The sequence below is a fragment of the Oryza glaberrima genome, chromosome 9 (genome assembly GCF_000147395.1).
Source record: "Oryza glaberrima chromosome 9, OglaRS2, whole genome shotgun sequence".
Classification (NCBI taxonomy): domain Eukaryota; kingdom Viridiplantae; phylum Streptophyta; class Magnoliopsida; order Poales; family Poaceae; genus Oryza; species Oryza glaberrima.
Genome location: NC_068334.1, coordinates 1,203,047 through 1,275,135, shown reverse-complemented (window position 1 = coordinate 1,275,135; position 72,089 = coordinate 1,203,047). Strand labels below are relative to the sequence as shown.

General features: G+C 45.5%; 2 protein-coding genes and 2 long non-coding RNA genes across 4 annotated transcripts; 3 read left to right on the top strand and 1 right to left on the bottom strand.

Moving 5' to 3' along the window:
* Window positions 1-26,573: 26,573 nt before the first annotated feature.
* LOC127783552 (uncharacterized) lies at window positions 26,574-29,850 on the bottom strand. Its single transcript, XM_052310745.1, has 4 exons — window positions 29,770-29,850; window positions 29,382-29,684; window positions 27,676-27,890; window positions 26,574-27,358 (listed from the first exon to the last, which is right to left on the bottom strand). Exons 2-4 carry the CDS (start codon window positions 29,656-29,658, stop codon window positions 26,774-26,776), a joined length of 1,077 nt encoding a protein of 358 aa, XP_052166705.1. The 5' UTR covers window positions 29,659-29,684; window positions 29,770-29,850; the 3' UTR covers window positions 26,574-26,773.
* A 4,356-nt stretch (window positions 29,851-34,206) lies between these two features.
* LOC127783627 (uncharacterized) lies at window positions 34,207-40,875 on the top strand. The gene is made up of 3 exons (XR_008019364.1): window positions 34,207-34,253; window positions 35,856-36,139; window positions 38,935-40,875. It is a non-coding gene; the product is annotated as an uncharacterized LOC127783627 (long non-coding RNA).
* Window positions 40,876-49,931: 9,056 nt separating this feature from the next.
* Window positions 49,932-53,284, top strand: LOC127783628 (uncharacterized). The gene is made up of 3 exons (XR_008019365.1): window positions 49,932-50,783; window positions 52,980-53,024; window positions 53,172-53,284. It is a non-coding gene; the product is annotated as an uncharacterized LOC127783628 (long non-coding RNA).
* Window positions 53,285-57,518: 4,234 nt separating this feature from the next.
* Window positions 57,519-59,085, top strand: LOC127785250 (myricetin 3-O-rhamnoside 1,2-glucosyltransferase UGT709G2-like). Its single transcript, XM_052312684.1, has one exon. It carries the CDS (start codon window positions 57,519-57,521, stop codon window positions 59,019-59,021), a length of 1,503 nt encoding a protein of 500 aa, XP_052168644.1. The 3' UTR covers window positions 59,022-59,085.
* Window positions 59,086-72,089: the final 13,004 nt, after the last annotated feature.

The window sequence follows — 72,089 nt, the reverse complement described above, 5'->3', positions numbered from 1 at the left end:
TCCAATGCCACTCATCTCGGAGCCAGTGGAGGACGAGATGGTTCTACCTAGGGATAAAAGAACTCGACCCGGTTCTTATCGTTCCCGAGGTTCAACCAGATCGTTCCGAGACTGGAACTCCAAACCCCCGATGACGCTCTCCCTCCAGGCTTTTGTCGACATCGTGAGTGGTCTTCGCGAGCGAGGACTGACTGGCTATGAAATTGTTGAGGATTTCGTTGGTCGTCGGATCCAACCGCTGCATGCTCGCGCTCACCCCGCATTCGACTACGCCGGAACCGAGGACATAACTCAGATTTCTTCGCGGGGTATTCGTCCTTGCATTGCACTTTCTTTTCGCTCCTGATGTTGAAACCGTGGACGAGATCTAACCATGCTTCCTTCCATCTTTGTTTGTTTCAGATCTTCCTGACGACACGGTGGCGCAGCGAGTCAGGGAGGTCCTGATCAGCGCGCCCTCCACAGCGGAAGGGGTGCTGGCCCCGCTTTGCGACAAGTCGGCAGCCGAGAAGGCTACCGCCATCAATGTAAGCGAGAACCAGGACACCTTATATCTTTTATTCCTTTGAAGGGCCAAAGTGACTTCAACTCTTGCAGATTCTGCCGTTGACGGATGTAATCGGTCCTCTTGTCGATCACCAGGCCTCCGCTTCGCTAAAGGAGAAGGTCGACGACGAAGTCGCCAAGATCTCCTCCGCTCCCACCATCGCCGGGGGCAGCGGGACAAAGCGTAAGCCGTGGGCGAGATCGAGCGCCCCCAATGGTTCTCGGTAGAAGTCTGCTGGTTCCGAGGTAGGCGTGCTGCCTTCGCCCTTTAACTTCTTTTGCGAGGATGTCGAAAACGGGGTCATGATTTACTGTCTTACGTAGGACACGGGCAGTCTGGCTCCTCCCCCGAAGAGGAGGACATTAAAGCTGCCCGCCGGGAGTAAGCGAAATTCTTGATTGACCTTGTTGTCGCATTCCCGATCTTCAATGACGTCTGTTAGCCTTCGTAGGAAAGCGTCAGTGGTCTCCTCGCAGAGTGGGAGTGAGGCGGCGATGAGTGGGTCCCCTGTCGCTGTCGCTCCTCGTGTGGAGGTTGCTCCCATCGTCGCGGAGTCCGCGGGACGTGCCGCTGCTCCTGTGGCCACGCCACCACCTGAGATGACCACTTGGTCTGACGTGGTGGCCGAGTGCCACCGCCTTCTCGAGAGGGGTTCTCGGGTGGTGGTGGCCCAAATGGACCGTGTGGAGGCTCGCGCGATGGCGACGGACGGAAGGGTGGCACAGCTGGAGGCGCAACTCGCGGTTGCCCACGAGGACCTTCAGAAGATGAAGGAAATCGTGGCCGGCAACGAGATGCAGCGCCAAGGTTTGGAGAAGAGGATGAATGATACGCAGGACATCCTCTTTTCCCTCCACGATTCCCTCCGCAAGTGCTTCACCAGACTGCACCAGTTAGCTTTGTCGTGCGGGGCGAAGTCTTCTATTCCAACGCAACCCAATGAGACGTCATTGACGTCGGCATTGTCGGAACTCGCGGATGAGATGGAGACCATTCCGTCGCGGCACGCCGCTCACGTTGCCGAGGAGATCTCTAACGGGATCCACACGGGGGCGTGTCACGTCCTCGCGTGCGTGAAGTTGGCTCTCCCTAACGTCGAACTCAAGGAGATCTTGGCGAAGGGGGCAGCTAACACTATGCGGGAGAGAGTGATGGCGAGCGTATCGGATCTCGGGGAGAGTGTCCTCCCCCTTTTTGAGGAGTAAATTTCTCTGTCTTGTATTATGGTCTTTGTACAAACACTTCCATTGTTCTATGGATGCAGCAGCTTCCTTTCATGAGTTATGTGTTGATTTGTCACGTTCCTTTGCCTTCCGTAGCTGTGTAGATCCCGAGGACGTCCAGCAAGGCGGACATCCTCATGTCGAGATGGTTGAACTGCCTTCCTCGGACGACGCCGTCAAGGATGGGGGGATTGGACGCGACTTGCTGCCTGCCTGAGGCCGGCGAAGTCGGGTTCCCACGTGCGAGCTCAGGTGTGATGTTTTATAGAAGTCCCTCTACTAAACTTGTGATTCTGTTTAGGAGGTAGCATCTGTCACATCTTCTGCCCTCTGTAGACCTCGATAGTGTCGTCGCTGAGCGAGATAGGCGTATCGACTACTGGAAGACAAAGTTTGAAGTCACCGAGCTTGAGCGATCACTCATGGTCGTGAAAAAAGACCAAGCCGTGGAGGTGCTTCGTGGTCGCGAGGTCTGGGTGAACTCATACCTCAAGAGCTGCTGTAGTGCCATGGCTGATGTCTGTCGTCAGTTGAAGGTCAACCGCCCGAAGCCCGAGGAGAGTACGGCGGGCTACTTGTCTTAGATGAGGGGGGCGTGTGCCCAACTCGAGGACATAGGACAGCGCATCGACATCAGCCTCAAGGAGGAGTGTCGTCGTGCGAGCCGCTACGCTAGGGGCCACGTCCTTGCCTGCGTCCAAGATCATCATCCGCAAATGGATCTCGGGTTCCTGCGTGGGGGTTTTCGACGTTCTCGGTTGTCGGCGCATGAGGTCGACCGGTCGGCGCGATCGCTTGCGCCCCTAGCCGAGGAGGTGTTTGCTTCCATGAACTGGCAATGGCCGTCGTGGTAGATTTTTAGTCCTTGTAAAAAACATCTGACAGAAATTTTGTAATATATTATTGTTAGGGGTTTTGTAATCATAAAGAACCTATCTACTGAAGGTGTAAATAGGTCGTGTCATATGTGAGTACTACTCTTTTTACAGGCTGTCTTTAGCCCGTTGTTGAGTAAGGTACCCTCCCTACTCCCCAGCCTTGTCCTCGGAGAAGTCTGTTCTCGGAGGGGAAGGCTCGATGGCCCGTAACTTGCCTATCTGAAATTGCGATTTACCTAGCCCCCCAGCCGTGAAGTTGGAAAAACCAATTTCCGATTACACGGCTTAGTTAATACACCTTTTGAGCACTCTTACATGACCAGGTCTTACATGGTTTGTTTAGCTCTTCGAATCCGACAAGCCCTTATCTGCTCTGGGCGTCCCCAGCCGAAATTCCCGTAGGTTTCTCGGAGGTCTTGTCGAAATGGCGTAAAGGGTCAATAGGTTCGTTTTCAAGAGTAGGTGTTATCGTGGTAAGGGATCTCTGGAAAAAGGACACTGGTGTATAAGGAGATCAAAATACCTTTGGATATTTGATTTGTACATGTCTGGGATACATTGACTTTATACATAAAATTTACGTAATTTATCAGTGTTCCATGAGTTGGATAACTCGCTGCCATCGCCATCTGCAATTTTGAACGTGCCCGGTCGCAGTACTCAAACCACCGTGTATGGTCCTTCCCACTTAAGCGAGAGTTTGTTACGCCCTGCCTGGTTTTGAACTCGTCGGAGGACGTAGTCGCCGATGGAGAGTGTGCGAGCTCTGATGCGCTTCTCATGATATCGGCGAAGAGCCTGTTGGAATGCGGCTGCTCGGACGGCAACTCGTTCGCGATGTTCCTCGAGAAGATTCACATCGTCGCTTCGCCTTTCGTCCTGTTCCTCATCGGTATACTTCTGTACGCGTGTGCTTTGATGTCGTAACTCCGTAGGGAGCATGGCTTCAGATCCGTATACGAGAAAGAAGGGTGTTTCCTTGTTGGATATAGTCGGTGTGGTTTGTACGGCCCATAGTACTGAGGGAAGTTCTTCGACCCACTTTTTATCATAGGCCATGAGCCTATTGTGGACGCGAGTTTTAATCCCTTGTAGTACTATTCTGTTGGCCCGCTCGACTTGTCCATTGCTCTGAGGATGTGACACTGAAGCGAAGCATATTTTGACCCCGAGTTCAATGCAGTAATCTTGGAAATCGCTGCTGGTGAACTGGGATCCATTGTTTGTAAGGATGTGGTGAGGCAACCCATATCTGCAGAATATCCCCTTGATGAATTTAATGGCGTTGTCGGCTTTAATTTCTCTTGTCGGCTCTACTTCAATCCACTTGGTGAATTTGTCGATTGCCACGAACAGAAATTTGTAGCCCCCTTGTCCTCGTGGGAACGGCTCGAGTATGTCGAGCCCCCAGCACGAGAATGGCCATGTCAAAGGGATAGTCTGGAGCACTTGTGCTGGCAACTTGGTGTGTTTGCTGAAGAATTGGCAAGCTTCACATCGTTGCACTATTTCACATGCGTCTTTAAGAGCGGTTGGTCAGAAAAAACCTTGCCTGAAAGCTTTTCCGACCAGAGTACGCGCACCGACGTGAGATCCGCAAATGCATTCATGGATGTCGAGGAGAAGAGCTTGTGCGTCGTCGGATGATATGCACTTGAGGAGAACTCCGTTCAGGGCCTTTTTGTATAGATCGTTGCCGATCATACAATATATCTTAGCCTGACGGGACAGTTTCTCAGCCTCTGTGTCATCATCCGGCAGCTTGTCTGACTCCAAGAATTTGATTAGCGGAGTACGCCAGTCGTCTGTCGTCTCTATGATTGCAGCGACGTCAGCTATCTCTGCAGCCCCTGCGAGTTGCTGGTATCAGCCGTGGTACTATCGTCGTGCGTGTCCTTGACGGATGGCTTCGTTAGGACATCCAAGAACGTTCCGGGCTCGAGAGGTTCTCGTCTGGAAGCGCGTCATGCGAGGTCGTCTGGTTCGACATTGTCTTTTCGATAAACGTGTCGAACTTCGATTCCGTCGAACTTGCGTTCCAGTTTTCTGACTTCGGTGAGATATTTGGCTAATTCGGGGCTAGAGCATTTATAGTCTTTGTTTAATTGGTTCGCGACCAACTCGGAGTCTCCCTTCACGACTAGTCGCTTGACACCAAGTACTACTGCTGCTCTTATCCCTACGAGTAGTCCTTCGTACTCGGCCGTGTTGTTTGTTGCCTGGAAGTTTAGATGGATTGCATGCTTGAACTGATCTCCTGTGGGCGATGTCAAGATGAATCCAGCGCCTGCTCCTTGGCTGTTCAGTGCTCCGTCGAATGCCATGGTCCAGGTCTCGTTGATCGCTTGGGCGGCTGGTCTGTCCTCCGGGATAGTCCAGACGGCTACGAAGTCGGCGAGGACCTGTGACTTGATGGCTGTTCTTGGCAAAAAGTGGACGTCGAATTGGCTTAGCTCGACTACCCATTTGGCGATTCGGCCGACCACATCTTTATTCCTGACAACTTCACCCAAAGGGAAGGAGGAGATGACGGTGACCTTATGAGCCTGGAAGTAGTGGCGTAGCTTTCTCGATGTCATGACAACGGTGTAGAGCAGTTTTTGGATCTGTGGGTATCTAGTTTTTGCGTCGTAGAGGGCCTCGCTTACGTAGTACATGGGATGTTGTACTTTTTCCCTTTCTACGACGATAACTGTACTCACAGAATAAGGCGTGGTAGCAATATACAGGAATAATTCTTCATTGATTTGAGGAGCAACGAGTACAGGGGGATTTGACAAGTAGCGCTTGAGCGCGATAAATGCGTTCTCGGCTTCTTGGTTCCACTCAAACTTGTCCTGCTTCTTGAGCAGGGCGAAGAAGGGTTGTCCTCGTTCTCCCATCTTTGTGACGAATCGGCTCAATTAAGCCATACATCCTGTTAGCCGCTAGACCTCCTTAAGCCTTGTAGCGACTTCATGTTCTCGATTGCCTTGATCTTCTCGGGGTTTGCCTCGATTCCTCGACCTGAAACCAAGAAACCGAGCAGCTTCCCTGACGGTACTCCGAACGTGCACTTCTCCGGGTTCAGCTTCATTTGATATCTTCAGAGGTTGTCGAACGTTTCCCTGAGGTCGTCGATCAATGAGTCGCTTTTCTTGGTTTTGACGACGATGTCGGCCACGTACGCCTTGACGTTTTGTCCAAGCTGAGTACCAAGTGCTCCCTAGATGCCGCGCTGATATGTGTTGCCTACGCTTATCAATCCAAAGGGCATCTTGGTATAACAAAATACACCGAAAGGCGTGATGAACGCTGTCTTCTCTTCGTCCTCTTTTGCCATGCTGATTTGGTGGCAGCCGGAGTAAGCGTCAAGGAAACTTAACAACTCACAGCCAACCGTTGAGTCCGCTAATTGGTCTATTCGAGGAAGAGGGAAGTGGTCCTTCGGGCACGCCTTGTTGAGGTCGGTGAAGTCGACGCACAACCTCCACTTCCTGTTGGCTTTGCGTACCATTACTGGATTTGCGAGCCACTTTGGATGGATGACTTCTCTTATGAAGCCAGCTTTGAGAAGTTTGTCCAGCTCTTCTCGTATGGCTTGTTTTCGATCGGGTGCGAATCTCCGCAGTTTCTGCTTAACTGGCTTGGCGTCGGGTCACACCATTAGTTTGTGCTCAATCACCTCCCTGGGTACTCCCAGCATGTCTAACGGCTGCCAAGCGAACACGTCCGCATTGTCTCGGAGGAAGGTGATGAGCACGAGTTCCTATTTGTCGTCCAGCGATGCCCCGATCTTGACGGTTTTGTCGGGGTTGGCGCTGGACAACGTGATGATCTTGATGGTGCCATCTGGTTTTGGTGTCTTCTTGATTTTGCTCACTTTCTTGGGGTTCTCGGTTGTGGCGGGCGGGTTGGGAGTATGCTCGACCATGTCGAGGCTCCGCTTGTCGCACTGCACCACCAACTTGGCGTTCCATAGGATAGTGATTGTCCCTTACGGTCCTGGCATTTTGAGCACTTAGTATGCATAATCCGAGGCTGCCATAAACATCGCGAGTGCTGTTCTCCCAATGATGGCATTGTACGCGGTGTCGAATTCCGCGACATCAAAGGTGATCTGCTCTGTTCAGAAGTTCTCGACGTGTCCGAAGGTAACAGGCAGCGTGATCTTTCCCAATGGTTTAGACGATGATTCCAGGGTAATTCCGTGTAAGGGCTGATCTATGGGCATCAGCTTGCTTCGAGGTATTCCCATCGCGTCTAAAGTGCTGGCGAAGAGTAGATTGATCGAGCTCCCGCCGTCGATGAGAACTCTTGCCACCTTAATGTTCCGAATAGTGGGCTCCACCACAATTGGATATCTGCCAGGTGTAGTCGTGTCACGCCCTGAAAATCGCCTAATTTAATAATTCATTCTTTAATGCATTTTTAGAAATTATTTTAAAAGCCTACAAGTAAAACTCTAATAATCTAGGAAAAGTTTCAACATAAAATTGAGCTAGATAAAATTTCATTAAATACTTTGCTTGTTTATCTATTTTCTATATTTTTCTAGGAATTATTTGAGCAAGGAAAGTATTTTTAATAAATGAAACATCATTTCACGAATTATTTTAATTGAAAAAGTCTTTAAAACCCTCCCCTAGGCCGTTGGGCCGTTTCTGTCGCGTCCCAAATCGACCCTAAAATACATCCTCTAAATCATGCCTAGAATGATTAAAATGCTTGTCAAAGCCTTCAAAAATTAAAATGTGCAAAGTTAAAAGTCAAATAGGGCTTGGAGGATTTTTGTATATTTCCTAAAAGCCTAAAATGTGTAAATAAATTTTAGTGGAATTTTCAGAGCACAAATAATAATTATTAAGAAATAAACAAAGTTAAAAAGGTTTTATAAAAAGAAAACCCTAAAAATCACCCTCTCCCCTCTGATGGGCCGAATTCGGCCCATCTCCCTCCCCCTCTCTCCTCTCCCCCGCGGCCCACTCGGCCCTCCCCGCGCGCGCGCCGCTGACGGGCGGGCCCGCCCGCCACCCTCGCTGACGGGTGGGGCCCACCCGTCATCCCCTTCCTCCCGCCGCTCCCGCCGCCTCCCCGCGCCCTAGCGCCGCCGCCGCCGCGAATCCCGCCGCCTCCCGCCGTCCCCGCAAGCAATAAAGTGGGGGGAATCACTCCCCGTGATCCCCTCTCCCTTTCCCCCCATTTTTCCCTCTCTCTCTCGCGTTCAAACGGGCGGATTTGCCCCCGCAAATCTCGCCGGCGCCATTGATGGCGGCCGGACCTCCCGCGCCGGTTTCCTTCCCCTCCGGCCGCCCTCTCTCACTCCCAACCCTATATAAACCCTCCCCGAGCTCCCCACCACCGTTTCCACCACTCACCGCCCTCTCTCCTCGCCGGAATCGAGCTCGCGCCGTCGCTCTCTCTCTCCGCCGTCGCCGCCGAGCTCCGGTCCGCCACCGTCGTCGACCCGGACCACCTCCCATCTCGGCGCCGCCTCCTTCGGCCTCGCCGCATCCTCGCCGACCTCGTCCACCCCTCCGTTTCGCTCGCCGACCGCCGGAGCGCCGTCGACCCGGTCCACCGTGGACCGTGAGGCTGCCGCGTGGGTCCCACTCCCGTGGACCCGGTCCGCGCGCCCTCTCTCCCGGCTGACGCAATAAATATATTTTTAAATTAAAATTTAAATGAAGAAATTCGTAAATATTCATTTAAAGAGCATATAAACTTCAAATGGCCATAACTTGGCCATTTGAACTCGGAATTGGACCGTTCAAGTCTCTAATTTTTCCTTAAGAAGTCAAGAACCCATTTTTGTGCTTTGTTCCTGGTTGTTATATGGAGTTTATTAGAGTAAAAGCCCTTTTATTTTTCCGTTGGTCGTGTAGACGCTGCAGCTTCGGAGGATCCGCTCTTCGTGGAGGTCGAAGCCGACGTTTGGGAAAGTGAGCAAGGCAAGTCACATCATCCTTGAACATATTGAATCCCAGTTTATAAAGTTATTTTGATTTCAATTATTGCATTACCGCTTTATTTAAAATTCCCGCGTTATCACTGTTTTATTTAGCCATGCCTATTTACCTTTGTTATGAACTTATTATTGTTATTGTTATTATTATTACCTTGTTCACCCTAGGATAAACAAAACCCCAACTAGTGGACATTTTATTCATGGTTCCACCAGTATGAAGTTAGGTAGATGCTTCGCTGTTTAATAGGACAACATAGGGTGGTTTTATAACTCTAGACTTTGGGAATATTCACATCACTTGGACACCATGGAATGGTTGGATTATTGTGGAATTGGATTCACACCTCTCCCTCTATTCAAAACCCTCAAAATGGTTTTAGGCTGGGCTCGGGGTGCATGGTTTTGATGGTAGCACCTCGGCCATATAAGGACCGGTCTTCGGGCCTCTGTTGCAAAGCACTACCGTACTTCCACATGTCTAATGGGTAAGGCTTAGTTTGTGGCTCAGTCTGGTTATAAACAAAAGTACACGGATGGAGATGGACGAAGTCGGGGGTCGATGGACATCTCTAGGACAAATGAAGGCTACACGAGCCGCGGCCCGGTAGTCGAGATGTCATGGCACAGGACCGGTGTCCTGCTGCTAGGGGCTCAGTCCTGCCTACCTGTCCCGGGGGTTCCGGCCGTAGGTGGGGTTGGGTCGGTACTCTTGTCTATGGCTAGGATGGGTTGGAAACTATGTCATGTCTTCCGTCCATATGCCGTGGTGGTATGTGGCACGTGGTTGCACGTGAGGAAGATGTGTCTTGTGGGCAAAGATGTACACCTCTGATCAGAGTATAATCTATTCGAATAGCCGCGCCCTCGGTTATGGGCAAGCCGAGCAATGTACCCAAGTTAGTGTTTTAATTCTTAAAACCTGCTTAACAACTAAAATGTGGAATGGTTGGCCTGGGTTGGCTTGGGACGAGCTGGGACCCAGGGTCGGGTTGCCAGTTCGGTCTGAATCATCGTAGGCCTTGGGTTAAGGCAGGTTCGTGTGGGTTCACGGCCTTGTTTAATAATATGAAATAGTTCTAGGATCGTGTTTTAAATTTAGCTTTGAGCAACTAAGGTTTTTTTTTAAATGCTGTTTATTGCAAAACCTAACCCCTATACTATAACTCCATTGTACTCCTTTGCACTTATGCTGCACTTGTGGGTGTGTCTTGTTGAGTACGGTGGTTGTACTCAGTCTTGCTCAATTTTTCCCAAACCCAGAAGAGGAGCCCCTGGATGATGAAGGCTTTGGTGTCTAGCTCGTGCCTGCTGTCAAGCGCCTGTGGTCGTCGCCTTAGTCTTCCGCTGTTTTCCGTTGTCTTTGAGTGTGCTGGGCCGTCGCTGCCCATGTAATAATTAACTATTTACGCTTCCGCTTATTAAACTCTGAATTGTATCAACTTCTGGTGTACCTTGCCTCCTGGGACAAGGAATAACACACGCACGTAAGGAACGCCCGTTGGGTTATTTCCGGTCGTGACAGTTTCCGGCCCAACTCTCCTCCCAGCCACGCGTGGCCCACGCCGGCCCAAGTCGAGCCGCCGCCCCTCTCCTCTCAAGTCGCCGACATGTGGGGCCCACATGTCGGGGTCATCTTCCACCTCCGGCCAGCCAAGCCGAGCCCGAGCGTCGCCGCCTCCCCTCCAAATCCGCTGCCTCCGGCCATCTCCGAGTCCGATTGGTTGAGGGGTTTTTATCCCTTTGTTGTCCTCTATCTTTTCCCCCAAGAATCGGAGCTAATTGCTTTGTATTTCGTCAGAATCAAATTCGTTTTCGAGTTTATCACTCCAAACTAACCCTAGGATAGTCCGATCTCTCTAATCCAAGCCTATATAAAGCATCTTCTAGTCGTCCTCTACGTTTCCCCTCAAGTCCCGAGCTCTACCGTTGCCCGTAGCGCCGCCGCCGCGTAGCCCTAGTCGCCACCGTCGCCGACGCCCTTCCAGCCGCGCCACGCCGCTGCTGTAGCCGTCGCCGCCGCCTTCCATCGCCGCCGTTGGGTTTGCGTGGAGGAGGAGCACCTCGGCCGCCCCTTTGCATCCACTGGAGACCGCCGGAGCGCCGCCGTCGACGTCGAGCCGAGCCGTGCCGTCGTCGGAGCTTGTCGCCGGCCGCCGTACGTCGTCGTCCGTCGTAGTTTCTTGCACCGGTGAGTTCGCGTCGTCGTCCTCTTCGCGTAGGTGTCCTCGGATAGCCCGGCCGAGCCCTCTATCGCCGGTGGTCGCGTCGTCCCGTGCCATGGCCGGTGATGATGTCATCGTGACATCATAAATCATTTATTTAATTCGTGATAATTTTCTGTATTAGATGAAAATCGATTAAACTTAGAAAATTCATAACTAAATCATCGTAACTTGGATTTGAGTGGTTCAAGTTGCTAAATTCATCTAGAATCAAGATCTGCATGTTAAAAATATCCACATGTACTGTTTATGCTTGTTTTTGTACTGTTTTGTTGATTTTGTTCATTTGTTTTAGTTTCTGACGTTCCGGAGGAGAGCGTTTACGTTGAGGAAGGTTCAGAAGGGTTTGAAGAAGCTCAAGGCAAGTCACATAGATCCCAAACAACTCTTTGAGCATGTTGAACCCGTTTAAAGCTAATGTTTTATTTCAACTTATGCATTATTTTCGAATGTCACCGAGTGGTGAGCCTTTCCCGATTAATTAATGGCCGAAGATGACTTTATTTTCCTATGGGTAATAAATTGATTTAGCTTGGATCTTATATATTGGTTTGGTTCAGCTAAGTGCTATAGAGGCATAATTGCTTAGCCATGCTTAGAAACATTAGCTCATTAATGGGATGAATCATATTACATTATTACTTATGGTTATAATTAATGGTAGCTCACGATGGTTAATCGTGTTATGATAATTAATTGATAAATAAAACCTGATTAAAGGTGGGTTGTGAGCACATGGTTGTGATGGTCGTGCTCATGACAATTAAGGACCGGTTCACGAGCTACTGTTGTGAAACATTTACTGTGCCAACCACAAGCCAGCGTGGGCAACGGCTTTATCTTTTGTATAGCATGATTCATTACGGGGTGCCAGACTGTGATGCGGCGAGATGTCCGTGGGGGTCGCTAGGGAGTCCATGCCTCTGGTTTTGAGGGGGAGATTATGATCCAGGAACGGTGCACTGTGGTGAGTTGTGTTGTGTGAGAGGTATTGTCACAGTTCCTTTCCAAGGTACCGTGGTGGTACTGAGGCGCATGGTGACGTGTTGTGGAACTGTGTCTTGTGGGTACAGTGGTACATCTCTGGCCAGAGTAAAACTATTCGAATAGCCGTGCCCGTGGTTATGGGTGGGTTTAACAATGTTTTTCGTGATTAGTCTCACATTACTCATTATTAATGATAATATTGTGATAATTAAATTGACTCCTGGTTTGGAATGGTATATTCCTGGTATGGAGGTTTGATTTGTACAACCGGGGTTGGTTGTTCAGATGTGGTTGGGCCTACGCAACACGGGTGTGTTGTATAGTGTTTATTTAATATTGCTTAATTGCTTAACTATTTTACTATTTTCTCAAATGTTTATTAAATGTTGTTTATGCAAATAAGCTTTATTATGCCATCCTTTGTTATCCTGTGCACTTGCATATTTGCTGTGTGGCTTGTTGAGTATGTCATATGCTCATTCTTGCAATATTCATTCATCAGAGGAGGAGTACTTCAGTGAAGGTGATGATCAGGAGGATTAGGCTTTGTTCGGGTCAAATTGCTTGTGGAGTGGAGTCGCCATAGCTGTTTAGTCTTTTGTTTTTATTTCCGCTGCATAGAATTTTATTCTTTTGAGAAGAACTATCCACCTCTGTAATAATTATTCATTTTGCGAATATTAATTAGTTGTTTGATAGTACTCTATTATCAATTTGTTATTGTGTGCCTCGGCTGATTCCTGGACAAGGATTTAACGCACATGTAAGCGCTTGGAATTTTGGATAGAAATTCCGGGCATGACAAGTCACGGTCTTGGGGTGGTCGGCTTCCGAGAACTCGATCTTGTGCTGCGACCACTTCATCTTGGTGGTAGTCGCCTGTGAAGTGGAGCAAACTTCGCGTTCCGCTTTCTTGTACTCCCTCTTAGAGGTGTACAAAGTGGATCCACCGAAGATGTGGGAAACATGCAAATCATACTCCGGGAAGGCGGAGTTAGAGTTGTCGGTGGTGGCTTCTTTTGCAGTCTCCATACTCGCTTTCCTCTTTCGATTGCTAGTTGTTTCACGAGCTCCTTTTTGATGACGTAGCAATCTTCCAAGGCGTGATTGCTTGTCATGTGGATTGGGCACCATGGCTTGCGAGAGTCGTCGCCCTGAGGGTTGGAGTGTCTGGACGGTTCTACTTGCTCTGCGGCAAGGACCTCTCCAGAAGACTTGCGCTTCCCGCTTTTGCGACTTCTCTTCTTGCTTGACTCTGGTGCGTCTTTATCAGTCGACTTCTTCTTCTCGTCTCCCGCTTTGCTCTTTCCCTCCTTGCGTCTCAGAGCGTCGTCTGCGTGGATGTGATCCGGCGCGTTGCCAACTCTTGGGTGGTGTACCGATCTCGGATGCCAGACTTGAATGCTCGAATGACAGAAGCGTCGGTGATCTTGAGGATCGTATTTCTGCACTCATTGAAGCGCCAAACATAGTCCCGCAATGATTCGCCTGGGTTCTGGGTTAGTGCATGTAGGTCGTCCTCGATCGCGTGGCGCTTGTAAGTCTCTTGGAAGTTGCCAACGAATTGCTGCCATAAATCTTCCCACGAACATATTGAGTTTGGCGGGAGATGGACGAACCATGTAACGCCCCGATTTTCGTTCGGGATTAAAAATCATTTAATAATGCTTTTCTAGAAATTAAATAAAAGTTAAAGCAATTTAATCAAGTGAAATTATTGAGGGAATTAAAAATTTCCTTTAAAAATCATGGCCGGGAATATTTTGTAATATTCTTTGCGCCCTAAAATATTCTCTGAAATTTTCCCGTGAATTTTCGGACTCAAGAAGTAATTATAATAATACAAAGTTCGTTAAACCAATTAAATAAAAAACAAAACGAATTAAAATCCTCATTCTTTGCTTTGGGTCGTTTCCGGCCCAAGTTTCCTCCCCCTCAGGGCCTGCCTCCCTCATCTCTCCTCCCTTCTTGGCCCCCAAGGCCCGTCCCCTTGCAAAGTTCACTTCGCCTCCCCCAACCATCTCCTCCTCCCTCCCTCGCCAACAGGTGGGCCTGGCGACCCCACCTGTCAACTCCTCCTTCTATCTTCAGCCTCCAGAACCAAAGCCGCCATGCCGCGCCTTTGTGCTCCCGCTCGCGTCCTCGCGCCCAAACTGCATGAAATTGGTTCCCCTCCACCTCCTCTGCACTCTCCCCACGTTTCCCCAAAAAATCGTGCCGGGTTCGAGCTCTACTTCGCCCACGATGTCGCCCATGTCCCTGGCCGTTGCCGCCCAATTCCGCCCTCTCGGCCACAATTTCCCTCCCCCGCGCCCATATAAAGCATCGTCCGGCTCTCCTCTACCGTTTCCTCTCCTCCCCCGAGCTTCCTATCGCCTCCCTCGCTCTTCCCACGCCGTCCCCCACTTCTGCCGCTTTCCAGCGAACTCCAGCCGCGCGCTACCACCGCCATAGCCACGCCGCACCATGCCACCGCCACCACTGGCTCCTCTGCGCTGAGCCAAAGCCCGGCCACCACTTCCCCTCGCCAAACCACCGCCGAAACCCCGTCACCACCACCAACCCGAGCCACTGCCGCCTCCAGCCGCCTCCCGCCGGCGAGCGTCGCCTTGCCCGGCCATGCCGCTGCCACCCACAGCGCCGCCACGCCCCACCGCACCTCGGCTGCCGTTCCAAGCCGCCGAAATCACACTGAAGCTCGGTATCTCTCGGTCGCCGGTGAGCTCCACCATTCCTCTCCTATCCGGCGTGGTATTCTCACCGCTCTGATCACCTATGTTCCTCCCTAACCCTTCTATCTTCTTCCCCAGGGAATCCCGGCCGCCGTCCGCCGCTTCGTGCTCGCGGGTCGCCGTCAGACCTCCGCTATCGCCTTTCCCGAGGGAGCGCTGCCGCCGCCCGTTGCCCCCGCCGCCCCGACGCATGGTGAGCAGTCCCCTCCATCTCCCCTTTCTCCCCTTCGGCGGCAGCCTCCCATGCCCGCCACCGCGTCGCGTCGTGTTGCCGGTGTTGTCGCCGGAGGCCACATCCGGTCGTGAGCCGCCGCCGCCCCTGGCCGCTCTGTGTCGCCGCCCGTGGACCACTCCCGTGGTCCGGGTCCACGGTGCCGCCCAGGCCGCGGTGGACCGAGTCCACCGTCTGTCCTCCCTTTGGAGCCGCTAACGTGTGGGACCCGCGTGTCGGACGCCGGCCTCCCCCTTTGATGACATCAGCGATGATCTTATCCCTTGAGAAAACAATTAATAATTGCACAATAAATCATTAATAGTTCTAGAAATTCATTTAATGACTCAAAACTTCTAAAATTCATATCTAATTCATTCGAACTCCAAATTGGGCCATTCAACTTGCAAAATTCATCTAAAATTGAGATCTACATATTTATTTAATTTTTATGTACTGTTTCTTTGGTTTTATTAGAGTTTTTTCTCGTTTTGCGTGCCAGCGTGTAGTTTCCGCCGTTTTGGAAGATCGCGGTCGCAAGGAAAAGAGTTCAGAAGATTGTTTGAAGAAGCAAGGCAAGTCACACATTCCCCTTGAGCATATTGAGCCTATTTTACAAATGTTTTACCGTTTGCAAATAAATATGCATGTTTTGCTAATTACATGTGATCCGGGTATTACCTATCTGCTCGCTTGTGCCATATTTATTTGATATCTGTCCTTTGTCAACCTTGGGTGATAAATCAACTAGCTCATGTTACTTATGTGACCTAGCTAGAATTATTTGCTTAGCCATGCTTAATTACCGCTAGCTCAGTTGATGGGATAATTGCAGTATTAGACCTTCTAGTATCTTGATGAGCTGCGTGCTCGAGACATCTGGCCATGTTTCATGGTCGTAATTATCCAACTAAAATGCGACTGAATGGTAGGCTGTGGGTGCATGATTTTGTGGGTCACACCCATGGCAATTAAGGACCGGTTCACGGGAAACCCTGGAAGACTTACAGTGCTTACCACAAGCGGGAGTGGGTAACTGCTTGATTTGAAGTATAGCTCGACCCTTTCCTAGGCACCGGTGGCGAGGGTGGGCATGATGGAGTTGGGTCGGTCGGGGTGTCCGGTTGTCCAGCTGCCGGACTCACCGCGGCGCACGAGAGGACTGCCCACCTCCGGGGTAGGGGGTGAGGGTGAAACCTTAGCGTGTTGTGGATGGTTAGGGGAGGGTTATGCGGAGGGTCTGGTCATAATCACTCGACATGGTGACGTGCCTGCACAGGCACGGTGACATGCCGGTGGATTGTGTCTTGTGGGTACAGTTGTGCACCTCTGGCCAGAGTAAAACTATTTGAATAGCCGTGGCCGCGGTTATGGGCGATCGACCGGATTCACCGTGATTAGTCTCACACTTAATAAATCGGCCCAATGCACTGTAGTTCAGGTGGGTTGGTTGGGCCTGCTCAACGTGGTATAGCGTTGATCAATGGAGATTTAATATTACCTTAATTACTCAACAGTTTTACCGTTTTGCTCAATAAAATGTTTTACAACTACCTTTCTGCAAATAGCCACAAGCCATTCTTGAATCCCCTTGCACATCTGCATCGTTGGTGTGGCTTGCTGAGTATGGTGGTTGTACTCAGCCTTGCTATTGTTCCCCCTTTTCAGAAGTGTAGTGCTTCTAAGCTGAAGACAAAGTTAGAGGATCAAGGCTCAGACCCCAGTTGAGTTTTGCCTGTGGAGTGGAGCTGAAGCCCCGCTAGGATCGCCTTTTCCGCTGCTGCTGCTTTCTTTTTGGTGTGAGGACTAAGAGCCTATTTTGTAAGTATTTTACGCTTTATTTACATTTGGAACTGTATATTACTTGTCGTTTTGTGTACCCTGACTGGTCCTGGACAGGGATTTAATACACAAAATAGTCTGGAAATTTAGGGCTTAATTTCTGGGCGTGACAAACCATGACCGGGCAGAGCCTTTTAGCGCGGCCGGCAAATAATTTGCCAGGACGTTGTCGTCTGCGCCGGCGGCATAGAAAACTGTGGAGTAGACTTGCAGAAATTCTTCTGGGTCTGTACTTCCATCATATTTCTCGATCGATCCCGGTCGGAACTTCTCAGGCCACCGCACGTTGTGAAGTGCGGGTGTGAATGCCCTACATCCGTTGCCTGGGACAGGGCGTGGCCCACGATCACGATGCCTTTGTGGAGGTCGATCCGAAGAGGACGATGAAGACGAAGATGAGGGATCGCTTGGATTAGGAGCCCGACTTCTCGAACGATGATCACGTCCACAATCTCGACTCGGATGAGGAGATTGGGAGTTTCGATCTCGTCGGTCGTCGTTATTCCTTTCTTGTCTCCGGGGACTGTTGTCCCGATCCCGGTCGTTGTCATCGTGTCGGTCGTCACGAGTTCGACGGTCGCGATTCCCGTTAGAGATGTTCCTTCGGCCATCTTCCCGCTCTCGTTAAGATGGGGAGTGAGGACGATGCTGTCGGTGCGGATCGCCATCCTCACGACGAGGAGAACGATGTTGGCGGCGCTCGTTCTCGTTGCGTTCCCTCCTGTTACGCCGACGTCCGTTTAGATGTTCGAGAAGGTCGCCATCTTCATGGCGCGGTGGTGTAGGGTCACGTCTTGGAGGGGAGCGGTTGCCGGTAGGCCTTCCGTCGGGGTTTTCATCCTCCGCATCTCCGGTAAGCCGCTCTCTATCTCTGTTCGGCTCTGGGCCACCTGCGGCTTCAGCAAACGCGGTGTTGAGGTTGGTCATGGTCTCCCGTAGCCACTCTGCCCATCGGCTGGTGTCTAGGTTTGTTACCGGATCAAAAGGGCCTTCCCTCAATATCGCGTCCAGGTTCCGCAACTGATGAGCTGGTGTTCTCGCAGCGGCGGACGTGCTCATCTCAGTGTTGTCAACCACGTTTACATCTCTAGGCGACTGCGAGGAGGACTCGTAGCCTTCTAAGAGGTGTAACACGGATGGCTTGTTTGCGCCGACAAATCCCACAAACCGATCCAGGACCGGAGCCGCATCTGGTTCCTTGGCAACACACGGAGTTTGAACTCGTGGCCGCTGGACGCGATGATGCGCTGGTTTGAGGGTCCTAAGGAAGACCCTGCAGTTGGTGAGATCATGCACTCTATGTCACATCCTGAATTTCGTTTCAGGATTTATAAAGTATTTAATAAATTATTATTAGAATTTATATTAAATGTTCATTAATTTACAAGTGAAGTTAAATGTGGGAAATAAAATTTCCTAAATATAAAGCATGGATGGATTTAATTTTTATTAAATTCTTCATGGTTAATTATACTCTCTGGAATTTTCTCAGATTTTTCGGAGCTCAATTCCTAATTTTAATCATACAAAGAACATTTCAGTAATTACCCACATATTAAATTAATCATTAAATGGTCTAATTATAATTTTTTTAAGTACTTTGAGTGTCCAAGTATTTTCAGGATTTTTCTTGAAATTATTTGAGCATTGAAAGTATTTTTAACAATTCAAAGATCATTTAAGTGATTATTTTAATTGGAAAAGTAATAAAAATCCTCCTCCTCAGCTTGGGCCATTTTTGGCCCATTCCTTCCTCTTCTCTCCCTCCTCGCGCGCGTGCTGTGCAGCCCACGCCGGCCCAACCTGAGCCGCCTCCTCTCCTCTCAGCCCAGCCGGAAAAGTCTACTTTCCCTCCCTGCGCTACTGTTCATCTTCCAGCTCAGGCAGAGCCCGAGCCAGCCGTGCCGTGCACAGTGCCGCTGCCTCCTCCTTCCAAATCTCGCCTCCCCGTTGATCCTTTTTCCAAATTAGTTGAGGGGAAATATTCCTCTTATCCTCCTCTATCTTTACCCCCAAAAATCGGAGCTAATCGTTGAGTATCTTATTCGAATCGAACTCGTTTTCGAGTTTATCTCCAAAACCGAGTTTTTGATTTCCCGGATCGATTTCTTGCGGGAGGAGTCCGATCTCTTCAATCCAAGCCTTTAAATAGGACCCCCTAGTCCTCCTCTTTCGTTTGCCCCCTCTCCCGTGATCTCTCGTGCCTCGTAGCGCCGCCGCCACGTGCTCCACCCCGCCATCGTCGCCGGCCGAGCTCCATCCGCGTCGCGCCGCCGCCTCCGTCGTCGCCGCCGGTCGCCGTCACCACCGTTAGGTGCGCGGGAGGGTGGAGAAGCCCGGCCGCCTGACCCCCGAAGCCGCCGACCACCGCAGCTCCGGCGCCACCGCCGACCGAAGCCGCCACCGCCGTCCACCTCGCCACCGGCCGTCGTCCGTCGTCGTTTGTCGTATCGGTGAGCACCATTGAGTTCGCAATGTTGTCCTCTACGCGTAGGTGTCCTCCAAAAGTCCGGCCGACCACCCTAGCTCCGGCGAGGTCGCCACCCGTGCCGTGGCTGCCGTCGATGACGTCATCATGACGTCATCATCTCCTCTTTTTCAGTTTTTTTTAATAGATTAAATCTTCGGAAATTCATAACTAAATCATCGTAACTCGGTTTTGAGTGGTTCAAGTTGCTAAATTCATCTAAAATCATGATCTACATGTTTGTTTACATTATATGTACTGTTTATGCTTGTTTTTTACTGTTTATTTGGTTTTTATTAGTCTTTTTCTTCGTTTTGTGTGTTAGCTTGTCGTTTCCGTCGTTGCGAAGGTTCGTGAGTGTGTCGGAAGTGTTCAAGAAGATTAATTGAAGACCGATTATTGCAAGGCAAGTCACACAGATCCTAAACACAATCCTTTGAGCATGTTGATCCTATATTTAAATTCTCTATTTATTTCAACTGTGCATTTATTTTCGAATGTCACCGGGTGGTGTGAACCTATTCCTTTGTTATGGCTAATCTGCATTGAATGCCCTATTCCTTGATACCTTAGGTAATAAATTGATTAGCTTGAACCTTATGTATTGGTTTGGTTCAGCTAAATGTTATATATATAATTGCTTAGCCATGCTTAGAAACATTAGCTCACTAATGGGATGAATCATATATACTACATTATTATTTAAGGTTATATTTAATGGTAGCTCACGATGGTTAATCGTGTTATGATAATTAATTGATAATTAAAACTTGATTAAAGGTGGGTTGTGAGCACATGGTTTTGAAGGTCGTGCTCATGACAATTAAGGACCGGTTCGCGAACTACTGTTGTGAGACATTAACCGTGCCAACCACAAGCCAGCGTGGGCAACGGCTTTACCTTTTGTATAGCATGGTTCATTGCGGAGCACCAGACTGAGAAATGGCGGAGATAAGCCCACGGGGGTCGCTGGGGAGTCCATGCCTTGTTTTATAAGGGGGTGATTATGATCCAGGAATGGTGCACTGTGGTGAGTTGTGTTGTGCAGAGGGTATTGTCACAGCCTCTATTCGGGTACTTTCCAGTATCGCGACGCATGGTAGACATGATGTTGAGGCTGTGTCTTGTGGGTACAGTGGTACACCTCTGGCCAGAGTAAAACTATTCGAATAGCCGTGCCCGCGGTTATGGGCGAGTTGAGCAATGTTTTTCGTGATTAGTCTCACACCTCTCACAATAATTATTGATGCTATAATTGGTAATAATTTGCTTAGCTCCTGGTTTGGAGTTAGATCTGTACAGCCGGGGTTGGTTGTTCAGGTTTGGTTGGGCCTGTGCAGCATTGGGGTGCTGTTCAGTGTTGATTAAAATTGATGATTAATTACTCTACTGTTTCACTACTCTTAACTCTTTGCTAAATGCTGCTTTCGCAAATGAGACTATATTATGCCATCCTTTGGTATCCTTGTGCACTTACATATTTGCTGTGTGGCTTGTTGAGTATGTCATATGCTCATTCTTGCAATAATCAATCAACCTCAGTTGAAGAAAAAGGATCCAGAAGGAGAAGACGTTTGGCTTATACCCCAGTTGAGTTGCCTGTGGGAGTGGAGCTGAAGCCATCGCTAGACCGTTAATTCCGCTGCTGTTTTTCTTTTCTTTTGTAAGTATGTAACGTTATTATTATGATGGATTTGTATATTAAATTGTCAGTTTGTGTACCTCGGCTGATTCCTGGACGAGGATTTTATGCACAAATTAGTTCGGAAATTATTAGTGAATTTCCGGGCGTGACACTCTAGATCTGTGGATCGGACAGTAGGTGGTACTCGTTGGTGAAGTGCGCTGTATCCCCCATTCCCAACAGGCGTAGAGTTCAGCTTGCACGTGGAGTATCACCGGGCAGTCCTCGAGAGCATGCTTGGTTGTCTTATGTACGGGACACCAAGTTCTCGGTTTCAGGGTGGTTGTCCTTGTCGGCTTTGATTTTTCACACGAAAGGTGAAACTCAGCCGCTTGAGGGTTCCTCCCAGGTGTTGGGGCTGTCGATGTTCCATTCTCCACCGGAGTGGGAGGAATTGTCGGCGGGGCGTTGTTTCTCTCAGTCGTAGCCGTACCTTTCTCGTTCCCGATGACGATTGGGCCAGCCAAGATTGGTGTAACGGTGTAGATCGGAAAGACAATAGATCCGACTTGAGTCCACACCAGCGGTGTCGAGGTAGAAACTCCTTGATTGGCGCTGGTAACGAGGCTATTGTCGGGGAATCTTGAAGTCATATTGGTGGATTCTTGAGCACCAAGTCCCCCTACCTAGCGCGCCACTGTCGACGAGTGATACTCGCGGACCGGAAGAATAGGGTATTAGGGTACGTTGGAACAGGGATCTACGTAGTACGACATCAAAACAGACAAAAGACAAGGATTATACTGGTTCAGGCCCCTTATCAGGTAATAGCCCTAGTCCAGTTTATATGGGATCAATGATGATGAGAACAGATTACAAAGAGAGTAACCGAATTGATGATGCCGATGAGACCGTAGTCAAGGAATTCGACGAGATCTCCCAGCGAGTTGGCTCCGAGGACTCCGGCATCGTAAACTTTGGTGGGAGTGTTGGCGATGAGATGCGATACCCTTTGCCTCTCCCTAGGGGTCCCTTTTATATCGTGGGATACCTTGACCCTCAAGTAAGACTTGAAGATATGTAAACCGACACGATATACTAGAGATTTTACCCTTTCCGAGTAGGGCTTCTGCAATTCCTTAACTTCGTGGAGATATTTTCCATAATTTGAGGCGAATTCCTAACGACGTATACGGAAACCAACCGTATACGTGAAGGTATACCTTATCGGTGTATTCCATAAGTCGTAGGATAGAGGGTATGCCTTATCCATAACCGGTATTACAAGCAAAACACCCAAAAGACAGTGGTCCAAAATATATTTTGGCAATTAGCACAGTACGAGATATAGTTATAAAGTTGAGAAATTTTAGAGCCCTTGAGAGGTACCTAAATTTTTAGTGTAAATTTGGTACCTCTCAGTAGTACTGAGGTACTGAGAGGTATCAAATTTTATACTAGAAAATATATGACACCTCATAATACCTCCTCAAGTACTGTAAAATCGCTCTATAAAGTTTACACAACCACTGAGATGTGTCCGCAAAATATTGGTTTTACGGGATTCAATACACACATAAGGCAGTACATTTTCATTTTAGATAGGAATCAAGCTTTGTTATAATTTCCATTCAAGTTGAAAATAAAAATAAATACCACACTTCAGAGCATGTAATCGGGGTACAATAGTGCACATGGAATCCATGTTGGCAAGAAATAAATCATTGCAATGGAGAAGAAACAAAGCCTCATTTTTTTAATCGGAATTAAATTCCCTGAGTAGAATGACAACAATATATTTACAATAGATGAATAATATATTTGCTTTGTTCTTAATGAAAATACGTCAATATATATTGTTGTAACACCTGGTAGGTTCAATAAATAAATTAACTTAGGATCTTGTATCATGCGTCACTGCTATTTAGCATAAAATATAACAACTGCCATTTAATTCATCTATTCTTCACTTGAAGGTTGATGATGAGAGAAAATAGCTATATGTGAAATGATTTGTCACACTGGTGGAGAAACCATCTTTGGTCGGTCGGCCGAAATCCACAATAGTCCCAGTTCCACTATAAACCGGGACTAAAGATCATTTTTAGTCTCGGTTCAAAAGACGGCAGGTGGTGTCAGACCCCTCTTTTATCTTTATTCCCGGTTGGTGACACTAACCGGGACTAAAGATCTATTTTTAGTCCCGGTTGGTGTTACCAACCGGGAAAATAGATCGACATGCGCCGCGCGAGATCGAGAGAACCGAGGTGCACGGGTGGATCAGTTAATAAGTTCTGATCTTTATCTCCTCCTCTCCTCACTCACCCCATCTCTTCCTCTTCCTCCTCCCATCTCTTCCTCTACCTCCTCTGGATCTGCCCCCTTCTCTCTCCTCCCCACTTCTCAACCTCCTTTGGATCTGCCCCCTCCCCTCTCCTCCCCACTTCTTAGGCGGCGGCGGCCGGGCGGCGCGGAGGCGCCCTCACGCGGCAGCCGGGCGGCGGCGGAGGCGGCCTTGCGCGCCCTCACGCGATGGCCGGGCGGCGAGGCACAGCGCGCGGCGGGTGGCGGGGCTGCGCACGGGGCAGCAGCGCGCCGGTTCTCCTCTATTCTTTTTTTATAATTTGTGATTGAGAGATGTATAATTTCTTTTTTAGAATTTGTGATTCATTGCATGGATCTAAGATGTATAATCGATCTGTGATACATTTGATTTGTGTGTAATTTTTTTAAGATTTGTGATGTATTTGATTTGTGTGTAAGTAACTTAGGATTTGTATTTGTGATGTGAATGATTTGTGATGTGAATGATTTGTGATGTTACTTTGATTTGGGGATTTGGGGTTTGATTTAGGTATATGCATGACACTCGATTTGGGGATTTGTTGTTTGATCTAGGTATATACATCCCACTTGATTTGGGAGAAAATAAAAAGAAAATGAACTAACCGGGACTGCCCCTATCCTCTCTTTAGTCCCGGTTGGTAGCAGTAACCGGGACTAAGAGAGGGTTGGTAACACCAACCGGGACTAAAGATCGATCTTTACTCCCGGTTATTTCACCCGGGACTAAAGATAGCGATCTTTAGTCCTGGATTCGTAGTCTCGGTTGGAAAACTGGGACTATAGGAGGGTTATAAATCGGGAGTAAAAATGATTTCTCCACTAGTGTCATGTTCTGACCAACCTGAAAGTGCGACACAAAATGTTGTTTTGCAAGATAATAGATATAATGTTAAGGTTGTGATGAAAATAAAAATGCTCACAATATGGCAAATTGAAAAGGATGCTTCTCTTCTTCCACCAGTCCATTGGCCCTTCCGAGTAGATCATTTCAAACATCTTATTATCAAATGTATTTGTCAAAAATAAAAACATATGGAAAGACCGAGCTAGCACCAACACTGGATTTTTTACAATTTGGTCTTTTTTGAAAAACTTATTTCACAAATAGACCCCTGAAAAAACTTATCTCAGAAATAGTCCTTTTTAAGGACGCCAGAGTCGTTGGCGCCGTCCTGCCACCGTGGCCGGGGGAGTGCGCCAATGTGGCTGGCGAGTGCCCCCCTCCCATTTTTCCCTCTCCTCTCTAGTATAGAGGAGAGAGAAATGTGGAACTTATTTTTTTATTTTTTATATTCTTTTCACACTTAGGAGCACATAAGAACCAACCGTAAAAAAACTAAACTCAAATGGCGTTCTCTCCCTGCTCTTCGTTGTTTTGGTTTTTCCTATAGTCCCCCCAAAACAAAGTAGATTAGATTTCGAACACTCTTAGCTTTTTTTAATATCTTTTACATCCTATAAAAAAAGTTAGGGTTTGTGTTTTTTTACATGCGGGTGTCATTTCTTAAAACAGGCGTAACTTTCTCATACGGACTCGGAATCAGACAAATAATATATCCACGGACATCTACGGAAAAAGTTACATTCAATTCTCCTTGGCTTTACTGGGTTCGACAAAATTAGAATCTCCAAATTCCGCGTGCAAGATTGTGTTTCGTCCATTTGAGTTTTTTTCTATGGTTGGTTCTTTTATGCTCATAAGTGTGAAAAAATATAAAAAAGTAAAAAAAACAAAAAGTTGCACCTCTCTCTCTCCTCTACACTAGAGAGGAGAGGAAAAAATGTGGGGGGCGCTAGCCTCATTGGCGCGCTCCCCTGCCACCTCAGCGCCACCGTTCCGTTGGACGACGGCGCTAGCGACTCTGACGCCCAAAAAAAACCATTTTGGGATAAGTTTTTCAAAAAGACTAAATTGTAAAAATCCAGAGCACCAACATGGCCTTACACGACAGCCTTCCAGTGTTCATGCAAGTCCAGGCATAATAACATGGGGTGTGAAAGAAGGAAAATTATCATGGGGTGTGCAATATCTCAGCACCCTAAAGCACCATAGCTTGCAGGCCTTGCACACTGGAAACAATTGATCCCAATAATCCCAAAAGAACATGAGTGATGTGATTTCACACTAATTAACAGAGTTGTATTGTATAACTTAAATCATGTTTACCTTGAAGCCAGTACACATGGATTGAAATTCAATATTTAAGCTTGACAAATATATTGCCCCTCAAATATTCCTACGGTGACAAATACAACGTACACATAACTAAAAACTTGATATTATTCACAGTGCCTCAAAATTTAGAAATTTCTTGTAATAATATAGAAACCTAAAGTGATTTTCTTTCCTGGAAATTTGCTCAACAAAATTATGAATTTAACTTTGGTTTATTTGTAACTTCCATATGTCTGCTGATTGCAAGAAAAGCTCCAATACCAAGAGCATCGTCCCTTATGGATATGGAATTGGTTTTTTTCTCAGAGCAACACAAAAACAATCAATAATACATTAGTAATAGGCTGCAGCTAATGCGATTTTTTTTCCCAACAAAATAATCTGTCTGAGTGCCTTCCATGCAATATTTCATTAAAGAAAATAGGTTATCACCTATCATATGACAAAGGTAAAAATGTATTGCTACCGATTGGTAATAGGCTAACAACAAACTCTAGTTTGTTTTGCTGCAATTGCAATGAGTCGATGCAACTTGAAACTCCCATGACAAAGTAATCTCGGTAATAACTGAATGCACGAGTCTGATATTTACCGAACATAAAGAAAGTTTTAGCCAAGGACATACTATCAGACGTTGGAATGAAAAAAAAAATCAATTATGCTCATCCTAGAAATCAGTAGCAGATCCTCCAAACACTCCTAGTCCGGTAGTCCCCTTATCCTCTGATGCACATAGGGAGCAGTTGCTCTGATGCGGCCATCCTGTGGTCTGAAAGTTATCGACCGTGAAAAATCTTTCTTTCAATGCCAACCACAAGAATTTGATTCTAGAGGGGGCTCTTGTATCCCACAGCAGAGTAGCACAGTTCCATTTGGTGTGTGTGATGAAGAACATCTCATATGCGACATTGCCGAGGCCACTGGGAAGACTCCCATCTTCTGTGAATTTTCAGATTAGCTTGTCTTTGTTTTGCTGTTGCACTACTAGAAACGGGCACACACGTCGCCTGTAGGCAAAGGTTCACAGCCATATCATACGTGTAGGAGGAAGGGCGAGCGGCATTACAATGCAAGGACACATTACTAGTATGGCTAAAAGTGAATAAATTACCCAAACAAAACCTGTGCAAAATGATATTCAAATAGTACCATATTCCTTCCCAAAATCTTATATTCAAAATCAAGAAAATAACCTCCTAAAATTACCTATGAAAAGTTCGGCGCTAATCAATCCTTAAGAATTCAAAGATCCAAATATCATACATATTTCACTCCAAAATTCTTTCTTGATCAAAATACAAATTTGTTCAAAAAAAAGATATCAGCTTCAAATCTTTCCACAAGTTCCTTCGAATTTACCAAGTCCAAGTATCCAATTTAAATCATAACTTCCATTCAAATTCATACCAAAATCCTTCTCTGAAGATAAAAATATCTAGTTTAAAAGGTTGATTATTTACACCACCAAGTTTAGCATTAGCTACAAGTTCTGTAAAACAAGGGCCCAATAGAGTATATTCTAATTCATCTGTAAAAAGATGCCCAGTAGAGAATTTAATTAACTATATATTCTAATCCATCATCAAGGTTGACCAAACAACTTTCACCCGCATCTTGTAAAGACCACAGCTGATCACCTCCTCATCCAACCCTCTAGTAAATGGAGTGAACCTCAAAGTGCGACTGGATAAATTATCATTCGGATGAATATTATGGGCGTCAATATTCAGTATCAACATCTCATTTACTGATACTACTACAACACGTCGCAGCAGTTGCATAACTCTGTCATCACCAACTGTAGTTGCATCATCAACATCACTATCATACAGTATAATATCATTTGGAACATCTGTTGTGCAAGCAGTAATTTTTCCATGAAAAACTTCAGGCCCTGACAGAATATTGATCTCGACAGTGCCCTCCAAGGCTTCCTTAACAGAAGCAGATACAAGCTCCACCTCACTGAGCCTACTCTCCAAGGTTTCACTCACAATCATAGACTTACTAGTGTAAACCTTCATCTCAAGCAATCCTTTACTAAATTCCTTGTCATTGCACTCTTCATTTTCCTTAATCTTCAAATTTATCTCAAAAAATATTTCACCATGGAAAACAATTCCTCTAGTTGGGCCCGTGAGAATTATATTTTCATTCTACAAGAAAAATTACACAAGAAGTTAGCTAGTCACACTAATGCTATATATATAAATAGGTGATGACATTATCCATAGAATATGATGTTGTTATTATTTAAATGACATGGCTCATAATATTACCTAGTTATATTTAAGCCCACTAAAAATAAGTACTGGTATTTCATATGAAACTAGGGGTACTGTGGATGCATATAGACAACTTAAATGTAGCTAGCTTTGGTATGCCTTTAACTGTACAGAACTGTAAAGAAATTAGTTCAATGTATCATGTGAAATAGGGAAAATTGGTAGTGTTTAAGAGAACTTAGCAATACCTCTGACTGGATAACTTGGCAATTGTCCCTATTGCGCCGGAAGATGAAGATGCAGTTAAAATCTAATCCATCTCTGACTATCACAGTCCCATATAGATTGATAGGATAACCAACATCTGATGATTTTACCTTCAGAGAAAGTACATTCAACGAGCTAGTCAACATGTGGTCCTTGTTGATAATTGAATCCGTAAAGCGCATTGGACCATATTGCGCTGAGAAAAACGAAAATGGAGTTAGTTTGCAACAGGGAAGAATAGTATGTCGACAGAAGTATACACTAGATAATGTCTCTAGACTCTAGAGTTCAAAAGTCTCTAGAGGACATACGTCTGCATATATATCAACCGTAGTGAAAATTATTTTAGCTGTTTCAGAAATCAAATTATTGTAGTTGAGAGAGTATTTGGCCATTTCTAATCTTAATCAACCATTGTTGAGCAAATTCCAACCATATAACTGTCCATTTGCTCAATGAGATCTATGAGCTGAGAGAGAGAGAGAGAGAGAGAGAGAGAATATGTTCAATAGCATACAGCATGCAAGTTAAATTCTGATATTGGTCAGGAAACTGAACTAAATCCTTTCCAATCCCTGCTTATCTTAGCAAAGCCTAAACAGTATGAGCTTTCTAATTCATCATATAACAGCTTAACTGTGTTTGACTTTGACCTGCCCTCCAATCAAGAAAATTGATCATTTGCATCTCATCTCATCCACCTGTGGCAAACTACAACATCTCTTCCCAGTATTCCCCATCATCCCTGACATAGTGTTCCTAGCTGTAGCATGCGTGGGCAGACAACAGCACTGTGATGTTCCTCCTCATCCTCCACCCTGGATCGAGCACTCAACATTTCAGGCCTCTGCACCTGCATCTAGAGCTCACTGCCAGCGTCTAGGCCCTCCAGTGCAAGGTCCTCAAGGAAAAATACAATTCACTGCTTATTCGCAATCACCGTGAAAAGAAGGCCCCTAGAAATGAGCAGGTGGATTGGTCCATGGCTGCTGGTGGTGGTACTACCACTGACTACCGAAGCCGAAAATGGTGAAATTGTGCCACCGAATCAAATTCCTTCTTCTCAGTCACCATTGCAGTTTAAGCTCACTGTCACCATTGCTGCATGGGAGGTGAGGTGAAGGGGAGGAAGAATGGGGATAGATGGCCATTTCAGACCAGAAGTGGCAAATAGTCAACTGCATTGTGGGCAGAGTGGCAAGTGATCAATTGAAATATAAGGAGCTGGAAACGATTAAGAACCACTGTGAAGAGTGGAACAATCAAATTTCCCCAGTTAGTGAGGATTCCATCTAGTTAATCTTAATGCCACTAACAACAGCTCCCAAGCAAACAGAGACATGATAGGGTTTGAATGGTAAGGGTATATTTGTCTAATCTTTGATTGTTGAACAAAATGTTTATCACTTAATGAATGCCACTGTTTCTGTGCTTGTTGTTGCATTGTTTTGTACTTAAAATTATTGGCCTGCCATTCACTCTGCATGTTTGATTGGATTTCGCAATTACATGGTTCAGAGCTGTGAACAATTTGATGGCGACAGATCAGTAGCCCACATAGGGAGTACCTTTTACTAGAATTTGAATAAATATAGACTAGAATTTGAATAAATATAGAATGCTCATCCTCATCCACAGTCTTAGAAGTAATGTGTTATTAGGTACTATTGTTGAGGTGTATACATACTCTCCTTGTCGAGGTCGAAGGTGGTGAGGTCGCGGAAGCAGGCGCGGGTGTAGTAGCTGATTCCTGTCTTGGGGTCGTGCTCCCAATACTTGGCCGCCAAAGCACTGCTCCTCGCCCGCCTCTCCTTCACCTCCGGCGTGTCCAGAAACGACGGCGCCCGAGGCCGCCGGGGCTTCTGGCTCTGCTCCCGCCGCCTCTGCTTCGCCGCCGCTCCTGCTTCATCTTCCTCCTCCACAAACAATGGAAGATCAAAGCTGTCCTCTTGCTGCTCCGCCATGGTACGCGCGGATTCAGTCCCAAACCCTAGTCCATAAAATTGAAATAGATCGGACTGAATCAGATTGGAAGAAAGGAAGGAAGGAATTAGCAGATAGCAAAAGCCTCCTACCTCCTCTCCTCCTCCTCTTCCTCCTCCTCCTCCTCCGCCGCCGCCGCCGTCACCCTCGCGTTGGGGTCCGCCGACCAGCCAGCCGCCACCGTGGAGATCGATCGATCGATATAGATATAGGAGAGGAAGGAAGGGAGAAGTTGGATGTATGGGCCGTAGATGGGCCCAAATTCGTTCTGTTTCATGAATCATGAGATGAGAGGAATAAGGAATAAGTCTATTTTGCTTACCTCAACTCATGCCCCTAGTTGAATCGCATCCATTAACCACAAAACTGGGTATAACATGTCCCCCAACTCCTAAAACCGTTGCAAATCGACTCCCCGGACAGTTTTGGAGGCGGTTTTATCCCTCATCAAGAGCCCCACTTATCAAGAGCGTCCCACCTCATCCTATTCTCTTCCTCACCTCTCCCCCCCCCCCCCTCTTCTCTTCCGTGATCCCTCTCTCTCTCACACACACACACCTTCCAGCCACCCGCTTGTTGGTTCTGCCACCACCGCGCTCGTCGCTTTGCTGCTGCTGCGGACGACCTTCACCTTGCCCCGCCGACCTCTAGTGAAAAAGGTTTTTGATTACACAAAATCTAAACCGAGAGCGCTCTCGGTTTCGCTCTATCGCGACGCGTTTTGGAGCCACCCGATTGCCTGCATCGTTGTGGCATCCATCCGCGCGGGCCTCCCAGACCTGTCTCCGTGGATAAGGATAGAGACGAGACCACTTAGGCCTCTCACAGTGCGGTGAGCTGGACCGGTGCTATACCATGCCAGCTGAGATTTTCGCGCACATGGCAGATGGATGGTGTAACATACCAAAAATTAGCTATTTTCTTATCTTGCATCATGCTAGGTCTTATGTTCTTAATAACTTCCTAAACCTAGGAAAATATAATTAGCGAGACCTCCCAAAGCTAACCTGCATAAAATCCCTCTTTGATATTCAAAAGCCCTTGTGATTTTCATTTAAAATTTATCTTGAAATATTCCTTGATTTGGTTTTAATCTAAAACCTTCTTTCGTCTAAAACTTCCTTTATTTAAATTTAGTGTGAAAAACCCTTTTTACTATTATGAATTATGGTCCAAGAAACCTTTCCATATTGTCCTAGAACCTAAACCAAAGCAATTCCAATTTTATTGGAATTAATTGTTAGCCCATCCTTTGATCTTAAACCCATCCTTTGATTCTCGATCCAAATATCTAAATTCCTCCTTTTGATCTAACCACCAATTTTATCTCTGTGGCTTGATTTCCTCTTCGGCACACGAATAATATTTTTACAAATATTATGAATAATTGCTCTGGTGCTAAGAGAATAGACTTTATCCCTCCGTCCAAAATCCAGAACCTCATTTAGCCCATATCTAATTCTCTAAATTTCATACCACATATTTTGGGCTAAAATTTTATTTACTCTACTCCCACCATATTCCCTCCACATACTCAAAAATATTCAAATCTAGAGCCATATTATTTATGGTGTTGAATATTTTGAATTTCTATTTGAGTGCATTAAATAAACTCCCTCTCCAAAATATTGCACTCAAACCAACTAGAGAAATATTTCTTTTGGAAATTATATTCAAATATAATTTCCTTCTAAACTCTCTCTCAGTCAATTTTCCTTCAAATTCAAATTATTAAAATCCTTTTTCAAAATCTAGCCATCCAAATTCCTCGAAATCTATTATTTGAATCTCTAGGAAAATTAGACTTCCTCCTTTTTAACTTTGGGCCGAATTCTTCTTCTCTCTCGCGCGGCCCAAGTCGGCCCATAGCTGAGCCGCCCCTCCTCCTCCCGCAAGCGCGCGTGCCGTGCACGCGCACGCCGCTGCAAACTCCCTTCCGTCGCCGCTAAGGAAACGAAGCCGGCGCCGTCTCCTTCTCCTCCACTCCATCGGCGCCGTGACCCATTCATCCTTCTCCTCCGAACTGCCTTTCACCCCTATAAATAGCCGGCCATTTCCCCCCTTCTCTACATACAACTCGAGCTCTCTTTCTCTCTCTTTTGCCATGTCCGGGGTGGCACGATCTCCCTCACCAGAGCTTCGCAAGCCAAACCCTCGCGCCATCGTGTTCGCCTCGACGAGGTGATTCCATTTTTCCCCTTTCCCCTCTTTCCTATCCACTCCATCAAGCCACCATAACCACCTCCTTTGCAGCCGAAGAGAAGCTCTTCTACTTGCCGTTCCGGCCTCCTCTCCTAACTCCTTCGCTGGGCGACCACTTCCCCGGGTGCGCGTTGTCCGGTAACACACTTGGCCGCCGCCGTCGAGGCCGTTCCACCATCGGAGCACCGGCGCCCCTTCTCTCTTTCTCTCTGCTGTTGCACGGGAAGAAGAAGAGAAGGAAGAAGAAGACGGGAGGAGGAAGAAGAGAAAAAGAAAAGAAAAGAATCTCCCTGACAGGTGGGCCCATCAACAGTAGCCTTTCATATTTTTCTTAGTTAATTCAAATCCTATCCTTTAGAAGCCCATATCTCCTAAACCGTAGATCCGATTCCGGTGAAATTTGGACCTAAATTCATCTTAATTCAAAAGCTATATTTTGATATCAAATTTGCTATTTGATAATTTTATTTGAATACCGTTGAATTTATATTTACCTTTTCAAATATCTTCTTTTAGCCCAAATTACCCTTTGCCACTAAACAACCACCGTTTGGAACTTTACAACTTCCATGGGGACGTTCGTACGGTCTACTGACCCCCCGACGTCGAACCGTTGGTTGTAAAGTCAGACAAAACCCAAACCTAAAGTCGAAGTGCTGCTCCTGACACCTTACGCCTCAATGCGTATAACGTTCAGAGCTTCACTATTCAGTCGACCTCAACTATACACCGCACAGTTAGCTTTTAAGCTCTGTGTAATCCTAGCCGCTCCGTCGCTACCCACGGTTGCCGGAGTAACACTTCCGCCCCACTAAACTTGCACCCACCTCCTATTTCTCTAGCTGATATATTGTCCAACGACATCGGCTAGAGAAGATACCAAACTTAGTCATCATACTACCCAATTCTAATGACGACTAGCAAATACCCAAAACCCTTGCCGATGTTTATCCTACCTCGATATCGGCTTAATCAAATGAAACCCTAGCCAGCCAGCCTGCTATTCAAACTCCATACCAGCCATTTACCCTCCAACTACCCATAGCTTAAACATGAAATACGAGCCGATATGCTATCCTATTTCAACATCGACTCGAGAACAACTAAACCCTAGCCACTATTCCACCAAAGCCTAATCTTGATTCCCTCTTCAACCTAGCCTCCAACCAATTAGAGCCTACGCATAAAATACCCCATTAAAGAGATAGTTATACCCCAAACCTAGCTTTTCTCGCCTTTCATCGTTTTCTTGCTATTTTATGGCTTTTATTGAATTTGGTTATTCCTCTTCTTTAATAGAGTCTATTTTATTCTGGATGGCAACCTGTGGTATTTCGAGCATCGGATAATCAGGTTGCCTATCTTGGATTTATTTGCGTTGGAGCAAGGCAAGTTATTATTCCTCTCCTTTGAGTATAATTATCCTATACTCTATAGCTTTATTCTATGCATTAGCCATTCATGATTTTGAATGCATAACCTGAACATATAGCAAACCAGATATATGCTAGATTTTGCTTAGCCATGCTTAGTTAGAATACATAAAATTTAATGAACTTAGATTGGGACAGTATGTAAGATTTGGTTGATTTCCGGGTGGCTAGTACTGTCTCGATCGATATAATTGCCACCGAATACTTATGTCAAACGAACGAGTACGACCGCAGCTTCTAGAATGGGGATAGACCTAGTTATTAGGTTAATTAACAATGTGGTATCTCTGTACAGTGGTTCTTATCTAAGTCCTCGCGAAGGAGGCAAACTTATGCCGCGAAGGGCAAATGTGATATTTACCGAGGCGCAGATAAATATCTTGATTATATTACGATCGCTGTGTGTGTGATTTTATGGAAACCTGGTTGAGATGACGTGGGGTCTCTCAACTAGTTCTCTCTAAAAACCTCGGGAACGCCAGAACTCCTCTCGCTGCTGATAACGTTACATTCAGAGAGCATGGGGACTAGAGTTCATGGAACAGGGGCCACTATTGTTAATAACCTAAGGCTGGGCTACGACTAAGCTAATGAATATTGGCAAGTCGTGGACTGCGGGTAAAGCGTACATTTACTACAGTAAAGTGAAAATGAATCTATTCGAATAGCCGTACTCACGGATTGAGTATCAGGACTCATATGGTATTTGGTTAGAAACTTAATTCAAGATTTTACTAAATACTGTTGCATAAAGACATCCCAAGCTTTCTTTCTCTATTCTCAGCTTTCAGCCAGTAAACCTAGATCTACTTAAATACTATTTCATGCATTCATTATTCGATATAATAGCTTGCTGAGTACGTTGTACTCACCCTTGCTTCAACCTCCTTTTTCAGAGTCTATTTGATGTTCTTGCCGAAGTCAGGAGTTCAATCACATAAGTTAGTTCCCTTTTAACTTAATCTTCAAGTCTATGTTATTTAGATGGTTTAAGTCTATAGTAAAACAGCAGAGTTAGGTCATTCTAAAGCTTCTGCTGTAATAGTTAGCCACAATCTCGTAAATACCATATTACTTTATATATCCTTCAAAGCTATGTCTAAACATATGCAAAGATGATCCAGATTGTTGAAGCTGTATCAACCTACTGATCCAGGGCTTGATACAGTTAAACATGTCGGTTTCCGAATCATTAGTTTTGGGACCCGACAGATGTGCGCCCTAGCTGAGCTCCTCGCCCCGAAGCAGAGCCGCGTGGAACCTGGTCCAAGCGAGGGAGCGCGCGTTGCCGAAAGTCACGGGCACGCGCGCTGTGGGCAGCGTCGCCTTGCTCTCCCGTGACCTCGCGCCCATACCTCCTGGCGAAATCTTCGATTTGCCCTCCAAAATCCTCTCCCGCCGCACCTATTTCCTTCTTTCCGCCACCGAAACACCCCAAGCAAGAACTCGATCCGTCCCAAGAACACAAGAGGAATCCAGGCCCCAGATCTCATATTAACCAATGAACAACACATCTCACATGCACAAAAACAACACTCAATAACCGAAGTTGGAGCCAATCCATCATTAGATCAAGTGCAGCCGAGCCAAGAACCGACGGCCGCGCGCCGCCAAGAACCGGCCGCCCAGAAGGTGCCGCCGCCGCCGCCTGGGACGCCTCCCGCTGCCGACTTCATGATAGTTGCCGCGCGCCAGCTGCTCCCGTCGGGGACGTCTCCCACTGCCGGGCCAGCCACCGCCACCGCGCGAGCCGGCAACCATGGCTGCCGGCGCCGGAGGGAGGAGAGGAGAAGCAAAGCCGGCGCCGGCCACCGGGGACGCCGCCCGCTTCCGCCCTTCTCCCGCGCCCGCTTCCTCCTCGCCGCCGTCCGCTCTCGCCCTTCTCCTGAGCCCGCTTCCTCCCGCGCGTGAGAGAGGAGAAGCAGAGCGTGGGACAGAGAGGGAGGGGAAAGGCTCGCCGGTGCGCGCGATTTCTTGCGACGAGGCGGCACCGTCAACCTCGCCGTTTTGTGGGAGGCGAGGAGGCGCACGAGCGTGGCAGGAGAGGAGGAGGTGATCGTGCCGAGGAGGGGAGGCAAAAGGCTCGCGCGAGTAGTAGGCGAGGGTAGTTGAGAGAAATAATTGTGTGGTAACGCGTCTGGGGTCACGCCCACTGTGGGCTTGGTATCCTTTACTAGTGCCTCCATTCAATTAAACCACACAATTAGATGTGCTTGCACTATGGAATGGGTGTCTCTGGGCCAATTTTTTAGGCGAGGGGTACGGGCCCCATGGCTTGCACTGTGAGAGGCCTTAGAACAAGTCTAATAGTACAACCCACTACTAGCTCTAATTCATCTATAGCCAATCTAATAGCCAATTCATACAATAGCTGCTTACTATACTATTAATATATGGTCCCAACTGTCATACACGCAGTGTATCTTGGAGTCCGTGTTGCAGCTGGCTACAGATCTGTAGCCCGCTGCTCTTATCTCTCATCGTTTATCTTATTAAAATATGCTCATAGCTGGCTAATAGCCTACTATTGTACCTGCTCTTAGACTGAACGTCGCACTCAATCCCGCTTCACTGTTTGAAATCGGGAGTCGCGTCTGAGAGAGAGAGAAGCAGAGGCTGCGGATTCTCCCCCAAATCCCTCGACGGCGACGGGTCGGCGACTGCTGGCTTCTGCGGAGGCGACGGCGACTCATCCACCGAGCGGAGAGGGGCGACGGTGAGCACAAGGTCTTCCTCGTTGTTGTCACCAGGCTTGAGGCGAGATCTAGCAGGGGCGACGACCATGGCGAGCGCTAGGCTGAGCAGTGAAGTGCATCGTGCAAACCAGGTACTCTCATTTCTTTGAGCTCTTCTGCTGGCTACTTTAGTTCGGTGCTCTGTTGCCGTACAAACATGTTTAAGGTCAAATTAGTGCTCACATATCTCTCCATCCCTTTTACTTCTAATTTTGTCTAATGCAAATCACTGAGGTTCCCTTTTTGGTCTGTGATTTCAATTGGTTTCAGCACCACATTTGGAGATTTTCACACGGATTTTGGGATTTTGTCATATGACCTAGAGATAAGTTTTCTGTAAATGCATTCCGTGAATGCCTCTGTGCAATTATGTGTGATTCTGTAGTGCAAAAAATTAGGATGTGGATGTCATGGTGTTGGAATTCGACCCAAATTAGTACTTTGCTTTAAAATTAGTAGGGATTACCTTTGTGCTATGTATTGTTGGTGTTAATTTAGTATGTGTTTACTTGCTGCATGCACAGGATTAGGTCGAGGAACCCTGCATGGTCAAAATTTTGTCCATGAATTTTTTTATTTAAGTGTCGAGAAGCCTGATACCATTGCTTGTAGTTAGTTGTTTATAGAGCACCATGGACGAAGGTTTGCTCGGGTTAGGGGGAATGGATGTACTTATAGGTCACTGGTTTTAGAGTAGATGTTTTTATAGGGCGAATGGAATTGATGTGCTTAACTTCAGATTCCATCAGGAAGATACTAGAAAACTATTTTTCTATCACGTAATTTTGCTTACTGTAGAAGTAACTTTAGGTGTAAGTGGTTGTTAACTTTTAGGTGTAAATGATGAGGATTTTTTTTGTTGCAGGCTATGAGTTCAGAAAAAATGCTTGGTATTATCATCACTGAAATTTTTACATTTTGGTCCTTTTTGAAAATTTATTTTACAAATAGACCCCAAAAAACTTAAACCGGGAATGGTCCTTTTTGGGGCGCCAGAGAGGCTGGCGCCGTCCTCCAACATGGCGGCGCCAGCCACAATAGCGCCGCGGCCGTGGCACCGTGGCACCAGGGCCTATGTGGACTTGCTGACTCGGCAGAGCGGGGCGCCAGCCACCCTGGCGCCGCCCCTCATACCACAGCGCTAGCTTGTCTGGCGCACCCCTCCTCTGCGGGCCCCACCAACTCCCCCCCCCAATTTTCGCCAAGTCTCTTCTGTCTCCGGGCAACGGCTGGCGTCCTCCCCAGACCGCGGCGCCAGCCATCCTGGCGCCGCCCCCTTCCCCTACCCGAGGATCTTCTGCCTCCGGGCCGAGGCTGGCGGCGCCCTCACGGACCACGGCGCCAGGGTGGCTGGCGCCGCCCTCCTCCCCCTCCCCCCCCCCCCCCCCGAAACCCTTCTGCCTCGCGGCACTGGTGTAACGCCCTGAAAATCGCCCTAAATTTAAATCGTGCTTTAATGCATTTCTAGAAATTTTAAAAGCCTAAAAGAGCTTCCAACAATTAAAATTCACCAAGATTTATATCAAATTGGCTTGTGGGTATTTTTAATAAATTCCCCATGCTTAGAAATGTTTAACCAATTTTTATTTTCAGAGCATCCTAAATAATTTTAAGGCAACAAAAACTATTAAAGAATTTTATAAAATGGAAAATATAAAAGAAATCCTTTTCCTCCTCTTGGGCCTCTTCTGGCCCATCTCTCCATCTCTCCCTCTCTTGGCCCAGCCGCCCCCTCTCTCCTTCCCTCTCTCCCCTCCCCTCCCTCTCCTTGGGCCAGCCCAGCTCCTCCCCTCCCGCAGACCGAAGTCTGTTTTGCCTCCTCCGCGCGCCCAGCCAGAGACAGGTGTGTTCCCTCTCGATGACAGGTGGGTCCCACTCGTCATCCCTAACCTCCAGCCATCCTCTCTCTCTCCGGCTGAATTCCAAGCGACGGCAACCTCCGATTCGCCTCCTCCACTTGCCGTTTCATCAAATTAATTGAGGGGAATTAATTCCCACCTCATCCTCTCCAATTCCCCCATAATTTCCCACTCAATCCCGCATTATTCGTGGTGGATGTTGATGATGTTCTTTAATGGTGAGCTCCACCATAGCCGGCGTCGATCTCCCTACCTGGCGTCTCTCTCCCTCCCCTCCAGCCTATAAAAGGGACCCCCGACTCCCTCCTCTCTCCCCTCACACCGCCGCCCTCTCCCTTCTCTCTCCGCGGCCGCCGTGCCGCTCTCTTCTTGTGCCGCCGCCGTCGCAACTCCGGCCGCCCCTCGCCGGTGGTCGGGACCTCATCGGAGCCTAGCGTCGCCACCATCCGCTTCGCCGCTTCCTCCTCTTCCCCGTCCACCCCTCCGTGGAGCACGAGGACCGCGGGAACGACGACGACACTGACGACATGAAGTTCCTCGCCGTTTCTTCCTCACTGCCGGCAACACCGTCGACCTCTCGCCGCCGTGTCTGCTCGGTGAGAACCGTCGTCTCCTCCCCTTTCCGTTTTTCCCCTTCCCGTACTCCATCGCACCGTCACCGCGCCATTGGCCGTCGCCGGCGTGCCGCCTGGCTCGGGTGCTTCTCCTTCCCGGCCGTGCTTGTGCGCCGTGAGCCGCCCTCATGGTGTACCGAGCGGCTGCCAAGTGGGACCCGCCCGTGGACCCCTCTCTCTCTTCTCTGTGCAATAAATCAATTTCCTTTAGAAAAATAATTCACAAAATTGTAAATTTCCATTTAAACAGCACATAAACTTCAAATGGCCATATCTTGACCGTTTGAACTCGGAATCGACCCGTTCAAATCTCTAATTTCTCCTAAAAATGAGTAGAACCCATTTATGTGCTTTACTGCTTCTGTTCATATGGTTTTATTAGCCTTTTTGTATTTCTTCGCGTTGGTCGTGTAGATCCTGCCATTCCGGAAGATCAGCTCTTCATCGCCGTCGACGTCGAAGACTTTGTGAGCGATCAAGGAAAGTCATATCTACCTTGAACATGTTGAATCCCATATTGTGAAAATTATGTTGTTTTACTTATTGCATTGCTTTATAAATTATACCGTTCATTATTAATATTGTTTTATTAGTTATTCCTATGCTCTTGGTTATGGCCATGATGTTGATTTGATATCCATGATCTTTGGTGAACCCTAGTAAAATTATAACTTGACTAGTCTAGTACCCTACATGATGGACTGACTAGTTGCTTTAGGTAAATGCTTAGTTATGCTTAGTTCCAACCTAGAACTTTTGGTTAAACTAGACTATGGTGGTTGACAACTAAAACTGAATTAGTTATGGACTATTGACGGGTTTGTCAATAGGTGGTGATAAAATGCTTTGTGCAACTAAAATATATTTTTGGGTTGGGCTCGGGGTGCAAGCTGGTTACTTTGGTAGTCGCACCCCGGCTAACATAAGGACCGGTCTTCGGGCCTCTGTTGCAAGGCATCTTCGTGCAACCACAAGTCTAGTGGGTAAGGCCTGACTGGAAGTTTAGATCTTCTCAAAATAGAGACCATTGGTTAGAAGGGTGTGGGGCCAGGATTAAGGCCGTTTTTTCACCCGGCGCAAGAGGGGGCCTGTCTCGTCCCGGGGGATCCGACAACCTTTACCTTGTCGGGGACCGGCGGGCGGCGAAACCTCAGCAAGTTCTCCTGTTTTGGGTAGACCTAGATGGATAGTCTTGTCACGACCTCTATCCGAGTACCGTGGTGGTACCCGACGCGTGGCAACGCGTGTTGAGGTTGTGTCTTATGGGTAAAGTTGTACACCTCTAATCAGAGTTAAAAACTATTCGAATAGCCGCGCCCTCGGTTATGGGCAAGCTGAGCAGTGTACCCAAAGTTAGTTCTGTTTTACAAAACCTTGGGAGGGTGAAATCATGATGGTGTAGTCATGTGGAGATTAGCCTGGGTTAAGGCAGGTTCGCAGGCTCATGCGACCTTGGTGATATTATAATATTGGCTTAGAATAGGATCGTGTTTTAAAATGTGCTTTAACCTGATTAAAATGTTTAAACTATGGCTTTATGCAAAATAAACCCTATTAGGCCATTTCCTTGTTTCCCCCTATGCATTATTGTTGCATTTCTGGTGTGACTTGCTGAGTACGGTGGTGGTACTCACTCTTGCTCACAAAAATAATCCAGAGGATGGACCTGAGGAAGATGAAGGCTTGGATCTCTAGTTCGCTCCGCCGTTGAGTGCCTGTGGCTGCTACTGTTCCATAGTCTTCCGCTGTTTTATTTGTTTATCTTTGAGTGCGAGGGCTTGAGTCGTCCATGTAATAAAGTACTTCCTTTACGCTTCCGCAAGTGTGGCTTGTAATAATCAACAATGTCTATGTGTACCTCGCCTCCTGGGACGAGGATTAATGCACTGAGCGTTTGGAAATGGTGTATATTTCCGGGCGTGACAACTGGCTGGCGCTGCCCTCCCCAACCGCGGCGCCAGGGTGGCTGGCGCCGCCCTCTGCCTCCCTGCAAATTGAAGATCCATATTGCACAAATGTACCAATTCACAGCTCACAATTCAAATCACAATTCACAGTTTCATACAGACTAAAACCAGTTCCAATTGCACAAATCACAATGCCAAAAGTCCATCACATAGTCCATCACATATTCCACACATCAAACAATGCCAAAAGTCCATCACATATTCCACACATCAAACAATGCCAAAAGTCCATCACATATTCCACACATGAAACAATGTCAAAAGTCCATCACATAGTCCATCACATTTTATATCACATAGTGCACCACATATGTCATACTACCAACAAATATATTAACTTCATACAAATCACTTCTTCCGTTGGCGCCGAATAGCTTGCGAGCCCGGAGTGTACCTACATTTGAAAATCCAAGGTTTAAAACATTTAAAAAACAAAATGAGGGAAATCAAATAACATTTGATAATGGTAAGCTCATTTTACCTCTTTTTCAATGCCCGAGTGGATCGCAAGTTGTATTGGGTGGGTTGCGTCCCCTGAGGCGTGTCGGGAAGCTGCTCATGTCTATCTCCTCAGCGTCTGGTGCGACGTAGTCCTCATCCTCCTCCTCGTCGTCGTCATCGTCGTCGCTAGGTGGAGCCGGCGCCTTCCCCTTTCCCCTCCCTTGCGGAATGCGTGACGACGACGAGCCACCAACTTCTTCACGCTCTTCTATCCTGATGGAGTGTCGAGCGGTACTTGGACGCTCAGATTGAGGTAGTGGTGGTGGTAGTCTCTGCGGTTGGTACACGTCGTCCAATCCAACCGACCTGCAACCTAATCTTGCTGCAAGTTTCCGGCACCTTTGACGAACTTTTTGCATTTCAAAAAAAAAGAAGTTTGTTAGGCATAACTCAAGTAATGCAAAGTGCTAAATAAATTTTACCTCAAACATTGCGGAGTGTGTTCTCCGTGTCCTCACCACCCCTCGGAGCTTGGAGGGCATGCCCCATTTCATTCACACTCTTGAGGAGCTCTCTCGACTGAAAGCATGAGAAGATATATGTTAGGGTCTAGGGTGCAAATGGAAATAACTTTGACAAATGCAAGAAAACTTACGACTCTGTCTCTAAGTGGGGCGTGCTCCATTTGATATCCAACTCTAGTCCGGACATCATAGGGATTCCGCCTCTCATCGGAGTCGCGGTCATTCTCTATGTCAGCTTCCGTCCAAGTAGGGCGGAGGAACAGTCTATATGTCCTATGCAGCCAACGAAGGTACTTTGAGAAAACATGATTTTGGTGTATTGTCTCGATGTACCTGTTGTTCCTTCCGGCTGTCCTCCATTCATCAATGTATCTGTTATGCTCTAGCCCCCAGTCTTTCACCTTCTTTGTTCTCACCCTGTCATACCTAGACAAGTGGAAGGTGATGAAACAATAGTGAGCATCGACAAGGGTTAAATGGTATAAAGTTGAACATTGACAATGAAAGCAAACAAAGATAACAAATATTTACTTGTGTAATTCAACTCCAGTTGAGATGTCCTCAACCGGACAGTCTTGTTTCTTCCCGAACTGTTGCATGACACGGTGTGGAAAGTGGTACTCAACTGCCCAGAAACAAATCAATAGGAACTGGTACATGAAGTAGTCAGAGTCTCGATTGCACATCGAGTTCAGGGTCAGGCTTGAAGCCTCATTTGTGTGGTATGGTAACCACTCAATCTGCAAAAATTGAAGAGGTGACGTTGGTTAGTATCTCAATTAAAGAAGTAAATGTCGAAGTACAAGTGATATTGGAAGTACTTACATGTTGAGGCTGTAAGCAGTCCATCTCATTGACATAATGCTTGTATGCCACATCCTGGTGAGCATGTGCAGTGGCAGTACTCTCAAACAGGTAGGCCACTGTCTTCTCCATGTCTGGCTCATTGTAGGGCCAAGGAGTGAAGCTTTGCCTCCACTTAGGCCTTCCAACCGGTAGTCTTAACCATATCCACAACTGAATCAATAGCACACAACCACTCATATTGGATGATGGTGCCTGACGACAACAGGCCTCACAGAGCTGTCTATATGTCCATGCCAACACTGCTGAGCCCCAACTGAAACGGCCCAGATCACCAAGGTTGGCGACCAAAGGAATCCATATCACCGAAGCAATGTCACCCCCAGCATCAGGAAACAGAACCCCACTCAACAAGTGCAAGATGTATGCATGAGCATAACACTCAACACGCCATGGCTCAACGTCGTCGTCAAGATGTGAGAAGTTCTGACTCAGCTAAGACAGGGGTATTCCATTTTGCTTCTTCTTGCCCCCTTGCCCCTACTCAATGTTGAGTGGAATGCCAAACAACTGCTCCACTTGTGCACGCCATCCAGGATTCTCTGTCCTGCCCGTCACCGCATGCCCCCGTAATGGGAGGGCCAAGATCATAGCCACATCCTGTAGAGTGATGGTCATCTCACCACTGGGGAGGTGGAAGCTGTGTGTCTCAGGCCTCCATCTGTCCACAAGTGCTGTCAATGCAGGAGCGTTGAACACTGGCATTCCTCTACTCACGACCAAGGCCACCCCGAGCAACCCGGCCGTCCTTAGGTACGGGATGTACCTTTTGTCGAACACTGGGGGGCATGAGCTCTAACTCGGAGCGGTTGAAGTATCTGCATTAGCAATTGTAAATCAATTAGTTAATATAATGTCAAACACACGCTACCGATACTTAGGTACAAGTGAATCAATGCTGATTCATACCCTCCCCGCCTCGATCGCAGCCCCGCAATGACGGGCCTCGTAGTACTCCTCCAAGGCTGGGTAAGTCGGCGGTTGTCCCTCCTTGGCCATCCTACATGAAAAAGTAATAAATTCACTGTTAGTTACCAACATGACATAACTTAAAAGGAAATGAATGCGAGAATCCAAAATAAATAAATAGACATTAAATAGACAAGAATAAAACATGCATTGACTTAAGTAGGAAAACAAAATATTTACCTCCCTAACACTTCTATTTTATTTTTGGACTTCTTCTTTTTTGGACGCTTAGGACACTTAGGTTTCTTGTGACCCTCCTGGTTACACAACGAGCATCTATTTTGCACCGGCGCAGCATCTAGTTGAACACATGAAGGTGGTTTCCTTCTAGAACCACCAAGACCCGAGTCCATTTCGTTCTTGAATCACTTCGATCTCCTCTTCCATCTTGTTTTAATCTTCAAATTTGGGTTAGCAACAAATTCTTCACCATCGTATGGTGGCAACTGTGTGGGGTTGAGGTATGGCTCAAAGCGACTTGCCCATGTGTTCACAACGGCTCTTGAAGAGAACTGATACGGCATTCGGTTGGGAGATTCCTCATCAATTGCATGAATCAGATAAACGTGGATGAGATGTGAGCAAGGCATATGGTAGAGCAATGGCCTTTGGCAAGAACATGAGTTCCCCTCACCTTCATCTTTGAAGGCTCTTGCGCCGAATCTAACACCACCACGTGTTATACCACCCCTCTCTGTGACCTCGTATGTCTTTTTCTGCTTATCGAAACACCTTGAAGTGTGTTTGTTCGCCTTACTTTTTTGCACCTTCATCTTACTAGCGACCTTGATGGACCAACGCTCCCCTAACTGGACTCGCTTCATAGCTTCATCATGTCTGTTCACAAAGTAATCATTGCACTTCATGAAGGTAAATGATACTATGGCCGTCACTGGAAGCTTACGAACACCAACTAGCACGCTATTGAACTGTTTGGCCATGTTGGTTGTCATGTAACCCCACCGGCGGCCATTTCTATCAAGCCATTTACGTGGACCTTCGGGAATACGCTGCCTTAGTGCCTCAACATCCCTCTCAAATATCCACTTCTCGTCAATCTAACATATCCTCAGGAGCTCTTTTGTCTGATGCTTGTCTTCACCGGCCTTGTGGAAATTAGCACTGAAGTGCCTCATGCACCATCGGTGGTGAACCGGTGGCAATCCTGGAACAGGAGTCCTCATGGCATTCATTATACCAGCATGTCGATCTGAGATAATACAAACCTCCCTGTGCTGCCCAACCACAACCCGTCGGACAAGATCGATAAACCAGCACCACTCTCGTGAATTCTCTTTCTCCACCAAGGCAAAAGCTAAAGGTACAAGTTGGTCCTCCGCATTAGCTGATAATGCAGTCATCAAGGCACCACCGTATTTTCCAGTTAGGAAGGTTGCATTTATAGCTAGTACTGGCCTGCAATGCTTAAAAACCTCAATGGAAAGACCAAAGCACCAGAATGCACGCATAAAAATTTTCTTGGTCACTCCATCAACGTTGACAACCCTATCAGGATGAGTATCGATGTGGTAGACCATACTGGGATTTCTCTGCTTAATGGCTTGTAGCAAAGTGGGCAAACGGACGTACGCTTCACCCCATTCACCGTAAATGAGCTTCATAGCCTCCTCTCGTGCCCTCCAAGCCTTGCCATACTTCACTCTATACTGGAAAACCTCAAATATATACAAAGCTAACGCAGAAGCAGAGAGTGTAGGTTGCAGTTTTATGGCATTGCATAAACTATTTGCTATGAAGTTAGATGTCAGCTGCCGGTGGCTCCCTGAACCTTCGGCAGTAGCACAGCTATGTGCCTTACCAACCCGTGATATCCTCCACGTGCCACTAGACCTCTTAGTTGCATGGACCTTCCATTTGCACCGTGGTTTTTCACATTTAACAATGTACCTCCTATTTGCGGCAGAATTGACAACACGGTATGGACGATGGTGCATGATGGCGTACTCCTGGAGCCATAGCTTCAATGTGACCATGGATGGGAACTCTAAACCCTTTCTGAGACCATCCACCTGGAATGGTTCTGGCAACTGATCTAGGTTGATGCCGCCATCTAGTATTGCACCATGGGCATGTGTTAGGTCCCTAAACTCAGGAATGTCCGGCTTCCTCCCAAACACCTTCTCAAATGCACGCCATTCCTCTAGTGCTAACTTGTCATTGTTAGTTAGTGGAGGGAATGGACGGTCATCATCAGAGTCTTCAGCAAATTCAACATCATATTGCTCAACACTTGCCTCCTTGTCAACCTCCTCTCTATTGACTTCTACTGAGACAGAATCGTGACCACCACTCAATTCGACAACAAAGTAATCATCTGGATTCACATATTGGCCTGCTACTTCCGTCAGGTATTCAGGGTTGCCTCCGTACGACGACCAATGCACACTCTCCGACAAATGTTCACTTAGATCAAGCCCCTCTTGTACTAACTCCCTTTTCATCTCCCTCTCTGCATCCACATCATCACTACCGCAATGTCTCTTTGATGGTCCTGCCTCCCCTAAATCATTTCCAAGCAAAGGTCTCTTCTTCTCTCCTTCCCCCTCCAAGTCTTCTCGTACCAACTTAGTCTTACTTGCATCCCCTCCACGACGAGAAGAATATGTCACAAAATTCTTCTCAACGTAATGATAAGAAGGAGATTTGTTTAGATTCAAATTTTCTACGGTACTTACCAACTTTAATGCAAACACCTCTAGAGATCTAAACTGAGACTCTTTTACCAAATCAAAGTAAACTTCCCATTCCAACTGACCTATCACATTTAATATATACTTATGCCCTTGACCAACATCGTATCTCCCATAAAAACGAATCTCCACATTATCCTCGGTCCATCCAAGAACTTCTTTCACTCGTGACCTTAGTTCATCTAGAGTTGGGTGGGTGGGAAACAAAATGGTCTTCAATGACATATCCTCAAACTCAATATGTGCACCAACATAAGGTTCCACCACTCTACCACTGTAGTAAACACGAAAAAGTCTATCCATCTACATCAAAAAAATCAAATGTAACTTTGCAACAAAAATTAAATCTTCATTCCTAAACGTAGTCCAAACCGACATATTATAACCAATGCATAACTTAAATTGTCCCAAAGCTACTACTCCAAAAAAAAAAATTTAATCCACCTACAACTATCAACAAGTTTACTAGTGCATTACACATCGAAATATTACAAATACTCCGTCATACAACCCAACCTAGTTCTAATTAACTATAATCAATTTCTATAATGCAACCAAAATTTTCTCCCCTTCATATAATTAATGGTTAAAAGTTTAACGTATAGGCTATAGCATCAAGTCCATCAAATTAAAATTACTTTCATGCCTCAACCCTAATTTTTCATCCATCCATCCAACCAAACCATCCAAAAATTAACATTACCACATATATGGTTAAAAAAATCGTGACACCAATGAGTACATTGCAAACATGTAGCACTACAACAAGCCAATCTCAAGAACAAATGCTAAAAATCACAAATTTGGGCAAAAGGGGGGTTCTAGGGTTATCCTCCGATCTACAAATTCAACCAATAAAAACGAAAAAAAAGAGGGGGGAATGGAGGAGTCTACCTTTCTTTTCGATTTCCACAAAAAATCCCGCGAAAAACGGCTTCAAATTAAGTGGATTTGAGGTGGAGAGGTGAGGGGGAGAGAGAGGAAGAGCTGCTGCGCTGCTGCTTGGGCGAAAATGGGAGTGGGGAGGAGAAAGGTGGTGGGGCCCACGGGGTTTAAGGGCGCGGCCCACAGAGGAGGGGCGCGCCAGCCATGCTGGCGCCGTGGTATGAGGGGCGGCGCCGGTGTGGCTAGCGCCCCTCTTCTGCCCAGTCAGCACCGCCACGATAGCCCTAGTGCCACGGTGGCACGGGCACGGCGCCAGTGTGGCTGGCGCTGCCATGTTGGAGGACGGCGCCAGTCTCTTTGGTGCCCCAAAAAGGACCATTCCCGGTTTAAGTTTTCCTAGGGGTCTATTTATAAAATAAGTTTTCGAAAAGGACCAAAATGTAAAAATTTCAGATTATCATCACATGATCTTTTTTTTTTCCAGAACTATTTGTATGCTTTATCCAAGGTTCCAACTTCTGAAGTTTTTTTGTCATGCTGATAGACACACCTAGCTGAACATGTAGCATTATGAGGTCAAATGACCGATGCTAAACTAAGTAGGAGTAAGACAACAGTTAATTTATGTGCTGACAGTAGTAATTATTTTGTTTTTTATTTAATTTGTTGATTTTTTTTCTTTTCCCAACTGTATATAAATTTAGGATACACGGAACGAAGAACTTGGCACATAAAGGGACGATGGGCACCTATGGTGGAGGTGGAACAAGCAAAACAATAGGGAATGAGGAACCGCGATCATGAGGAAAACCAGGGACAAGAAGCAAATGCTAGAACATGAGAAGAAAAGAGATTTTGGAGAAGATCATCTACAAAATGTACAACAACCCACTCCAAGAAAGGTCTAGAAAGAAGGTATTAAACCTGTCATTTTTTTCTTTTTTTATAAGCAAAATGGTGTTGCAAAACAATGTGATCATGTAGAAAGTAACTTATAGAAGCATTTGCGAAGCAACTTTTATATGACTAACAAGTAAGGTTTAGGAAGCTACTTTTACATGCTAAAGAAGTAACTTTTAGAGATTAAGGAAGTAACTTTTAGGTGTTTTAAGAAGAAAATTATGCATGATTCAACAGTTACATTCTCTTAACTTACTCATCCGATCTACGATCCGATTACACCGTTGCGTTCGTAACAATTAAATCTTTATAAAAAGATCTCACATGATTATATTTTGATGAAAAAAATACAAATTACTTTTAGATTATATCTAAATTACTTTTAGATTTCATTAAATTACATCTTAGACATAAAAAAGTAAATTCAATAAAACCTAAAAGTAATTTACATATATTATAGAAGTAACTTAAAACAAAGAGAAAGTAACTTGTCACGACATTAGAAGTAAATCCATCGTGTAGTAGATTGACTTATGTTTTTACCCCCACAATAGATTTACTTTTAATGTCGTAACAAGTTACTTTACTTTTGTTTTAAGTTACTTCTATAATATATGTAAATTACTTTCAGGCTTTATTGAATTTACTTTTATAACTAAGAAGTAATTTAATGAAATCTAAAAGTAATTTGTATTTTTCATATAAAAGTAATTACATTTGTACAGTTTCATCTCCACTTATATATCATCTTCTCTGGTTTTCTTTTTCATATACTGGCAGCAAGGGAATATTAGTAATCTAAAAGTAATTACATTTGTACAGTTTCATCTCCACTTATATATCATCTTCTCTGGTTTTCTTTTTCATATACCGGCAGCAAGAGAATATTAGTGTCTTTTATTTTTTTCGTATATTGATAGCTGAAATATTCAAGGTGCTCGATTCGATGAGGGATGAGATCAATGAATTTCTAGTATCGAGAAGTAATCTGGTAGTTGCATCCATCAAGATTATATGGAAAGAGATTATGTGGGAAGTCTTTGAGAATCAGTATCATCCAGTGCCCTATTATCTTTACTAATGGATCAAAGCAACCAAACATATACACGACAGACACTTGCTGCTACATATTTTTTAAAAAACAAATTATGTGGAATTAACTTTCTGGAACTAAGTTTAATGTTTTTGGGGAAGTGACTTTCATGTTGAAGGAAGTAACTTTCTTGCTTGTAGAAAGTAACTTTTACTTCTAGAGAATGTGTATGCAGCTGATGCAACTTTTTGTTAAAGAGTCCATCAAAATGCATACCACATCAGTATGCTACTAGATATATATTTTATGTTTTTGTCAACCTAAGAAATAAACTGCATAGAAGTACGCAAAATCTAAATCGAGAGGCATCTCGTTTTAGTGCTAACGAGCGACGCCAGATGTCCGAATATGTGTTAATCTATAGTACTTGTCTATCAAGTAAGTATAAAATATATTCCTACCACCTATGCTTCAAATAAAATTTTCTCTTAACTTACTCATCCGATCTACAATCCGATTACACCATTGCGTTCGTAATAATCAAATCTTTATAAAAAGATCTCACATGATTATATTTTGATGAAAAAATACAAATTACTTTTATATTATATCTAAATTACTATTAGATTTCATTAAATTGCATCTTAGACATTGTAAGTTCAAGTACCTTAATTTGGTTTTGGTGATTAATGACAAATCTAACTATATGAGACTAATAATTTTTATGAGCCTTTCTTTGACTAGTCTCATTTGGATATGAAAGTAAAAAAGATGAGAGGTATGTATTAAACTTCACATATTCTAACTTGGTCTCTCTTGTGAATCCAAAATATAGTGTGAGCTTCCTCATTGATCTTTATTGATTATGTGCATATGCGTTCCTTCATATCCATATGTATGCACATCTTGAGGGGGGAGCTTATTCTATATTTTGTTTTTTATAAGATCTCTACCTTGATTTGAAATTATCTTTCATCTCATCTCTCTATATTGTTTATATCGGGTTATTATCTATCACAAAAGAGAGAAAAGCTTGAAAGATCTTGGATTAAACAATTTGTGTAATTGTTGCTTTGGTGATAGATGATAAACCGATATTTATGGGATTAACCTCTTTTTTACATAAGTTGTCAACTAGGTCATTTTCCGATAATGAGATGTGGTAGATAGACCTTAATCATGACAAGGATAAAATGCATGGAGATAAAGCAATATGTATCACTTCTTATCTCCTACTTTTTGATAGGTTCATATTTATGATTTCCATGTTATTGTTATATAAGTGTGAGACTAATGTTTACTTGAGTCTTATCTTATTTAGTCTTATTTAGTCTTCTTTATATTGAGAACATGGAGATCATGAAGGTATGTGTTTTTGTTTGTCTTTATCATTGCTACGTGCCTTCTCCATGTGTATAGGATAAACCCCCATTGGTTCTTCTTTATTTATGCATACACTTGCCTCTCTTGTATATTTCCTCTTGTATATTTCTTTGTATGCATATATTTAGGGGGAGCAAATCCTATACATTTATTGTGCATGTTCTAGATCCATGTTGTTCACCTATTATTTGTATTAGATCTTTACACTTGAGCTTGCATACGAGTATATGATGCTTGTGGTGTTAATGAATACTCAACATATATATCCATATCTTTCATATGCAACCGGTTGGTCATTAAGTGGAGGATGACAACCGATTTATTGGGACTAATGTTCTCCTTTGAGATGTGCAAAGAAATAGGTCTAATTGTGATGAGGCAAATGGATGACACCATTAGTTGATGGTCACCAAACCAAAGACATCGCCATGTTGACAAGAATGAAAGCTTGTGATGAGAAGAAAGTCTTGAAAAAGGATGGACAAGACCTCGGCATAAACATAGTTCAACCGGATGGTCACAAGTGTTGATCTTGGCTCAAGCATTGACCCCAAGTTGGATGGCGCAAGGCAAAGGTATAATGGAGGTAAAATGTTTTCTTAGACTTTTCCCGGTCTTGGTGTTTGGTGTAGACCGGATTTGCTACATAGCCGCCGTACTATCAAGAGGGGTCTATGAAGCGAGCATGTGGATGATCTTGCACCATATTAGTTCATATGTATGTAGGTGTATTTGGTGGGCTTGTCTAGCCAAGTGTGGTGAGTTTTCTCAAGTCCTAAACAAAGAGAGAAGTGGGCAAATCCTATAGGTTTGGGTAGCCTCATGTGGTTATGTCCGGTGGAGTATCTTTCGGAGTGTGAACCCTTTCTCCCTGAGAAAAGTTGTGTTTCTTGGATGGATTGTTCATGGATTGGATATCCCTTTGAATAAGCTTTCCATAGAGTCCAAGAACGCCAAATTTCGAGACCCGAGTCAAGAGATATTGCCGTTTTACTAACGGCCGGTTGAGCTGAAAAGTGACCTGCGGTCTGACCGCCTCCATTATGGCGGTCTGACCGAAGTATGTTGTCCGGTCTGACCGCCTCTCCCATGGCGGTCTGACCGCTCATCCTGATTTTGAAGGAGGTCTCGTCTTGGCAATCTAGAGCCGCCAGAGCCGCAGCCGGTCAGACCGAGCCCATGGCGGTCTGATCGAGCCGTGGACGGTCTGACCGGCCGCTACACTGCGGTCAGAATGGCCAGGTTGAGTGGGCTCAATAATTGCCCTATAACGGCTAGTTTTCTAGCCGTTACAAAGTAGTCCGGTCTGACCGGCCACACTATGGCGGTCTGATCGGTAGAGCACAAAGTTGGGGATTTCGACTCCAACGGCTAGTTTTGGTGGTTGGGTGTATATATACCCACTCCCCAGTAGCAAGGGTAAGGTTTTGGCACTCCATTGCATTATCTTGAACCCTTGCAAGAGCTCTCACACCCTTGTGCACTTAGTTTATCTAGTGAGGTGTTGGAGAGTGAGTTAAGCCAATCCAAGTGCATTGCTTCATTGTTAGAGCTAGTGTGGCACTTGATCATCCTCGGCAAGCATCCTAGACTTGTTACTCTTGGAGGTTGCCGCCTCCTAGACAGCTTGTGGAGGTGTTGCCCGGTGACCTCTCCGAGGAGATTGTGGAGGAGGCCCGGCGCCGGTTGTGAGTGGTTTGGAGTTCACCACCTTCGGAGTGAAGGAACAACTACCCTAGTGATCGAGGCTTGGGTAGTCCTCTCCGTGGGCTGGCTCCTACCTTGCCCACCCCTTGACGAAGGGGGCGTGCGGTGGCTTCGTGGTTGAGCGGTGGAGTTGGGCTCGCCTCAACGGGGATTAGGAAACCGGCAAGTTTCCGAACCTCAGTGAAAAATTCCTTGTCTCTTGTCTCATTTATTTGTTGCATTTACATTTGAGCAAGTTTACATACTAGAGCTTATTTGTGCTATTATCACCCTAGGCTTGCAAACCTTAACATAGGCTAGCTTCTTTGTGCACTTACTTGAGACTAGTTGATTTAGGTTTTGAATTGTGCAAAATCGTTTTGATTTACGCTTCCACATACAAAACTTGGTTTTAGCCAAAAGTTTTAAAACCGCCTATTCACCCCCCTCTAGTCGGCCTCCTTGATCCTACAGACATATAAAAGCAAATTCAATAGAACCTAAAAGTAATTTACATACTTGTCACGACATTATAAGTAAATCTGTTGTGTGTGTAACTATGATATGTATATTAAATCTAATTACTAGATAGACTTATGTTTTTACCCCCATAATAGATTTACTTTTATTGTCGTAATAAGTTACTTTACTTTTGTTTTAAGTTACTTCTATAATACATGTAAATTACTTTCATGCTTTATTGAATTTACTTTTATAACTAAGAAGTAATTTAATGAAATCTAAAAGTAATTTGTATTTTTTTCATAAAAGATATAATCATGTGAGATCTTGTTATAAAAATTTAATTGTTTCGAATCCAATGGTGTAATCGGATCGTAAATCGGATGATTAATTTAAGAGAAAATTATATAAGAAGTAACTTTAAAATTCACACCATCAAAATAATAAGTGTCTTTAATTTTTGTTAAGGCAAATGTATTTCATATTTACATAGGAAGTAACTTTAACTCTTCCTGGAAGTAAATTTTAGATGACATATAAGTAACTTTTGAGACAAATGCATCTTGGATGTAACTTTTCTTGGCACAACTGATGATTTTTTTCCTCTCTTTTTACTCTTTTGGTGTATTATTAGAAAATAATGAGATGAAGCTCGGTAAATACAACTGCAAGAAATAAGGTAAATGCATCTCCATGTTTTTGGAAGTAACTTAATGTATCTTGGAAGTAACTTTTTATGATCCAGACGTAACATTTTGATACACGCATCTCAGATGCAAGTTAACGGTACTGATATTTTTTTTCTCTTTTTATTCTTTTGATACAGCATCAGGAAGAAGAAGATGAAACATGTTGAAAGTAAAAATGATTTTATTGGGTCCTTGGAAATAACTTTATGTGAATTGTGATTGAATATGCTCTTTTTTTATATGAAACATCAATTCAGATATGTGATCTTTGTGGGAGATGTAAATTTACATGATATCTTTGGTGGTTTGATGCTTGATCCTCTCCAGATTTGTTTTTCTCACTCTTTCTCCGTTGGATCTTGTTCCTCCTTTTATCATCCCTCTTGTTCCTCGTCTTTTTGTCATGAACTTTTTCTGTGTTACGTTCATGGCATTACGGTAGCTACGACAATCCTACCAGTTATGGCCTTCGTGGGCTACACCTTGGCCCAGGAACGATCCTGCCAGTTGTGGCCTTCGTGGGCTACATCTTGGCCCACGAAGAAACACGCACGAGGGGCAGGCACGAGGGAGAGCCCGGGTTGTAATATTTCCTTTTTCGGAATATCGCGCGTTCGGCGGGGAAAACACTTTTGGAAAATCTACGTCGCGCATTAGCGCTATTACGCTACCATGCGCGATGTAGTCGCGTCCTTTTGGTTATTCCAACTTACCCTGAAAATTTCGAGTTTTAAAATCCGGAAACAAAAGTTGGAATAATCAAAAACCTTTTTCAAACTTTTCCCATGCTGGTCTTTATTAGATTTTATTTTCCTTCCCTGTTGTGCTAGTGCCTTAATTAAATTAATTTGAAGGATTATTTGCAAATTCTAAATTCAATTATTAATTTAGAATAATATTTATTAAAGAACCATGATTATAAAATAAAATTAATTAAGGAATTATTCTCGAATGAAAGTAAATACTATTTATCTTTCTTAAAAACTCTTTTATGTATTAATATCCCTTTTGTGAGTTATTTTACGAATGAATTTAAGTGTTAATTAGTTTCTAAAAATCCCTTCTAAGGTTTGATCCCTTAATTATTTTGTAAGCAAATAATAATTATTTTCCTCAAACCTCTTTTTAGGATTTCTTCCTCCAAGGAAATGTTTTGCAAAAAAAAACGGGATTTAATATTTTTATTTTCTAAAAACCTCCTTGTGAAGCTAAGGATCTAATTCAAAGGCTTTTCTTAAAAGTCCAGATTGTATGCCTAGGAAGCCTAGCTCGGGCCATTTCCACCCTAACTTGCTCTCTGGAAAGTCTATATTGGGTCCCCCAAGTTTTCACATATCCCCTTCCTTTTCTTCCTCCCAGCCTAGCCCACCCGGCAGCCCGCTTGCCCGGCCCGGCCTAGCAAGCCAAGTCGATCAGAGCCGCCAACACGGCCTAGCAGGAAGTCCCCCTTCTTCCTCTGCGCGTCGAGCGCCGCCGTTCGGCCGTTTTTGCCTAGGCCGCAGAGTCCGGGCTGCCCTAGTCGTGGACGGAATTTTTTTTATTTACACATTTTTTTATTAAAATATTTACAAAAATAATTTTTTGTTTCGAAAATTTACAAATCTAATCCCTGCCGTCCCTTAGAAGGGTGATTTTTAAAAATCGCTCTCCCAAAGGGCGGCAAGGGACCTAAATACAAAATTTTTATTTGTATTCAAACCCTTTCCACCGGTTTTAATTGCTTAAAAACTAATAATACTTATTCGATACTCCAAATGATTTTAAATGGAAAAGTAATAAAATACAAAGTTATAGATCTCATCAAGATCTACAACTTTTATATAAAGTTTATCTCCATCCAATGTAGTTTGAAATGTAGATCTGAGATTTTTTAAAATGTGTTTTATATTTTGTAACGAATATTTGGATATCTAAAACATCTTAAATGAAAAAGTTGTTAACTACAAAGTTGTAGATCTCCTTGAGCTTACAATTTTGATATAAAGTTTTATTTCATCTGACTTTATATAATATAATTTTAAATTATAAAATCATAGAGCTAACAAGTTGTGCTGGAAAATTTGCATTTAGGTCCCTTGCCGCCCTCTGGAAGGGCGATTTTTAAAAATCGCCCTCCCAAAGGGCGGCAGGCGATTAGATTTGTAAATTTTCAAAACAAAAAATTATTTTTGTAAATATTTTAATAAAAAAATTGTATAAATAAAATAAATTCGTCGTGGACGAGCCCGCCTTCGTGCGCCGCCCCTTCCGCCACGCCCTGCCACCGGGAACCACCACGTACGCCGGCACCAAACCCTAGTCAAGCCATCTAACCCTAACCCTTGCCGCGGAGCTCGTGTGCACACATGGTGCTCAACGCAGCGCCACATCGCACCATGCGCCGAGCCACGCTCCAGTGCCGTGTGCCGAACCGCATCGCACCTCCCGCCTCACATGCGTCGGACAAGCAACGCGCCGAGCCGCCTCCCGACCACGCGCTGCCCTGTCCAACCACTCAGCCATGCGTCATGCCCGGTCACAAGCCGCACCCTCCCCGCGCGTCGCACGCACTGCCGCCTCGCACCAAGGGAACATCGCCATGCACTGCGTCGTGACAAACCGCGGACGCGCCCTCTCTGCCTCCGCTCGCGATCTTTGCCGGACCTGCGGACCCTCCTCGGCGACTTGTGCCCTCGGCTCTGTGCCGTGGCCCCCACTCGGCGACGGCTTTCTCGCCGCTCGGCCCCACGCCGCCACTGTCCCTCAAATCAGCCGCCGCCACGCATGCCATAGCAACGGAAATAGCCTCGCCCTCCGCCAATCGCTTTGAGGTCTATATATGTAATACTTCGTGATGAATACACTATCGCGTTGAGCGAATCTCTCTAATGAGGAGGCATGCGGATAGTGAGATCAATAGACGGGGCAATCAGCTGGCAGCGCAATAGTGAAGAAGACCGGTCGGCGGGGCCTTGCATTGGGGTAATCTGGTGGCGGTGCGAGGGGTACCGAACCGCGACAGATCAACGACGACCTGCTGGATTACGGCGGCTAGGGTTGGGAGACTCCATAACGTACCTGTGGGGCAGCAACGTCGATGAGGCCAAATTCTTGATGGGTGGCGATGGCGACAGTGGAGCAACGGTGGGCGTCAATGATCGGGCATAGTTACTGATGAGGAGGAGGGGGAGCCAAATGTTCTGAGTCGTTGGATGTAACACAAATGAATACATGCCGGTGGATTTGATGAATGAAGTATGACGGATGTAGGACTGTGTTGATGAACTATAGGGTAGAATAGTGACATGTTTCAACGTACGTCTTCATTGTGTTTCAAAAAATTCATGCAACTAACTACACATATTCTCTGTCCTCTCTCTCTACTCTATCAATGCAATGCATGCATGCATGCACTTAGTGATTTTCAAAATAATTTTTCTCCTAAATTACTTGTCCAATCTACGATTCGATCACACCGTTATATTCATTGTAATTAAATATATTTTACAACAAGATATTGCATGATTATATTTTGATGAGAAAAAAAACATATTTTTCAATCCGTTCCATTGATGTTTCATACGTGATAGCGGATCACAAAATTTTAAATGTTTCGTTGACTAAATGGGTTGTTATAGCCGATACTGATCAACCAACAATCAACACCATAACTGATAAAACGTACGTAGTACCTGAAACTGAAGGAGACATAGAGGTAATATAGTGATCAAAGACACTTATTTACTGATAGACCTCATTTGAATGCAAGACAATGGCAGGCAGGCAACCACCATCAATTAGTAGAGCGAACAACTGCATAAGAGCACATTTTTGGCTCCTAGCTTGGTGCTTCCAGTATGGAAAAAAAAAGAAAGCTAATCACAAACAAATAAACCGTCGAAACTAAAACTGTAATACCCGTGTAGAATTGGTAGTGGTTTGCCATTACAAAATGTTGGAGCAGCCTGAATCAACTGAGAAGGAAAGACGATGAGCAGTCCATGCACGGCCAATTTTAACAATAACATTCACCATAAAAATGCTATAAGTATGTTTGTTTATGTTGCAACGAAAAACAAAATGGACCTTGGGCCAAGGCTATGGATCTACCTACAGAGGAAGCTGTCAAGCCACAATCACTAGTAAATACGCATTGACGATGCTAGACGGTTGTGGCGTTACGTCATGGCGATCGACTATGCTCCTTTCGTACTTGGAAGTCGTTTTGAATAGCAACACGGTTTTCAAAACATAACTTTAACTTTTTATTTCTATAAAAATATTTATTGAAAAGTGATATGTATAATTTTATGAAAGGATTTTTTAAGACAAATTTATTCATATAATTTTTATATTTTCAAACTCAACAACTTGAGAGTTATTCATGATTTATATTTCTAAGGTTTAACTTAATATTGTCATAAACGACTTCTTTTAATACACGGAGAAAGTATATATAAGTAGTACTAGTATGTTGGCTCCCCGACCCCGAGACGGACGACCGCATGGATGAGATGCAGATGGAGATGGAGGCGCAGGCGCAGGCGCATGTGCTCCTCTTCCCGTGGCCACAGCAAGGCCACATCAACCCCATGCTCCACCTCGCCTCCGTCCTCCTCGACGCCGGCCTCCACGTCACCTTCCTCCACACCGACCACAACCTCCGCCACCGCTTCGCTCGACCCCATCACCCAACCCGTCTCCGTCTGCTGTCCATCCCCGATGGCCTACCCGACGACCACCCCCGCGCCGTCGGCGGCCTCATCGAGCTCCTGGACTCCATGCGCACGGCCGGCAGCGCCGCGTACCGCGCCCTGCTGCTTACCGAGTCCTCCCGCTCCCGCCCCGACTCCCTCGACGACGCTCCGCCACCGGTGACCTGCGTCGTCGTCGACGGCGTCATGCCGTTCGCCATCACGGTGGCCGAGGAGATCGGCGTCCCGGCCCTCGCGTTCCGTACGGAAAGCGCGTTCGCCTTCCTGGCGTATCTGTCCGTGCCCAGGCTCCTCGAGCTCGGCGAGAACCCCGTCCCTTCTGACGAGCAGGTGCGCGGCGTCCCAGGGATGGAGGGGCTCCTACGCCGGCGAGACCTCCCGCGTGTAGTGCCGACGAAACAAGACGACGTCGACGCAGAAGAAGCCGATCCCGTCCCCGTGCTGCTGACCATCGCCGACACCGCCGCCCACTGCCGCAACTCACGCGCGCTGATACTCAACACCGCCGCGTCCATGGAGGGCCCGGCAATCGCACGCATCGCGCCGCACATGCGCGACGTCTTCGCCGTGGGCCCGCTCCATGCAAGGGTCGCCACCAATACCATAGCACTAGAAAAACACGAGGACGACGACGACTACGGCTGCAAGGCGTGGCTGGACGGCCAGGACGACCGGTCTGTGGTGTACGTAAACCTAGGGAGCCTCACGGTCCTCTCCAGCGAGCAGCTGGCCGAGTTCCTCCACGGCCTCGTCGCCGCCGGCTACGCCTTCCTGTTCGTGCTCCGGCCAGATATGGTGGCCAGCTCGTCGGCGGTGCTCCAAGAGGCGGTGGAGGCAGCCGGCGAGAGGGCGCTGGTGGTGGAGTGGGTGCCCCGTGACGTGCACTACGTGCTGCGGCACCGCGCGGTGGGGTGCTTCCTGATGCACGGCGGTTGGAACTCGATGCTGGAGGCCGCCGTGGAGGGCGTGCCGGTGGTGTGCTGGCCCTTCTTCGCCGACCAGCCGGTGGTCAGCCGCTTCGTGGCCGCCATCTGGAAGACGGGGCTGGACATGAAGGACGTGTGCGACAGGGCCGTCGTGGAGAGGATGGTGAGGGAGGCCATGGAGTCCCCCGAGATTAGGGCGTCGGCACAGGCCATGGCACGCCAGCTTAGGCTGGACGTCGCCGCCGGTGGCTCGTCGTCCTCCGAGCTGCAGCGCCTCGTCGGCTTCATCAACGAGCTCAGCGCCGTGCATGTTCGATCTAGAGACGCCGACGAGAATTCATCGCCCGCGGCTTCACTTCTCACTTGATCAGTATCAGCCTTGGGCTCATCTTGTGGGTGGCATGGTATTCTAGTAGTGCGGTCTCTGAAGCTAATTTGGTCTTTTACTGTGTGTGAAGTTCTTCGTATGATCATTTACTGCTTTATTATATGTGCGGTAAACTACAAGTATACTACTCCCTCCGTTTCACAATGTAAATTATTTTAGCATTTCCCACATTAATATTGATATTAATTAATCTAGATAGATATAAAATCAATATGAACGTGAAAAATATATATATCTAGATTCATTAATTAACATCAATATAAATATGAGAAATGCTAGAATGACTTACATTGTGAAACGAGAGAAGTACAATGCTATAATAAGTAGCAAGGCATAGCATTGCATCACATTTATGTTGTAGAGGCTCGGATTTTTATTCTCTTTTTTAAAAAAAAATGTGTGTGAAGATATGCTCTTCTATCAATTAAACCATTTGGATTCTTGCTCCCTGCCCTCGCATGCACACATGTGTGTGTTTTTTTTTCAGATTTGCTAAAGTATATTCACCGAACTTTCAAAATACAGTAACAGCTAATTAAAAGCCTAAATTCCAAGCTACTTCCTTCGTTTCACAATGTAAAACTTTCTAGCATTACCCACATTCATTTAGATGTTAATGAATCTAAATATATGTATGTGTTTAGATCCATTAACATCTATATGTATCTGAGCAATGCTAAAAAGTCTTACATTGTGAAACGGAGGAAGTAACAGTGAAACTTTTATAACTACGACGACTCATAAATACACCCTTTGTTTCACATACTAGCATTTATACATTTTTCTTGAACTCAAACTTTTTGAATTTGACCAAATTAGTATAAAAGAATCACTAAATCCTTCACGATCTAGATATGTTTTCACTATATATGTATTCGATGTTGTTGGTGTACTATATGCCCTTATATAAACTTAATCAAACTTAAAAGGTTCAACTTGATAAAATTTGAAATACTCATTATTGTGTGTGGAAAGGACAGTAGTGGAAAAAATAAAATAAAATGCTCATATGTGTTGGCTGATTTTATCGGCTAATACTGGTTAGTTAGGATAAGATTAAAATCTCACCAGTTTCCTATCCTAACAAGAAACAAAGTAAGATATAAAATACCAACTAAGAAGACGAAGAAGAAGGAAACAAAGAATCGAAAGAACAAAAACCAAATATCGATTTATGGCTTCAATTCATCTAGCTAGTAATCATCTCAATTCTGTATTTAGAATTGGTGATCATGTACGTGTTAAGCTATAAGCAAATTAGATCTTGAGTAAATAAGTTCAATAATATATATGGTCTTTTATATGGGTGTTATATAGATCCATCTTTATCTTTACCTATTATAAAAATTAAATGTGTTTTTGCCACAATTTTCATACGTAGCTGCGTCCGATTTCTATTTACATCGCGCGACGCCACATATTCATGGCCGATTTGCCATGCCTGTCCTTTCCATGTCGACCACTGCATATGGATTAAACCGTTTCAGTCCAGGGGCAAGAAACAGCCATGGGCACGCATGGGCAGTGGAAAAGCAAGCAGAGGCCAATCCATCGACTCGCACGGTTCCTGAGAGGGCCAAGAAAAATTAATTTGCTGCCTCTGTCATTTGTACAGTGGTGAATTTTTAGCGAATTGCTACATTCACCCAAGCTTGTGCACCAGGAGGTTTCCAGATTGTCGCTTCGTGCACCTTCGTAACAGGGAACAGGGAATCAATTCATCTGCACTGCTTTGGTTCTGTTTGGTAAGTTAGGTTCAGTTTTTGCTATGCTCACATGCCAGTTTACTAGGAGGTTTTTATGTAGATCAAAATACTTCGTTTTTCCACCTAGAGTATCACGTCACTTCTAGGTTCACACATGCTTATACCAACAGATTCACTATTATTCCTAATAGTAAGTTTGAAGTACGGTTTTATAATCTAAGTGACTATTTGGCGCACAATGATTTGGGCACATTATGAGGTTGTTTGGAGATTGAAAATTTTTATGCTATAAGAGAAGATTCATCTTAAGATCAAGATGAAGATTGTTAAATATGTGATCCGAATTTGAGCATACAATATATCCGAGTTATTAGTTGCCTAATAGGACTTTGTATTACAGTTTCCTAATAGGACTTTGAGTATTTGCATATTAGGACTCCTAGATTTTCCTTTATATATCTCTTTTATGTTGCGCGAAAAATGATGCCACAGCTCAATATATCTCTTACATTTGTATCTAACTCCTCCATACTGATCATTGCCGGTCGATGCACATGATTTTTTTTTCATAAGGATTTTCACGTAAAATTGATATCTCTATATCCATCATAACAAGAAAGACCTATTTGTCTAACTGGCTTTATAAATGCATTCATGCGTATAGGTTGTGAATGCATGCAAAAATCATAGCAAGGCTTCTATTTTCATCGAGCAAATGATGGTTAGCTCCTTCTTGTCAACCTTGAGCTTACTTTCTAGAATAGGATATCCTACGGACTTAAGTAATATGTAAGATTAAAATTCCTTTAACCCGTTGCAACGTACAGGTATTTTTCTAGTAAATTTAAAAATACAACTTCAAATCAGTAAACTTGTTAAATGTATCAACATAGGTCCAAAATTTGGCGTATGTGCAGGTATGGCCACACGGATACTGGCGTTGTATCATCCTAACCCAACACCGTCTACACCAAGCCATGATTTTTAAAAAATTTACTGCTCTATTTTTTTTTCGCTTCTTGGTTCACCTCTAATTTAGAGAAAATATGTCTATTTGCACGAAATTCAAGTGGATGGCTGTCACATCCTGATTTTCGTCTTAGGATTTATAAATTATTTAATAAATTATTATTAGAATTTATATTAAATGTTCATTAATTTACAAGTGAAGTTAAATGTGGGAAATAAAATTTCCTAAATATAAAGCATGGATGGATTTAATTTTTATTAAATTCTCCATGGTTAATTATAATCTCTGGAATTTTGTCGGATTTTTCGGAGCTCAATTCCTAATTTTAATCATACAAAGAGCAGTTCAGCAATTGTTTAAATAATAAATTAATCCTTAAATGGTATGATTACAATCTTGTTAAGTACTTTGAGTGTCCAATTAGTTTCAGGATTTTTCCTGAAATTATTTGGGCATTGGAAGTATTTTTAACAATTCAAAGATCATTTTGGTGATTGATTTATTTGGAAAAGTAATAAAAATCCTCCTCCTCAGCTTGGGCCCTTTTCGGCCCATTCCTTCCTCCCTTCTCTCTGTTCCTCAGCCCAGAGTAAAGTCTAATCCTTCTCCCTCTCGCTACAGTGCTTCTCCTACCTCAGCCGGCTGGACAGAGGCCGTGTTCATCCTGATACCGACGCCAATCTCCGCCGAATCCGGTCGCTTCGTTGCTTCCCTTCCAAAATTGATTGCAAAAACGGATTCCTCTCTATCTCCTCTATCTTATCCACAAGAAACCCCCATCAAATGCGTTATCTGTCTCACGAATTTTGGCCCTTTTTATTCGGGTGAACTCGAGATAAATCCTAATTTCCTTCACCAAATCCATCTGTTCCCGAGGCGATCTCTCCCTCTTCCGGCTATAAATAGCATCCCCTCGGCCTCCTCTTCGGTTTCCCCCTGTTTCCCGAAGTTTTCCCTAACCCTAGCCGCCTCCCCACGCTCGTCTTCTCTCTCCGTCGCAGGCAATCGCTCCAGCTGCCGTTAGCCGTCGCCTCGGCCGTCGCCCTCCTGCGCCGCCACCTCCCTCGGCTCCGCAAGGTCGAGCTCTACCCCGTCCATTGGTTCCCCTCCGCCAAATCCCGCCGGAAGCCGCTGTCACCGTGAAGGCCGAGTTCGCCACCCCTGTTTGATCTCCGGCCGAGCCTCCTCGCTGTTGCGGTCGTCACCCGTTCACCCTGAGGCCGTCGTCGGCATCGCAGCGCCAAGCCGAAGCCCGTCCACCCCTCCGTTGCCGCCGCTCGTAGCCGGAAAGCCGTCGCCATCGTCAACCCAAGGTCGCCGCCCTTCGGAGCTCGTCGCCGGCCATCTCCCTCGCCGTCTGTCGTCGCGTAAGTGGTGGTAGGGGTCGCCTTGATCTCCTCTCTCTCCCGGTGCCCTCCGTTTGCATCATTGTACCGTGGTTCGCTGGTAACCGCCGTTCTCGTGCTCGCCGGCGTCGATCCCGCGTGGCAGCCATGTCATCGCTTATATCAGCGCCATCTTGGCCATCAAAATCAATATAAATCCTGTTATCCCTTTTCAATGGCATATTAGTTCTTTTTACTATATGTCGTCTACTAAATTCATTCCAATAATTTTCGGAGGATGCTTTAGTCTTTTATCTCAGATATAAATTATTTGTAAATTGTTTAATTAATTTGGAATAGTCTTTTCTTTAATAGGCTTTAATTGGAATTAATCTTGTAAAATTCATAACTAATTCATATGAAGTCGGAATTAAGTGGTTCAAGTCTCTAAATTCATCTAAAATCATGATCTACATGTTTGTCTACTTTTTATGTACTGTTTATTTGGTTTTTATTAGTCTTTTTCTTTGTTTTGCGTGTTAGCTTGTCGTTTCCGTTGTTGCGAAGGTTCGTGAGTGCGTCGGAAGTGTTCAAGAAGACTAATTGAAGACCGATTATTGCAAGGCAAGTCACATAGATCCCAAACAACCCTTTGAGCATGTTGAACCCGTTTAAAGCTAATGTTTTATTTCAACTTATGCATTATTTTCGAATGTCATCGGGTGGTGAGCCTTTCCCAATTAATTAATGGCCGAAGATGACTTTATTTTTCTATGGGTTATAATTTGGTTAGCTAGAACCTTATATATTGGTTTGGTTCAGCTAAATGCTATATGTATAATTGCTTAGCCATGCTTAGAAACATTAGCTCATTAATGGGATGAATTATACTACATTATTAATTATGGTTATATTTAATGGTAGCTCACAATGGTTAATCGTGTTATGATAATTAATTGATAATTAAAACTTGATTAAAGGCGGGTTGTGAGCATATGGTTTTGATGGTTGTGCTCATGATAATTAAGGACCGGTTCGCGAGCTACTGTTGTGAAACATTTACCGTGCCAACCACAAGCCAGCGTGGGCAACGGCTTTACCTTTTGTATAGCATGATTCATTACGGGGTGCTAGATTGAGAAGCGGCGAGAAGTCCGTGGGGGTCGCTGGGGAGTCCATGCCTCTGGTTTGTAGAGGGGATGATTATGATCCAGGTATGGTGCAGTGTGGTGAGTTGTGTTGTGCGAGGGGTACTGTCACAGTTCCTTTCCGAGGTACCGTGGTGGTATTGAGGCGCATGGTAACATGTCATGGAGCTATGTCTTGTGGGTACAGTGGTACATCTCTGGCCAGAGTAAAACTATTCGAATAGCCGTGCCCGCGGTTATAGGCGAGTTGAGCAATGTTTTTAGTGATTAGTCTCACACCTCTCACAATAATTATTGATGCTATAACTGTTAATAATTTGCTTAGCTCCTGGTTTGGAGTTAGATCTGTACAGCCGGGTATGGTTGTTCAGAATGGTTGGGCCTGAGCAGTATGGGTGTGCTGTTCAGTGTTGATTTAAATTGATAAATTACTCTACTATTTTTCAATTATCAAATGTTTGCTAAATGCTGCTTTTGCAAATGAGCCTATATTATGCCATCCTTTGTATCCTTGTGCACTTGCATATTTGCTGTGTGGCTTGCAGAGTATGTCATATGCTCACCTTGCAATAATCAATCAACCTCAGTTGAGGAAAAAGGATCCAGAAGGAGAAGACATTTGGCTTACACCCCAGTTGAGCTGCCTGTGGGAGTGGAGCTGAAGCCATCGTTGGACCGTTATTCCGCTGCTGTTTTTCTTTTGGTTTGTAAGTATGTAACGTTATTATTATGATGGATTTGTATATTAGATTGTCAGTTTGTGTACCTCGGCTGATTCCTGGACGAGGATTCTATGCACAAATTAGTTCGGAAATTACTAGTGAATTTCTGGGCGTGACAATGGCCTTAAATGCCAACTTGCTCATTTTTAGAGAAAATGATGTGGGAGCGCTCTATATTTTTGCACTCGTTACCAGACTATTATATCCGTGATGCTTTGGCGCCTTGCGATAATAGACTTAACAGACATATTGAAGGCATCAAAAGTGAAAGGCATCCCTATGGCCCATCACTGGGTTTGTCAACAGTGACGCGCCGCAAATGCCCATCACTTTTAGGGTGTCACTACTATGCTTCAGTTTTCAGGTACGTAGGTGGTGCTTGAATCTCCTGAAAATAAAGATAAAGATAAAGATTAAGTGTTTCATGTAAAACGAGATGGTAATAACGTGCGATTAATTGAGTTTTAATTATTACAAACTTAAAAAATAGATTAATCTGATATTTTAGAGCAACTTTCATATCGAAAGTTTTCGCACGAAACGCACCATTTAGCAGTTTGAAAAGCGTGCCACAAGTATCCAAAATTTCATCCAAGAGTTGTTGTAGTGCTATAAGTTACATTAATCCTGTGCTTAACTCACTCCTAGAAATAAGATTTTTGCAGGCGGCCCAAAACCATTTTCACAGGCGGGGGAGAGGACCGCCGCTACCATCTCGCCTGTGAAAACATACCATTTTCGCAGGTGGACCTGTGGCCCTCCTGCGAAAATCATCTCAGAAAAATAAAAAAAACCACGGGGCACCGCTGCCGGCCTCACCACGGCCGCCGCCGGCCAGGCTCCCCTCCGTCCGCTGCCGTCGGCGCCGTCTTCGTCGTCGTCGTCGCGTCGACGAGGAGAGCCGGCGGCGCGCGGATCTAGAGCCGTCGTCGTCGCTCGTCGTGGCCGGCGACATGCGCACGTGGGAGAGGAGGGAGCCGGTGGCGTCACGGTCGTCGTTGTCGTCGTGGCCGGCATCGGAGGGAGCCGGCGGCGCGCGGATCTGGAGCGGAGGGAGCTGTCGGCGGCAAGGAGGGAGCCGGCGGCGTCACGGTCGTTGTCATCGTCGAGGAGGGAGCCCGCCGACGGCGAGGAGGGAGGCTTCGGCGCGCGGACGTCGTCGTGGAGGGAGCCGGCGGCGGGCAGACGTGGGAAAGGAGGGAGCTAGCCGGCGATTTTTCTAAGTGTGTGTGTCAAAGAGAGAGAGAGAGAGATAGGAGGGGGAGGGAAATGAATGGTAGAGAGGAGAGGATAAGGATGGTGGAGAGGATAAGGATGACTGATTTTTTTGGTAGGTACTATTTTTGCAGGCGGACCATAGAAGGTGCGCCTGCGAAAATAGATTTTCGCAGGCGTCGCTCAGGCGGACAGCGAACTTCACCCCGATTTATATTTTTGTAGGTGGTCATTTGGCTCCAAGAGTCATATCCGCCTGCGAAAATAAGACCCCTACATTGGGGAAAATACTTTTTCTATTAGTGACTGGAAGAGACACCCCAACAAAAACTAGCGGTTGCTGCCAATCTGTGTGCCAAGTTAGTTGAGGAGTCCAGGTATAGCATTACCTCAACAACAAACCGGTGCTGTAGACGAATTCGTTTTTCACCCAAAGTCACTACTATATATTGAACACAACAACCAAGCCTATCAGAGAAAGAGAACGGTAGAAACATCGAAAATCAAAATCAATTTCTAAAATAAAAAAAACCCTCAAACTTGGATGGAGATTGGAATGACCGATGTGTAAACGTCGGTTTGCCTGCACTAGCACCGACGGTCTGACTGGCATTGTAGCTCCGGTCCAACCGCTCTACACTACTGGAGAAACCATCTTTAGTCGGTCAGCTAAATTTCACAATAGTCCCAATTGTATTAAAAACCGCTCAGAAGTACTTTTTGATCTTTAGTCCCGGTTGGTAACATCAACCGGGACTAAATATCATTTTTAGTCTAGGTTCAAAAGATGGCAGGCAGTGTCAGACCCCTATATTTTCTTTAGTCCCGGTTGGTGACTAAAGATCTATTTGTAGTCCCGGTTGGTAACGCCAACCGGGAAAAAAGATCGGCATACGCGGAGATCTAGGCATGCGCGCGGATCGGATCTCCTCCTCCCTCCCGGTTCTATCTCTCCTCCTCCTCTCCTTTAACTCCCATCCTCATCTCCTTACTCACCCTATCTCTTCCTCTCTTTCTCCTCTCCCCCCTCCTCCCCACACCCCACTTCAGAGAGCTGTTAACGACCAAAATTGGTAATCTAAGTATCGGAGATGGAGATGGAATCAAAGTAGAAGTCGAGATGGAAATCGATCGGGGAACAGAGTAAGATCGACTGAAGTCTGAATCGGCTACGGCTAAGATCAGCAGAGTTCGAGTTGGACAAGGTTAACCGATTGAGCTGAATCCGACAATATGACACAGCAAACGTTGTCGGTTTAAGTTGATGAGCTTCATGATGATTGCCGTGCGTGGATAGAGTCCTGAGAAGGCAATTGTATCTATTAATTAGGATATTTTATGTAATTTCCTTCGAGATATGTTTGGGCAAAAGTCTGCCGCAAAGACTTATGGTATCTTAAAGTTTGTTAGAGATAAGAGTCGTGTCCGATATGGACATGTTATGTAATTCTCGGGTATAAATAGACCCCGAACCCCATGTAATCAATTAACACACGTTCAATACAATCTTGGTGCATCGCCACCCTTTTACTTTCATTTTGTTTCGACGAGTTCTTGCTTTCGGGTTGAGCTGCATCGGTTTCGATCTTCAACAAGAGGTAAAACTTGTTATGGCGGCTTGCGTTCTCGGGATTAGTGCTTCTATCTTTATGATACTCTAATCTTGTTTATGTAATTCGTCGAGTTATCATATATCTTACATAATCTCTGGCAATATCGCTATATAATCTACAATCGGCTAACATCTGTCGGTAGAGGGTAGCCGATTAGGTTAGATATCGATGTTGACTTAGATTATATAGGGTATCCACCACTGGCTTGATTGTCTAGATATTGTCCTTCTTTTCATACTTCTAACTGCATCAGTTGAGTTTGATCTTATAAGTCGTGATTAGAATCTCAATCTCTAGCCTGCTTCTTGGTTGCCGATTAGAGTAGTATCGGGGTTTCAGCCGATCTTACCTGATTTAACTACATTTACTCTATATGCTTCGTTGATATGTTAAATCTGCCCTTTATGTTAAGATCTCATTGCATTTAAGTATATTAGGCCTTTGTTTGATATATTCTACTTACTTTAATATCTTAATATAGAGTGGTATCAGAGTATTAGCCGATACATGCTAGATCTATCTGATCGGCTATGCTATGAACATATATAGTCCTATTATTAATATATATTTCAATCTAAGTGATTTATACTGTCTCGGCATGACGACCGATCTATCCTAATCACTTGATTTAAGTATATATCGATATAAGGAGTATATATTGTTAATATCTACAGCCGATCGAGTAGATTTAGTTCCTTCTTACTTATTCATGATTGTCGATCGATACATATATGACATCGGCTCAAAGATAAATGATATGTCATCGGCACTTAGCCAATCGGCTATCGTTGATGGGTTTAACCGCGGTTTCTTTGTCTTTGTTTCTTGTTGATTGCAGGATCAAATCAACTGGCACGCTAGCATACCCGAAGGCGAGTTTTGGACCTGCCCTGGAGTTGAGCAGATCTCCTAGGCCTCGTGTTTTACGTCAACAAGAGCACGCGGCGGTGGTAGCCTCGTGCGGCAGGCGGCCTGCGCGGCGGGCGGCGAGGCGGCGGCCTGCACGTATCCAGACGTGATTCGGCCTGCGTGGCAGTTTTTTTTCTTTTTTATTTAGAATTTGTGATTCGGATCTGAGATGTATTTGATATGTGTGTGATGTGAATATGTGATGTATTTGTGTTGAATTTTATAGAACTTGTGATGTAATTTTTTTAAAGATTTTGTGATGTATTTGGAGATGATCGATTTGAGGATTTGGAGGTGATAATCAATTTGAGACGATTTGGAGATGATTGATTTGGGATCTGGGGATGGGGATGGAGTGAAATCAATATATTGCAAACAATAAAGAAAAGAAAAAAAATAAAGGAGCAACCGGACCTAGCCTGGCTCCATCTTGTTATCCCCATATCTCTACCATGGAGGCACCCCCTAGGCCCAAACAGAGGAACCCCCCTCCCCTCGTCCAGACCAATTTAGCTAGGTCCAGCCGTAAAAATAAGCCGAGTGCTTCCCCTTGAAATCACGTAAGAAAGCCAAGCCCAGCCGTTAGAGCAAGTCTAATAATACAGCCGATTACCAGCGATAGTAGTATCCAGGTCATCTAAAGCCTGCAATAGAGCCATCAAATACAATAACTTAGCTATAGTAGGATGGCTCACCAAATTGTATAAGAGAATAACTAATTGTGACAAAAGCACACCAAACCTTCTCTCTCTACCTTATCACTTTCTCTATCGCACCAGCCACCATGCGCCATCCATTGCTTTCTGATCTCTTCTATGTTCTCTCCCATCTTCTTCCTTTGTTTTTTGTATGAACACAAGCGGCAGCCGGCAGGCCAAGCTTGCTCTTGAGCTTATCGTAGACCGCCTCCCGAGTTCTTGCACATGGATGCCACGCCATCCTGCGGCACCTCCTGTCACCGCCATGGTGGCATATCCTTGAGCTCCTTCAATCATCATCACCGACAACCTTGAGCTTTACGTGCAAGCTAGGAAGCGGTCGCAAGTGAGTCCGCTGGTTGGAGGCCTAGAGCAAGCTAAGCAATGGTGAGACGGTAGCGAGTAAGCAAGGATATGATGATGAACCCACGACAATCTTCAGCTCCTTCTCTCCTCATCAATGTCTTCATATGGGAAGCTATGCTGTAGCCGGGCAATAGGATAGTCGTCGGCTCACCCCCCTCTCTCTTCCAACTCATCACTGTAGTCGACGTGGCCTCCTTATCGCCAGTCCACGATGGCTTATCATACATGCTCTAAGAAAGCGGAGGCCTCTTGTCCGTGGAACTGGGAGAAGGTATAGAAGGGGTTAAGGAGGCTCAGGGTGCATAGGAACAACGAAGAAGGGCGACCGGAGGGGGCAGTATGCGGCAGAGCTCACCTCGAGCTGGGACAGCTCTGGCGAGCTCTACCTTCGAGTGGGCAGCAAAGCCGACGCTGGCGAAGACATGACTTGACATAGCTCCCCTTGCCGGTGGCAAGCGGCTGGAGCGGTGACGGACGACGGAGCATGGGTGGAGCAATGGGGAGGGGTTTGGGGGCACGAAGGGCTTGGAGATGTGGGGGAAAAAGAAGAGGGAGGCACGAGGGGTCTTTTAATGGCTCGAGGAGATGGTGGGGAGGCTGGGGAGAGGCGGTAAATGACGGCGGATAGGGGCGGTGATCTTGGCGAAGGGGAGCTCAATTGGCGTCGACTTTTTCAAGAGGATTAGGTGAAGGTGGAAGTGGTGGAAGAGATCCGGTCCAACACATTTGACTAGCAAGGGCGGGAGCGGGAGCACGATGACGTGGTGTACGTGCCCTGCGGTTCCCGGACGGAGGTAGGAGACTAAGGTGATAGGTGTGGTCCCGATCCCACCTATCAGCGAGAGGAGGAAGGAGGAGCTGATCCAGACCTCGCGAGATAGGCTACACGCGGGGGCGGGCCAGCGGTGGGGATGAGAGGAAGTCGAGACCGAAGAGTTGGGCTGTGAAAGTGGTGCATCGTGGGGAGAACAGGATGGTGGCCCAAGTAAAGTGGTAGGGAGGAAGAACAGACTTCGCCCAAGGAGAGAGTAGGTTGGAAGTAGGAGTGGTCGGAAATGACCCAAGGGCAATGCGGGGATTTTAATTGGTTTTCCAATCCTCTGTTACAATAAAGTTATAACGCACTAAATACTAAAACTTAACATGTAAAGATGCCACATCATCATCCACTAACAGTTATTACATTTAAGCATCATGCAAAATTATATATAATTTTATAATTTATTAAATTTTAGAGATTTAAAATACAAGCATGTTAAATCATCCCACATAATTCACATAAAATTTCATCCATCATTTTTATAATATCCTACATACCTAATATTTGAATCATCATTATATATACTATTTAAATTTAATTCACATTGTTGGAACAGAACAAACAAGTGTTACGCTAGTGTTTCTGTGAATTCTTCGATTCCTCCCCCCTTCCGAGGGTTGCATTTACATATTTATACTCAGTAGCATACAAAGGAAGTTACAATGTTATCCCTATAATCCTAGCTGATCTATGGTGGTGGACTAGTGAGCCAGCCAATGGGTTATAGGTAAAATCCACAGGGACAAGGGACAGCTGAGCCCATTAAGGAGGTGGCATGGTGCCATCACTGTGCTGGCTTTTACCCGGGTAATAGCCAGCTCTAGCCTTCACATCGCCAACCGTGTCGTGACATCAGTGGTGGTTGGCGGGTAAGTAGTGCGCTTTAACAGCACCCCATGCTCCATTTTGGGATTCATCCTAGGCTTTGGCTTTGGAGCCCTGGTGAGAGCTCCGGAGCCCTTGAGTTGGCTCCGGGACCTCCAGTGCCAGTTGCCGTATCCATGCAAACTAACTCTGTTGGGCTTCTGATGATGGCCTTTCATGCGGAGGCAGACTCTGCAAGCCTGTGGCTGGAGCCTCCGAAGCGGAAGCCCTAGTCCCCTCGGGTGACCGCGAGCGGGGGTGGGGGGGGGGGGAGGGTAACACAAGGGTCGGAATCCTTCCCCCAACACACATCAATTTATGTAAGCTCATATTTATGTAAGCATATGTTGTTTAAGCTATCTTACATATTATTTTTAGTTATTGTTTTCATAGTAAACTCCCAAAGCAACGCGCGTGGTTTCACCTAGTTTAAATAAGTGCTTCGCCAAAAAGAATCAAATAATTACTGAAATGAACTGTGTGCTATTAAAATTAGACATTAAGTTCTAAAAATTCCATGGAGTACCTTAGGACATGGAGAATACAAGACAAATTTTCCTAGCCATGATTTATTAAACAAACTTTATTGCCCACATTAACTTCACTTGTAAATTGGTTTACTTTTTAATATGAATTTTATTAATAATAGTAAATGATTTTTAAATCCATAAAAGAAAATCACGGTGTGACA

Coding starts and splice junctions, on each gene's coding strand:
- LOC127783552 (XM_052310745.1), bottom strand. CDS start 29,658: ATGGCGGAGCAGCAAGAGGACAGCTTTGATCTTCCATTGTTTGTGGAG. Junction 27,891..29,381: donor CTTCGACCTCGACAAGGAGA/GTATGTATACAC, acceptor CGTTTTTCTCAG/CGCAATATGGTCCAATGCGC. Junction 27,359..27,675: donor GCCAAGTTATCCAGTCAGAG/GTATTGCTAAGT, acceptor TTTTTCTTGTAG/AATGAAAATATAATTCTCAC.
- LOC127785250 (XM_052312684.1), top strand. CDS start 57,519: ATGGATGAGATGCAGATGGAGATGGAGGCGCAGGCGCAGGCGCATGTG.